Genomic DNA, 55,828 nt, shown 5'->3' on the forward strand with positions numbered 1-55,828 from the left:
TACATTGACCTCCGTTGAGGTTACTAATCCTTTGCAAATTTAGTCCAAATGATTAAAATATTATTTTAGGGAGTGAAATTAGAATTTTGTACTAAATTTGTCCTTTGTGCTACATATCCAATGAATGACAAAGTACTATAAATCAATTAATAATTAATAAATTTTAAAGAGTATAATTTATAGGCAAACACGCATTACTCATTTAAAGTACCAACTCTTTACAAGTATTTTACTTTCAAATATTTAATTTATGATAAATTTTGTCATTTAGTGTAATTTTTCAAACCACAGGAGAGGTCAGTGCAAATGTCAAAAACCTGAGGGGAGGTTTTTGCAATTATCCCATTATATTATACATGGGTTGCCATAAATTATCAAGAATCGAAATATGAGAGACTGACTTAAAGCATATTGAAAAAATATACTATATTCTAAAGCTAAAAAAAAAAAAAAAAAAAAGAGTAGCGTTGATGTTCCCTTCTGGTTAGTTTATGTCTTACAAAAATTTGGTATATTTTCAATGAATTTGTGTAGACACACCAACTTCTTGATCACATGAAAACTGTACGAGTTTATGTCAAATTTTACAAGAATTATTTCTCGATTTGTGATAGAAAGTTTCTTTTTCCTTTTAAAAAATTTTTTTTACAAGAATTATCATCTGTGCAAAATACAAATGGACCTCCCAACGCACTGCTTCCTTATTTCCAGAGTTTAAAAAAGCAAAAAGCCACGTCCTGTACTGTACGTCTGGTTGATAATACTTGATATCAGTGCAGTGGAGTTTTTTTCTTTAATTTAATTTAATTAGTAAACAAATGTGCGAATATTGCACGACCTGCCGGTGGCGAGGGCAATCTTTCTTTTAGTACCAGTATTCAGTTTGATACTCTTTCTTTCTTGGGCTGGCAAATGAGAAAAATTTGCTGTTCATGGCTTTGTGGGTCTAGATTAAATATTGTTGCGTGCCTGGTATCGGAATCAGATGCATAGGTATCTACACGGAACACGGGATACTACTACTAGTGACATATCGGAATCAGATGCATAGCTGTCTTCTTGTTCAATTGATTCCCTTGATTCTTGACCGAGTCCGTTCATCTTAATCACCGATTAATTGTCTGTCCAAGAAACAGATAAAAAGCAGTTGAATTGATGATGATGGATTTTGATTATCAGGCTTCAACTTAGACTACTGCAGCAGCAGCAGCAGCAGATAGCTAGCTAGCTGTAAACATGCCGTTGCCAGCTTTGGATTCAACAGATAGCGAAGCGATTCTGGAGCTTTTGGAGAAGGTGACTGCTGATGCTAGTCAAATACAGGATGAATTGCTGGAGGAGATTTTAACAACAAATGCAAACACCCAGTATCTGAAAGGTTTCTTAAATGGCTACTCTAATAAGCAACTTTTCAAGAAGGCGGTGCCGGTCGTAGAATACCAAGATATCGAGCCTTTCGTTGATCGGATAGCCAACGGAGAGTCATCCCACCTAATATCTGCACACCCCATTACTGAGCTACTCTTGAGGTAAAAAAAAAAATTTTTTAATAAAAAAAAGTCAATATTAGCCCCCGCTTTTTTTTTTTTTTTTCAATTTGTTTACAGATTCGCTTATTTAATTTGATAGATTAATCCATCTCAATTCATGTAATCTGTTTTAGGAAGAAAAATACTCAACTCTTGAGGTGAACATATTTAGTTGCAAATTGAGAAAAAAGATTGCTTTACCAAAGGAGAAGAAAGATTAGGTAGACGACTTTGGTTTACGAAACATAACTTGGTCAAAGACTCAAGATTAAGTATTAACTTACCTTTTTCTTTTAATGATTGCTATCTCATTTGTTCCTGTTCTGAGTCTTCTGACTTTTTAACACTTCATTGCAGCTCAGGAACTTCCGGTGGAAAGCGGAAAGCGATTCCGACAACAGCTGAAGAGCCAAGGCGCAGGGCATTCTATGCCAGTCTCACTGCTACTATACTAAACAAGTGATCATATTTAGAATTCTTTTCTTCAAGCTTACTGCTCACAAATGAATTTTTCTTATCTAAGTTACCTGCAATTATTATAGGAGTGACTACTTGTTAAAGGTTTCTGCATTCCACGTTAGAATTAGGTATCTCCACAACTAATGCAGCTTCTAGTTGTCAGGGATTTTGCCAAATCCCTACTCTTAACAAAATCAAGGTCTGAAGTTCGATATACTACTAGTTGCAAAATATGTTTTGTTGATTTCACTGGAGTTCCCCGAACACAAGTAATTCTAAGATAAAGGAGAGTTGTCCAATTTGAACCATGAACTCTCTCATGCCATTACCCTTGAGGTCTTATATAATATAGATGGTTTACAGTATTAGATAAGTAGGTTTCAGTTGGTCGTTGAGCAACTGGACCCATTTAATTAGTTATCTTGTTGGCAAGTTTTAATTGGTCATTGAGGCTTGAGCAACTTATGGAAGTTGCTCAATGACTACCATAAAACTTCTATTGAAAATTAAAAATCCTTGTGTCTTAAAATTAGTCCTAGTTGTGTAAACAAGTACTTGTATCTCGATCCCACAAAATTCAAATTGTGATATTGTCTTGGCTGTATTTGATGCTTCCATTCAGGCACATTGAATTCTGGAATCAAGGTAAACAGATGAACTTTCGATTCATCATGCCAGAAATGACTACCTTGGGTGGATTGGCGGTAACTAATGCTGTATCAAGCAACTTCAGGAGGAGCAGAATGCAAAACCGTTCTAATTGCTGGAATAATGACACTAGCCCAGATGAGGTGATATTATGTCAAGATATCAAACAGAGCATGTACTGCCAATTAGTTTGTGGTCTTGTGCAGCGTGACGCCGTAGTGAGAATCGGAACAACTTATGCATCCGGATTTCTTCGCGTCATCAAATTCTTGGAGGAGCATTGGCAAGAACTCTGTTCCAACATAAAAACAGGACATATCAGTGATTGGATCATTGATCCTGGATGCCAGAAGGCTGTATCTTCGATTTTGAGCCAACAGATGCCCTGCTTAGCTGATTCAATTGAAATTGAATGTAGATCAGGATCATGGGGAGGAATAGTCAAGAGGCTTTGGCCTCGAACCAAGTGCATTGAGGTCGTCAGTACAGGGACTATGACCCAATATATCCCAAACCTTGAGTTCTACTGTGGTGGGGTGCCTTTAGTTTCAATGTACTATGCGGCTTCCGAGGGATTTTTTGGTCTCAACTTGAAGCCATTGAGCGACCCTTACAATGTGTCTTACACTCTTGTACCATGGATGGCCTACTACGAGTTTTTGCCACTAGGTCATAAGCAGAGTACTACACAAGAGCATAGCCAAGATAATGATACTAATTGCATGAGTACGCTGGGTGAACTCGTCGATCTTGTCAATGTGCAAATTGGTCAGCAGTATGAACTAGTAGTAACTACCTTTACAGGTTGGCTCTCTTTACTCTTCAACTTTGCTTGCATTGTCCTTCTTCAATTTAGTATATGCCTCGTTGGTGTCCACAATCAAATGACTGAGTTAAAAGTTACATACAAACACTAGCTATGTGAATGGTAACTTTTCTTGTTTCCAGTGTTCTAAACTTCTTTAATGCCTCGTTGCCCAAAATAAAAAATAGAAAAACCCTCAAGTCTAAATTTTTAGCATTGCCTCCTTCCTGTACGCTACAGGGCTTTACAGATATAGAGTTGGAGATGTTCTCATGGTAACTGATTTCCATAACAACACCCCTCAATTCAAAGTTGTGCAACGGCGTAATGTGGTTTTGAGCATAGACTTGGATAAAACAACTGAAGAAGGCCTCTTGAAAGCAGTTTCAAAAGCCATGCAAATCCTTGAACCACTTGGCTACCTTCTCACAGACTACAGCAGCTATGCAGACATGTCCAGTTTTCCAGGGCACTACGTTCTCTTCTGGGAGCTTCAAATGAGAGAAAATGCGGGAATAGCTGCAGTGCTTGAGAGGGTTCAAATGGAAGGATGCTGCAATGTGGTGGAAGAATCATTAGATGGGATGTACAAGACACTGCGGAGGCGAAGCAATGTAATCGATCGGTTGGAAATTAGAGTTGTGAAACGGGGAACGTTTGACGGCCTCATGGACCTGTTTCTTTCCGAGGGTGCTTCTTTGAATCAATACAAGACGCCTAAGAGCATTAAATCTGAGAAGGCCATCCAATTCTTGAACTCAATGGTGGTGGAAACATTTTTCAGCCGAGTATTGCCTGCCTTTCCTCCGACGGGATGAATGAATGAAAGTTTAGCATCAAACCGTCTCGAAATCTTTGTGCGGGAAACTGTCTTGAAAAGACAGAGCCTTAATTTCAGTTAATCAAATCCGGAACATGCAATGCAAATGCATATAAATCAATTACTATCAATTTGCTGAGATGAAGTTAAAGCAAAACCCGGATGATGAAATTGGCAAATGCGGAGACTTTTGCCTTTTCTTTTCTTCTTTTCAAGTTTTGATGAGATGAGAGAAGCCGCCGCCAGAGGCAAAATGCCAAACTAACTAACGTGTGTGAGTGTGACGGATGCAAATGCACATGTCTGTATGTATGTGGCATCTAAGCTAATTACGCAATTGGCTATCTGAATATTGGTCAAAGACTCCAAAACAAAACAAAACAAAAAAAAGAAAGAAAGAAAGAAAAGGGTAGGGAGTGGCAGATCAATAAAATTTCTTTTTTTTTTTATGCTTAAAATTCACTATATATATATTTATTTATTTTTTTTTTGCCTTACTAATTTATCAATTTGCCCCCATTGATTAACAAAAGAAAATATATATTTGAGCATTGGGTTGTCAAAATCCAATATAAACATCTCGCCGTGAATGATTTGCTAATAATAAGACAATCTAGTAATACACATAATCCATCACTTCAATATGGTACCTGTGGAGGCCAATTGTAGATTTGTCCACCTCGGCACCGTCTTGGAGTTAACGGTGAGCCCTTGAAACCCTGGTAGCGCTTGGAGAGGGACCTCCCCAGGATTCGATCCCTGGTCCCTTGTATAAGGGGTCTTGGGGATGTTTCCTTGAAGGCTAGAAAAAAAAGAGCAAACGTGAGGGACATGTCGCCCATTCGGAGGATGGACGACCCGGATTTGATCTTGGAGGAGAGAGAAAGGGCAATTCAGTAATTGGGTTGCATGGCCCACCTTGCAGGCCCACCTGTCGGCCCATGTTCCTGTAGCTCAAGTGGTACCAGGAAAAAAAGAGCAAACGTGAGGGACATGTCGCCCATTCGGAGGATGGACCCGGATTTGATCTTGGAGGAGAGAGAAAGGGCAATTCAGTAATTGGGTTGCACGGCCCACCTCGCAGGTCCACCTGTCGGCCCACGTTTCTGTAGCTCAAGTGGTACCAGGAAACATCTCCAAGACCCCTTGTACAAGAGACCAGGGATCGAATCCTGGGAAAGCTCCTTTCAAGCGCTACAAGGGTTTCAAGGGTTCACCCTTAACCCCAAGACGGTGCTGAGGTGGACAAATCCACAGTTGGCCTCCAGAGTACCTATATATACAAACTTAATACTTTAAAACATTGGGTTTAGTTTATTGGTTTAGAGCTAATTTACACGGTAATGAGTTGTAAAACGTTAGTGGATCCCTTTCCTCTTGCCTTATTTATCAATTATAGCACGTCATCACTGCATTTAATTACTTACTATATGTATATCATTATTGCCAAATACCATTTATCAAACTCAAATGAGCTTTTATTCTGAAACTTCTAAGTGCAATTTGCCGATCCATTTGACCACTTAAGAGCATAGAAAAAGTCAACAAGGACAAAAAACCTTGAAAGAAAAAAAAATACAAATCAAAACTACATCAAGTAGTCAAGAAAGAACATCATTTCAAATAACCAAACGAAAGATAGCACTGGATCCATTAATTGAAGGTAAATCACACTTTTATTTCATTGGTTACAACTTTGCATAAAAACATATAGAATTTGTAATTAACCTCTATATATCCTGCATTAAGGTACGAGAATTTCCATGCAGATTCTCAAGCTTTTTAAATTGAAGGTGATGCATCGATCAAGGATTTGCGTGCCACACTAAAAATTTGTACATCTTTGAAATTAAGAAGTACAGATATTTAATGCAGAATCAATTTTCATTATTCAAGAATTTAATAGTACTAATCAAATATGACCCCATGCATCAAGAGCCAATACTCTCAGAGCAGTTGGGATGACGAACGATGATGGCCGTGCTGCTTTGCCTGATGAAGCAGTGCTCTGCGGGAAGGATGACGATGGTTCATCAATCTTGGGTGAGCCTCCTGGCCCTGGCCGTGGGCGTCATCAGCTCCGGCGACCAAATGGGACAGAGCACTCATGGCATGGGCTTGTCTGGACATGATTGCGGTGGTTGAAGGATTCCGGCCTAACACAACAGCGTATCCGTCGTCGTACGAATCCATTCCTTGGGCCATGAGCTGCCATATTAAGCTTCCGCTCATGGTTCCTCCGCTCCTTGCATAGCCGTATGTTATTCTGTACACGTTGCTCATGTAATCGTCTCTCGCTCTCAAGCTGTAGCCTGGATCTCTGCTGGACTTGCCAAATTCCGCGATGACTAGCGGCTTTTTCAGTATGGTCCTCGAGTCTTCCCAATGGCTTGACATCCACCTCTGCATAAATACCAACTGTGCTTTGTCATCTTTTCCAGATAACCTGCCACCCAATGTATTAATATGTGAGATCATGTCGGCTTTTTAGGATGCGATTGGCATTTAAACTGAAATTAAAAGATTAACATTACGTTAAGAAGGAATTAATTATATCATGCTTGCTTTCCACAACGAATCTTCTGTCCCACACTCTGTGCCACTCTCTGTCCCACTTTTTATTATATTGCTATTTCTCCTACATAAATATCATGTTTTAATTCTTTTTTGTTTCCTTAAAATCCAATAACTATTAATTACGTAAAAAATAAATACAACAGATTCAAAAAAGTAATATATAATAGAAATTAAAAAATATAGCAGAAAATTCATAAAAAATCTCATTTTGATTGCTAAAACCATGGGATTATTGGTTGATATAACTTTTTTTTTCTTCTTTTTTTTTTTTTTTTAATTTACCATTGATCTGGATATGCATGGATGGTGGCGAAATCAACGTCCCTGAGGAGATTGCTGCTTATGAAATCTGTTCCAACTTGGTAACCAGGATTAAATTGTTTCTTTTCGGGCTTTGTGTCCCCATAAAATCCTTCCATGCCAATCTCCAGCAAGTGCTTCCGGTCCAATGACTTCACGAAACTTGCCATCTCTCGAGTCCATTCCTATGATCAACAACATTTCAACTCATTCATTCATTCATTTCAGCACAATGTATTAAAAAAAAACTCTAACCAATATACATATTTCAAATGAAATGGTCGTGCCCGAAAAATGCACTACGGCAACGAGTCCTCACATTGACTGTCCTTCCGGAGTAATCAGCTTGGCAGCGGGGCTCGTTCACGAGTTCCCATGCCATGATTGTGGGATCATCCCTGTACGAAATTCTTGTAATTGTGTTGAACCTTGTCACCACTCTCTGCAAACGCGAACCATATGTACATTTCCCAAAAAAAAAAAAAAGCATTATTCGTCCAGATTAAAGAAAATAAATCTGGAAGACGTGCATGGAAACATAATTACCGACTCTTAATTGCAGCTTTCTCTTAGTCTTACCCTGATGTGATCTTTGTAGTAGCCTTTGATGGTGGGATGCGTGTAGAAATCATCGTCACCGTTGACGTGTGCTCCTGCATTTCGAGCCCACTGAGCATACTGCCTTCTACCCCCAAAGTCATTGTAATTGTTCACAAAACTCAATATCAAACGAATTCCATGCTTCTTTGCCTCAGAAATCGCAAAATCCAGCGCCTGTATAGTGGTATACCACGTACACCAGCATTATAATTAAGCTAGCTAGTTGCAATACAAAAATAGAAGTGCTTGAAAAAAATAATAATAATGAACCTGAAAAACACGTTCATCATAAATTCCAGGTGATATTTGAAGTGCACGGTCGCCTCCATCGCCGAAAGCCCAGGTTCTGCATACCGAGAGACCGGCAGCGGAGGCATCTCTCAACACTTCAGACACTTTATGCCTCTCGCTAGGGTCAGCGGCTACGTGCATCAGCCAATAGGAATTGAATCCATTGAAGAGAAATGGTGAGCCATTCAGAACAAAACGAGGACCCTGAGTCCTAACAAATCCTGCACCATTTCTTGCAACCGTACTACCGCTAGCTTCACAAGCAAGAACTAGTAACAGTAGTGCTACCAGTGCAGCAGCTAGTCCAAAAAGATGGCTTATTCTTCTACTACAACTTGCCATTGATTGATGGACACAATAGAATGATGTGTGTTGCTATAATGCTGGAGGCTGTTAATTTGAGTGGTTGATGACTGACGAGGGGGATATGATGAATTGTGGGAGGAGGGCGCTATTTATAAGGTGCTGATGATAAGAAGAGTTGCTAAAAATAGAAAACCTAGCGGCGGAAGTTAAGTAGGTTTTCCGGTGACGGTGGTTTGCTAAATTGATTTAACTATGGAGATTCGTTCGATGATGCATCATGCATGCAGGGGTGGGGTATCACTATCACGTAAAGTGGGGTGAGAAGAAAGAGTATGAGAATAGAGACAGAGAGAGAGTTGATTGGTTGAAAGCCGAACGTCTGCCGAAGAATTCATGGGATTGAGGTTTTGCGAAAGGTTGACGAGGGAAAAAAACAAAAACAAAGAAAGGCCGGAGGGGCTGCTAAATATAGCTGATTTGCTTATCCCATGTGGTTGGTTTAATTTGATCCTTGAATTATGGATGGTATTCTTAAAATTCATATTGCTACGGCAAGAGTTGTTACCCTACCGAATTTTTAACGAATACTGCCATACAAATTAAAGAGATCGATCATACTCATTCATGATGAAGAAGAGCGCATAGCTCTTGCCACCAAAAAATGGGGAAAAAAGAAACAAGAAAAGGTGGCACATAGATTTGAAGTTGATCGTCATGATATATGTGGATGAACGTCCTTGACCATCTTTGCTTCAGGGAGTGACCATCTGATTCTGATCTTAGATGGGGAATTCAAGAAACTCGTCTTTCTTTTTTGCTATATCTGTTCTAGTTTGTTTTGTGCACGCATTGTACTTGTAGCTGCAGGTTGATCATGTGGGAAAATCTGAATAACTTCCCGCTTTAGGTTGATCACGTACGTACCCATCTCATGTAGTTTGAGTTTGAGGGCAACATCACAGATTAATTTAACCATTGCACTCCTGGCAAAAGACTAATAATTACTTATCCTTTTATATGAGTTGCTGATTCCAGAGAAACTTTTACGTGCTTCTCCTTTTGAGGATAACGATTAGATGTTTATTGATGGAGAAAAGACCAAGATAAATTCAGCGATGTTCTTGAGTAGCAGACAGCGCTACTGGATTTCTTTTAATTTTCCTTGTTATTTTGCTGTGGCTAGCAAATAGCAGTAATTAATGGTTCCATGCAAGAAGAACTTGTATCCACATTTGCATTTGGCGGACAGTCCATATATAGCCATCCTCTCTTCGTTGCCGTCAAGGCAATGTAATACTTTTACTAAAATTAATGCAGATAGGCATGGAGGTAAGTCTACTAGCGCAGAAAGCCAAGGAGAAATTGACTGGTATTGGGAAAAGAATGTAAGGTTAAATAACCTGTTAAAAAGAGAAAACCCGGGCCGGTAGTATGGCGCCGGCAACGGCGAGTATAATGAAATTAGGGACCCATGGACACATCATATCATCTGCAACAACTTGAGTTGGTCCGTGTTACTCTCTCTCTCTCCGTGGACTGGTCAGAGGGTGCTGTCATCTGCTTCTTCTTCCAAATTCCACGGCTCTTCTGTCTATCTAGCTCAAGCGCTGCAAACGAATCCTAAGTTGGAACTCAATTCCAACTCGATCAATATCAAATTTGAATTGATTAAATTGACTTCGAGTTCAAAAGTATTAAATTGGTTAGTTCGTGCATACTCGATTATATATATATATATATATATATATATATATATATATATATATATATATTTTTTAATAGTAAAATTATATATATTTATAATATTTATTAAAAAATTATTATTTTATTTATTTTTTAAAAATAAAATAATTATTTTTTTATTTTTTTAACCTCGAGCTTGAGCTTTGACATTTTGAACTCATCGATCTCGAACTCGAGTTCAAATTTCGTAAAATAATACTAAAATTCGATTCGATTAGATCAAAACTCTACTTGCTTAATTACACTCGTACTTCGGTTTTCACCAACAAAGACTTCAATTGAAATTCAGAAGTATATTATCGTTCAAACTTCAAAGTACAATTGCAATCTGTACTGGTATAATTACATTTAGGATTCTCATAGGAGATAGATGTATCATTTGATAGAAGCATCGTCTTTTTTTTTCCCTTTTCTTTTTATGGGTTAGAAAAGGATCAACATCCATATAAAAAGTTCAAAAGGAACTCTTTTAAGTAAGACTGTCATTATTGGCCAACCGAGGCTCAAATCACAATTATAGACAAGGTGATATATATTCTTTTTTGTGCTATATTGCACTACAAAGCTATTTATCCTTCTGTTGGTGTTATTACTCTCGTAGTATAAAACTTTCATTGAAAGTCTATCATTCTTTTACACAATCACCATTTAACTAAACATGTCAAATCATCAGTTGGTTGGTTCTATTAGAATCTTCTGCGTGTGCATATTACCTGGTTAAGCAGTTTGAGCCCTAATTGGATTTATACAGTAATTTTTGTTGTAGAGATACTGCATTTCACATGGTAATGAGATTTTATGGATTGACTAAACTAGATTAAATTTACTTTTCACTTGGTAACAAGATTGTATCAATTGATTAAACTAGATTAAATTCATTCGAATAACACTCTGTCTTGCTCTTGAATTAATGAATTGATTAACCGCTGGTACCAAAAAAAAAAAAAAACAAAGTAATAGAAGGATCAAGACAAGAATATAAAATAGGGAAATTTATACTGGTTCTGACCATTTTTTATCCCACTTTCTATCTCTCTTAACTGTTTATCCTTCCATAATAATTTTGATTTTTTATTTTCTTTTTCGTGTTCCTTGTGTCCATATCTGATTTTCTTAAATATTTACCAGTTAAACATGTCAGTCAATGGCTTCTATGATTTTCAGTGGCATGCCACTGATGTTCTATTGGCCACTGCCATGATGTGTACTTTTTGCCTTGGATTGGTGTTTAGCACATTAGAATAAGTGTACTGAATGTTTTCAAGCCATTTACACACTTTTAATGATATCTACAACAATTAACTACACAAGTAACAATTAAAAAACCTATAAAGTATGTTAGTAGAGGTTCGATGCAAGATACTGGACCTATATCAATTGAAGAATAATGGCCTGGTTTGGCAAGCAAGTTTTTAGCCAAACTTGTCTGCTACAAGTTTTTTAAAGCTTTAACTACATCAAACTTAAAAAAATTTTCAAAAATTTTAAACTATATACTTCAAAATATCCAAAAATTTACATACATCAAAAATTTTTTCTACAACTACTTTTACAGTAAAGTTTTAGACAAACACCCAAAACACTCACTTTGCAAAACGGGTGCAAGGAAAACTAAGCATTTGCTTATAGAATTGGACCTATATGTATTGCTTGCTTTTATACTAACCAAACCCCAAAAAAAAAAAAAAAAAAGGATAGAACCTCTTTATCCCATTTCATGAACATAGATACATTTTTTGCATAGTCATTGAGCCATGAGAGACTTGGGGGAGGAAATGCCCTTATTTACCCATGAAAGACTCAAGGGAGTAACTTACAGTAAAAGCAGTGAGGTTAGCCTCAGAAAAAAGTAAGAGAACAGAATTGGAATAACATTGAGCTTCATGCGTCAACTCAGAATCGAGGATCCAAATCACGATGCACTCGCAAGCATACGTGTGTTAGAAGATATCCTAAGTTTGCTATCTGATTTGTCATGCTCCTTTTCCTTTGCAACTAGAAAAGTAAACCGTATAGCTAAAGGTATATATGGCTTATTTTGCTAGAGATGTTAGATGTGATGCAGTGTGGAAAGATTCCCAGCTATCTCCGTTGGATTGCTAGAAAAAGCATACAGACAGCAAGTTAGTTAGCCAGTATTGCAAAGTATAAAGTACTTTTGTGAATATGTTGACACACACAAAAATGGACCTCATCGATGACCTACTTTATTTATCTACTCTACCATCCATAGAATGTTCATAGTCTGAGTTCGTTGTAGATGTGATTTAAGTAGCATCATTTTATATATTTCTCATGTCAAATCAAATGAACTTTCTATGCATCAGTGATATTCACCACGTCTCCCTCAAGCACAATTGCTTTATCGGAAAATCATTCTAGATGCCAAATTAATGCCTTTTATCATGGCCATCATTCATCTCTGCAACCTCAAGTCTCACAATTCTCAGGCATTGGAATAGGAGGACTTTAAACATATAGGAAGAGGTTTTTGCGAAGAAGAATTTTTGTGGATAAGAAGCAGCCTGCAAATATTAGTTAAAGCAAAAGCAAGAATATATTACTTTCTTTAGCTTAACGTTTTAAAGTCTATTTTGATGTCATTGTGCTGTTAATTTTTAGCTAATTCAAGAAGTACTGGAAGAAAGAATAAAAATAAAAAGTTCCTAGGCATAAAGATTCTATTTTATCAATGTTCACCAAAAACAATAATGATTGCCAAACTTTAATATAGTTAAGCGTAGATGGAATTCACGAGAAGCAAATATGATATTATGGATCGGTAGTTTTAAATGGAGGGAGTGTAAGTAAGAAATTTCGAATTCGAATTCTTCCACTCACACTATATACCCTATTAACGTTCGGTGTCACTATCAATTTCTCCCTTAACGTTATCTTTTTGTCATTTTATCCCTAAAACTAGTGGTCAAATTTAACGGAGTTTGTTAATTAAAGTAAAAAAGACAAGTTTAGCCCTTAAAGTTATTATCATTTTACCCTCATAAACTATAGTCTCATTATCAATTTACCTTATAGAGTTATTTCTTAGACAATTTATTCCACCATTAAACCAACTTAACAAGTTTAAAAACTTTAGAAAAAAGTACTCTCCTCTCTGTATAATAAAAATAATAAAAAATTTAGAATGACTCTTCCCCTCTTTAGTATCAAGAAAAAAAGTCAATGTATTAATTTCTTTCTTCTTGGCAATCTTATTAATATTAAAAAAAAGAAAGATCGGAAGGGGGAGGGAGAGGGGGAGAGAGAGATAGATAGAGAGAGCTCAATTCTTTTTTTAGAAAGTACAAATAAGAAAGAATTAAATACTTTTATTATTTTAAAATTATTTTACTTTACTATTTACCACCAGATTTCAATTCTAATTCCAATAATCTTAAATTAATACGATAATGTTAGACTTTTTTTTTTCTTTGCAAAATCTAATTTTCTCTCTCCTTCTTTCCTATCTCTTTTTCTTTTCATGGTATTAATAAGTATGAAAAAAGAAATTTGAGAAAACTCTTTTATTTTTATATTTTTGGATTTCTTAAAGTGAAAAAAAGAAGAATAATCATTCTAAATTTTTTATTTTTAATTATATATATAAGGGTAAATATATTTAAAATTTTTTTACCATAATAGTTAGATTAACGATGAAGTACAATGCCAAGAAAATAATGTTAGGAATTAAATCGATTATATCACAATAATTTAAAGGAATAAAGTAATAATAACAGTGTAGTAATGTTATAGGACAAAAGGGTATTTTTGTCCAAAATTTCTTAACATGTTGAGTTCAATTACTTATGGGGGTAAAGTGACTAAAAGATAACGTTAGGAGATAAACTGATAGTAGTGATATAGTTTAAAGAGGTAAAGTGATAATAACCCTAAAAAAAAATAGTTGTGTTAATTGTAAACTGGTTCATTGTTAGTACTTTAATTATACTAATAAAGAAAGGAAGAAAAGTGTAATTGTAATCCAAAGACAAAATGTTGCCTTAGGTTTAATTAAATTTATATCCATTCAAGATGTCTTCTCCACGTGTCCACATTGTGTTAGTAAGGTTTTTATTATTTTTGCTAAAGAACAAGAAATGTTTTGATTCTCAAAATTGGTCTGTTAAACTAATCAATTTATATTAACTGAGTAAATACTAAATACAAGTCTGTGTTAAATTTTAAAATAATAATGTGCACTGCACTTCTAGTTCCGGGCATCGCAAAACTTTATTACGAATGTTGACATTAGTTTGGACCAGGCCAACGTCGTCGTAGATTTGTTTCCTCTTCTTAGATGCAGGAGCCCAATACCGCTTCCCTGGGCCCCCAGATCATCCGGTCATAACAAAGAGAATTCTACAAGTTAAGTTCTATATAACACAAATTTTTAAAGTAATTCATCAAACGCATGGTATTTAATATCCAAAAAAATATCAAACTTCTTTTCTTTTCCTTTTTTTTTTTTTTTTTGTCCCTCCTTGTTTTGGTCGGCAGTGAAGGTTGTTCAGGAGATAGATATTGAAGGTTACAAGTTAAAAGGATCCGCCGCTATTAAAGGGAAAAAAATTGAAATGCAAATATTGCAATTTTTACAAGCTAAATAACAAAACCAGCATATAACAATGCCACGTTTAAAGAAAAGGGATAAAAAAAAAACACACACACACACACGAAAAAGTAAGGATAATGTAATTAGTGCATGAGGAGGCGTAAAGCACCTGGAAAACGTATGGTTCATTTTTAGATTGCTTCATTTCATGAACACAATTGCGTACTTGTTCTAGTATCTTTGCTTTGTGACAAAACAAATTACTTGTTCTAGTATCTTTGCTTTAGTTAGTGTGTGTGTGTGTGTGTGTATAATAAGGTCATTACCTTTGTAATCAGTCATTACCTTTGGTTGACACGCTCTCTATTTTTCAGATCAAATGAAAAGCAAAAGTTTTTCGTATTTAATGCTCCGGAGGCTAATCTTGAGCATTACATACAGCCAAGAAATACCCAACAAAAAAATAAAAGAGTAGCATTGTTTTACATATTGTACTGACAAAAATATCCATAAATTCCTCGCATTTATGGACCTTATGCAATTCACATACACTCACTCACTCGCTCGCATGCATGGTGAGATTTCAGTGAATGCCCGAAATGCATGCAGGGTAATCTTCAATTCAACTTTTGTATACAAGTCAAGGATTCAACAGTGACAGCGTGTATATAAAATCTACTCATTAGTAAATGTAGAAGTAGATTTTGGTGGACGTTTTTCAGTTTGATCACAATTAATGCTGCTAGTGTACAGAGATAATCCATGTTCTTTTTTAATTAAACTTCAAAATGACGTGCTTTTTACTACCGCCGCAATATGTCCTTAATTTCAAAACTCGGAGTAGCTTTGTCCCCAAAATCAGGGGAACACTATCCATCAATTGATGATTAATCCGTCTCTGGACTTAGACCGGCGCGCATGCAAAAGACAATATCCAGATTCTAGGCCATTATTTATTATTCCTTCGTCTCATGCTCTCAGCCGTCAACTGTCCTCCACCTTACATTATTGATTATCCTTCTCCCCCCCCTCCCCCCCCCCCCCCCCACACCCCTCCTCCAAAAAAATAAAAAATGAAAATAATTCACATTAATCCATAATGTAATGTATGAACCTTTTTAGATTGAAGGACGTAAATGCCAACATTAAGTGGGGAACTTCTCTCTAAGTTTCTCCTCTTGTAAGCACCTTCGAATTAAAGGACCGTTGGTCACTAACAAAGATTTTAAGTTTTGGTGGAGTAGCAAGTCAAATATTGCTTCCCATCAATGTGTCACTATATGTAACTTATTTTAAATCTACGCACCCGTCTGGTCCAATGATAGTTCGGTCTCTGTCGATTTTTCTAGGTCCCATCGGGCCTTTCTCCCCCCTCCCCCGATTCCTTCTAATCTAGGTTAGAATCGGAGTAGAAGTAAGGTGGACTAACTGTTGCCGTTTGATAAAAAAAAAAAAAAAAAAAAAACACGTTCGAATTTAATGCCAAATGGTTACTTGAAATTCTGAATTGATGTCCAGATTCCTTTTTGATTTATCTCATCAAATTTTTTGACATCCCCAAGCATATGCTATAAAGTAATTGCACAATCCACGGGCGGGTTCTTCGACTCTTTTGAAAAAATGGTGCTTTTTTTGGTCGAGAAAGGAAAAAAATTCTTTCTTTTTTTTGCTAACCAAAGATGCGTTCCCAAGAGAGTACCATAATCAAGAAAGGTAAGCAATGAGGTCCCGGAAAAGCAATCACTATTTTAGTCCCAATCTCAATTACACTGTCAATTAAAATCAACTTTATTTGGAGCCGATATCGTAGCGCGATCCACGGCAGCGGCTGAGAGAGGCCCCAAACCAAGCGTCATTCGCGCCTTCCCTTTCTTACGTTACTTACTTACTTACACGCTTCTCTAGAAAAGCGGCAGGCAGGCAGTTGTTCTTCCGGTATTTCCGTTTTCTTCTTCTTTTTTTTCCCCCGGAGCAAATTAATGACTCAATCCGAATTCTGAACAAAAAGAATATGTCATCATCATTGATGCTGTTCTTACTAGACACCCCTCAAAATCGTCTCATAATTTGCATTCATGACACCCCTCAAAATCTTTTTTAAGTACTAACCTATATGATATCAGTAGTGCTCTCTATTCAACTAAAATCATCCTTCACACCTTCTACTGCCTACGATTTGCCTTTGAGACGTCCCAAATTACAAAAGGTTCAAGTATTAATACGTAGAAAAGCGAAGTGAAGGTGAAAAAAATGATCAAAAGAAAGAAACATTAGTAATTTTGTTCTCATGATGACTTGCTCGTATTAATGAGTGCATGCATGCTCTCAAAATGCAGTAGTCAACAATTTTCTCAAGGAAGAAATGAATTAAGTGACATGAAATAAACGAATACAAGTGATAGGTCTTAAATTCGACCCCTCACACTTACACTATTTTTTTTTTAAAAAAAGGCCAACAGTTAGACAAATCCCACATTGTCCAAAGCTCAATGCTTCAACTACTTGTTGACCATTTTTGTTAGACTATCGTAGATAAGTATCATTTTTGGAGTCGAGCAAGGAGGAAAACGAGATGCTATAGCTTCCCAATTTCTTTTCTTTTTACTACTAGTTTTAAAGCTATAATAGCTACCCAATTTTCTAAATTTGCATTCAATTCCTAGCCGACTCCATGATCGAGTTTTACTACAACTGTTCAATTTTGATTTTTGGCAAAAGAATCCGGTTCAACCATAATGAAAACCGGTATTTGACAGGTATATATATATATATAACAAAAATGAAGGATTGAATGAATGTAAAGCCTAAATTTACGTGAGGGGTGATTGGATTGGATTTCCAAGCCCTCTATATAAAGGGTCCTCCTGAATTCCTTCTAAACTAACATGCATTGACCAAGATTACATTACAATACAAGCGGCCATTGCACGCTTGAAAAATAAACCAAACCTCCCCTCTCCCCCTCCCCTCTCCCCCTCCCCCAAGCGCAAGCAAAGAAGCAATGGCCCTGCCTTTCCTCTGCCTTGTAATCTTATTATCTTCCACATTGAACTCATGGCAAGTTGTTAAAGTGGCAGGGGGGTCGACGCCCAACTACAGAGATGCCTTGGCAAAGTCCTTATTGTTCTTTCAAGGCCAAAGGTCAGGGAGGCTCCCCCGCACCCAACAAATTGATTGGAGGTCCGCTTCAGGCCTCTCCGATGGTTCTTTTGCCCGTGTACGTACATCCAATTAACTTAACTATATATATATTTCTATCTCTTCTTTGGCTTTATTTCCTATCTGCTATTTTCAAGGCCATCACTAGCTGTACGGGAGGGAAAACATGAATGAAACATTACAGCTTTCGGTCCAACATGATGATGGCTTTTCATGTCTGCAGTTGTACACAGTTCAATAGTTAGAGAGTTTCAAGTTAGCAGTCTACACTTTGCAAATGATTTGAAATGATGAAAATCCATGCAGAAGAGCGGGGCGAAAAACTGATAATTGACAAACTTGTCTATACACGATTTTTTTTGCTTCGTCCAACCTCGTACTGTTATACTGTATTGTTTTTGAAGCATCACTTCATGTCTTGCAAAAATCAAAATAACTTCATGTCTTGCAGGCCTAGCTACTAGCTAGCATGTTGTCAGATGCGTACATGCAAAGTCCATTCTCAGTCCTTGACAATTTATAACAACTCACCACTTTCACTTATTGAAAAGTATGCCTTCGACACCATGATTGCTTCTGCCATAATCTTGTCTGCAATTATCTGCAAACACGAAATCACTTGCTCTTTCATTTTTGCATTTCTGAAAAAAAGATATTGTCTCCTTAGTCCTTACTGATGACAAGCGTGAAATCCCCAAGTGCTTTTCATACAAAATTCCTCCCTCCATGTTAGGAGGAAACAGATTTTGTCTAAAAGGAGCTGCTCCTGCTTGGATATGCATGCAGGTGGACTTAACCGGGGGATATTACGATGCTGGAGACAACGTCAAATTCAACTTCCCAATGGCATTCACGACCACCATGCTCTCTTGGAGCACGCTTGAGTATGGCAAGAAAATGGGACCTGAGCTACAGAGTGCAAGAGCTGCGATCCGTTGGGCCACCGACTATCTTCTCAAGTGCGCCTTGGCTACTCCTGGCAAGCTCTACGTTGGTGTTGGCGACCCCAACTCTGACCACAGGTGCTGGGAGAGGCCTGAGGACATGGACACTGTCAGGAGCGTGTACTCTGTTTCACCAAGCAATCCGGGCTCCGACGTGGCAGGAGAAACTGCTGCTGCATTGGCTGCTGCTTCCTTGGTCTTCCGAACAGTTGATCCGGCATACTCTAGACTGCTGCTGAGAACTGCTCAGAAAGTCATGCAGTTTGCAATTCAATACAGAGGTTCTTACAGTGACTCCCTCGGCTCTGCCGTTTGTCCATTTTACTGCTCGTATTCCGGTTATAAGGTACTACGTTCTTTTCATTCTTCACCCAAAGAATGCTAACCTTCAGAAGTGAATGATGTACAGAATGAATCATTCATTTTTAAATCTGATTTTTCCTCTGTTCACAGGATGAGTTATTGTGGGGGGCAGCCTGGCTCTTCAGAGCAACCAACAACGTTTACTACTTCAATTTCATCAGAAGTCTGGGAGCCAATGATGGAACGGACATTTTTAGCTGGGACAACAAATACGCCGGTGCTCGCGTTCTACTGTCAAGGGTAAAAACTTGCAACATCACATCGAAACATAAAATGAAACAGCTAATATATATCCAAATTCTCGTTGGACATGCATTAAAATGGAAGGTATAACAATCAATTGTCCATCGCAGAGAAGCTTGCTGAACAGAGACATGGCATTTGAGCCTTATAGGCAACAAGCTGAAGACTTTGTGTGCAGAATTTTACCAAATTCTCCGTATTCAAGCACACAATATACGCCAGGTAATGTTGATCATGGCACAAAAAGTTTAAACAGGCTTTTCGTTCTGCAAATCGCATGATGGCATGAATCTTGTTTGTGAACGAACTGCAGGAGGGCTGATGTTCAAGCTAAGCCAGAGTAACCTGCAATACGTGACATCCATAACCTTCTTGCTCACCACATATTCCAAATACATGGCAGCCACAAAGCACACCTTCAACTGTGGAAACCTTTTGGTCACCTCAAATACCTTGAGGAGCCTCTCAAAGCGACAGGTGGACTATATCTTAGGCGAAAACCCTTTGAAAATGTCGTACATGGTGGGATACGGCTCAGACTATCCGAGAAGAATTCACCACAGAGGCTCCTCCTTGCCCTCGGAAGCAATTCATCCTCAGTCCTTCGGCTGTGAAGGCGGATTCCAACCATTCTACTACACCGCCAATCCGAATCCTAACATCTTAACTGGAGCCGTCGTGGGGGGCCCAAATCAGAATGATTTCTTCCCAGATGATCGGACGGATTACAGTCACTCGGAGCCTGCAACCTATATTAATGCAGCTTTAGTTGGACCGTTAGCATTCTTTGCTGGGAGCTTCAACATGTGAGATGGAGTAGTCATGCTAATTAATTACTCCTATAATCAACCCGTTAGTCCAAATTTGATTTGAATTAGCGCAAAAAAGGAAAATTGTAGATATGTATTCCCCGGTGCTAGGCTAGCTTGCTTGTCCATAAACAGGGCATCATCATGCTAGTGCTGCCACTAGCAAATTAGGTGGTGGAATATGAATATCAAATGCTTTAACCAAATGATTTCCGAGTCCTACCTTACGCAAACGCTTCTTTCAGCTAATCTATGAAACCAAAACCTAAAACCATGTAAGTGTGTTTGGATTTACGCTACGCACTGTAATTGATTTTAGTTTCAGAATTTCGATAAAATTTAAATCTTGCAGCAGCTTCACTGGCTTTAGGTTGCTTCTTCTCTCCAAATTTCGATAAAATCTTGTGGTAGCTTGAAAAGTTCCAGTAGTACACACTTCAAAGATCTCTTGCCACTAAGCCGGCCGGAAGGTCAATGACTGTAAATCTCTGCTACGTTCATATTGATTCGATGTACATTTGCTGCTCGATTGACCAAAATAAAATCCAGAGGTTGAACAGTGACTTTATTATATTCGGTTTGTAGGGTACTATTATACAACGAAAACTGAGACTTTATTTACATTATTTGGGAAATTAATCAATTTGTCCTATTTTCCTTAGTTAATTTTTACTATAAATCTATTGGCATTTCACAATGTGATGCCCGCTCCACTTAATACCAATCCTTCTCTGACAAGCAACTCTTTCTTACAAACAGAGGATAGAAATAACATAACCTACAAAAAAAAAGAGTTCTCCGAAACCGCAAAACAGTTCTCTATAGCTTCTCCTTTTTCTTTTTAGGCACAGTTTCCTCAAGTTGTAAAATAAGATTAATCACGAATACAGGGCTTCCATAGACTAGAGCGTTTTAAGTAAGATCCACAAGCAAAATTGTTGGGCCACCATTAGACTACAAGGGCTGTTGGAGAAAGGAGATCCCTTAATTTGACGATTCTAGTCTAGATCTTGATGTTGAAGTAGTCCGGATCAAAGTGATGCAGTCTCACGTACCCATCTTCACCTCCACTTGCGAAACTGCAGAAGAATGAATAAACACCGATCTGCATTATTAGTCTGTAGTAATCCAAAGCTTTTACCAAAGTAATCGAACAAGCAGCCAGGCTGAATACCCAAAAACTGTAGCACTGAAACATTTCATAGCATGAACAGAAAGAAATGCAACAGTGTATATCCAAGTTGTAGAACCAAAAACTGAAAAATTTGACGCTTCACAAGCTCTGGCACATGCCTACTTTTCTTTAGAAATCCAAATACCAGAATTTAGCAAGCACCAATCAATTCCAATTGTAACATAAATGATTGTACAAAGCAAGATATTACCTTTTTCCGTCAGGATTGAATGCCAAGGCGTTGATTGGCCCAAAGTGACCTTTAACCCCTCCAATCTCTTCTTGAAGAACCTGACCAAGCACGCCATGAGGGATACAAATTAAACACAAGATAAAAGATTCAACTATTATGAGGGACCTAAAAGCTGCATATCATCTCTCTCATTCCAAGAAAATTATCTACCTTGTCATAGAATTTTGCCTCGAACTTTCCAGCACGATGGTCAGTGGTAGTAACAGCTGATGCATCCTGACCACCTCCAAGTACCACCTGCAATCAACACAGCAGGAAAGCACAAATATGAGAAATTAAATTAATGACAATCATAAAATCAGTTCGACCAACTAATAGGAAGATAATCATGCCAGAATCTCTATTTTCTACTAGACATTACAGAAATTTTAAGTTTTTCCCATCCAATCCAACAGAGCAGGCACATGTTATGATATGGTTCCTCAATGGAACACATCTAAACAGTTAAGCAGTTTGGAATTTCTGTAAAATTCATTCAATCTCATTTTTGGCCTCTAACCACATTGACCACAGCTAAAGCGTCATTCCCTCAACGAATTGGCTAGAGGTGATTAACCCCAAAGATACCAAGGGATGTATACTGTTCTTCAAATTAAAAAATTTGTCTGCTCATCACAAAATTATATAGAAGTTATAGAAAGGAAAAACAAAACCGAAATGAATTCACTGACACCCAGACTTATTATATTATATCTAAAAAACCCACCAATTAAAGATTTCATCAGCTATGTTTGACAAAAAAAAAAAAAAAAAGATTTCATCAGCTATGAAATATATGACCAAACATCATCAAATTCCAATGCAAGAATCAAGACACTACTTACTATCATTATAATAAAAAATTACCATAAATCAGTCACATTGGCAGCATAAGGAAACTAAAAATAAACACCTGATGGATGAATTGCAATACTGATGATCTAACATCAGAAAGTACACAAGGAATGGCTAATAAATTGTGCTACTGAATTTCCAACCAAAAATTTCAAGAAAAGTTGACAAGAAACCATTTAAAAGATGCACCAACTCAATAAAGAACACATAAGTACAAAAGTAAGCTGATATACATAAAGACCTTCTGCACATTTTGTTAATCAATAAATGCTATTTGATCCATCTTACCTACAAATACTCTATCCACAGAACAACCAAGAAGCAAACTTACTTAGTGCATCAATAAATGTAAAAAACAATTACAGATGAGTGTAAAAAGCAATTACAGATGTTCCACCAGTACATACATGATCAAGAAGCGGAGACATTGCAACTGCATTCACAGGACGTTCAGTTGTATAGGTCTTCAGAAGTGTCAATGATCTCATATCCCACAGCTAACGAAAAAGATTAAAAACAAACAAATAAGACAAAAAGGAAATAATAAACTACAGATGGTAGAGGGAAAAGGAAGAGAAGGGGATCATCCAAAAGAAAGAGAAAAGAAAAAAGAAACCAAAGATGACAAAGAAGTATACTTTAGCTGACTTATCAAGAGAACCACTGATGAAATGCGTCGCATCATTGGATTTTGGATTTTGAAAGTGATGTTATGCCTTTTTTGTGACCAGCCTCCTTGTCAGACTCTTTGAGTAATTTCCCAGTCTGATATTAAAAAAATTTAAGGACCAAAAAAAAAAAGTAAGAGAAGACTAACTTCCATCCATGCCTAAATGATGTACAAGAATCTAATTAAAAAAACAGAGACATGAAGCAGCAAAATAGTGTAAAACAAATATGCTACGGTAAACCCAATGATGCACACAAAAGATCTTTGTGACAGAGTGACTAAAAGCTAGAAAAGTCAAACAAGAAAGTGTAACCTCAGAATCCCAGATACGTTTTACAGAATCTTCACCACCACTTATGATAGTCTTGTTCAAAGGTCCCCAAACAGCCCTGTTAATTCTTCCCTGAGGGCCTTTGAGTACAAGAATAGATTCACCGGACTCTGCGAAATGAATGATGTCAGAACTTTTGGCAAACAACTAGTTAGTCAAGAAATTAGAGCAATTAAGGGATTTTTTTTTTGGGTGGGGGAGGGTGAGGGCATTTTACATGATTACTACAAGGAAAACATAATAAAGAGAAACCATCAAAAAGCTGCAGCTGGCTTTATGAGCACAAAAAACAGCAAGAAAACTCAGGGGAAATTTGTCAGTGCATGTGGGTCCATGGATGTACAAACTGATGCTTCACATCATAATGATGAAGCATAAAACCATTCTATGTTTCTCGGATCCAGGTAGAGGAGTCCTGTGGACATGGATAATATAGAGCAAATGAAGAGTCTGACACAGGTATGGCGGGACAAAGTGAAGAGTCCGAGTAACATAAAACCCATTACAATCCAGTAAATCAACACATCTACAAGCAAAATAAATAATGTGATGGAAGAAGGAAATTGGAGATAACACGGAATCCAGATTAAAGAACGATACAATTCTTTAAAGTCCAAAATTAGTCAATGTGTGAACAATTAAATTGTTTTCCTGCTTTTTTCTTTCTGGTACACATAGCATCATAGAAATGGTGATTAAGTCATCCCTTCAGATTGAAAAACAGAACAGACATGTTCAAACCAGAATATAAGTACAGGACCCAGATAAGATTCCGAATAAAAAAAGTACCAAGTATAAGATCATCATTTGCAAGTAGCAACAAAAGAACACATCAACTCACGGTCAGCAGGATCTCTGGCAATTCGTTTGACTTGAATTGCAGAAGGCAATCCCATAAAGGGGTCAGTTGTTATGACAGCAAGTTTATCACCAACTCCAAAATCAACAGACCTAGTTGGCGAGTCGAAGTTGAAAGTGTACAGCTGAGTCCCTGTTTTAACATTCCAAAGTTTTGCTGTCTGATCCGCACTTCCAGTTAACAGCAAAGACGAATCCCCTAAACCAAAAATACCACATCAGTATAACCATTACCCTAAATTAAAGACCCATATTTACACTAACCCTCGACACAAAACTGTATATCTTAACATGTTAATGTAAGTTTTAATCTCCCCCGAACATTGCAAACCACATCTTTCAAAAAATTCTCTTAATGCGAAGTAGCTACCTGCATTCGCGAGCGAGAAAATATAAAGTGTAGCAGCAGCACCACTGTGTTATATCAGGATACGGAGATGGAACGGCCAGACTGATTTACTTGAAAAAAAAATTTAAATTGTTGAAAATTCATACAACGTGTATTTGTTTCAACATATCAGTTAGCTGCATTAGAAATAACAAGATTGGAAAAATTCCTTTTACGCATATTTCGACCAGGGGAGACAAGGGACTTTAAAATTCTCTACCTATATGTTTCATGGGAAAACAAAAACAACACCAGCATCAGCACACCGATATTCAGCTGAGAATTGAATTATAAGTAAAAGTGAAACAAAAAAAAGGTTAAATGATTTCAATAACACTATAAACCTAAACAAAATTCATAATTAAACTAGAAAGAACACGAATTGATAACACAATGCGGCGGTGGGAGCTGGTCGGGAGGGGTGGGGGGCTTACTGGAGACATCGCAACACCAGACGGCGCCGTTGTGGCCACGATAAGTGCCGAGGCGTTCGCCATTGTCGGCGAACCAGACGGTTGGAGTATGATCCTTGGCGCACGAGAATAGAAGATCGCCGTCTCTGTTGTACTTCAAAAATGTCAGCGGCCTCTCATGGCCTTTCATCAGTATCGGCCTCATCTTTCCCCGATTGAGTTTTTTTTTTTTTTTTTTTATCTTTACAAAATCTAATCGCCAGAAAAGGTATACGGCAAAACTTACTAAATTATGATTGTGATTTGGTGAACGACAAAACTGTGGTTTAATCGGATATCCCTAATGGCGAATGATAGAATAACAAAGGAAAAAAGAAGAAGAACAACAACAACAAAAACCCTAGTTGGTTCTGGAAACAGAAAGAGACTTGGACCTACTATGAACCGACTTGACCCGATTCGTTTGTAGTACTACTACTGGTATTACTGTTTTAGCCTTTAGGAAGGTGGAACGGGCCGTAGCCCAATTATAAAAGTAGGCCCCTATCCTTCTTTTGTTTACTGCTGGCCTGGGCCTGTAATTCTATTGTACATCTGTTATTCTTGAATGCTCGATACATTAATAAGGTGTGTTTTGTATGAACAGTTATTTAGGAAAAAAAAAGAGAAAGAGAGAGCCAAATCATTTTTGTTTTGTTTTTCAAGATAGACTAAAAAGTACAGACGAAACCCAAAGATAATTTGTAAAAAATACAGCATTATTAGTTGGTAGTAGTTACCTAATTAAGATTATTTAGTCATAATCTTTGATTCATTGACGACTAAACGATGCATGATGTGAAGCAGATAGAAGCAGCGAGTTGAGCTCGATGTTCAATATTTTGCACTCGAAAGTTCGACAAGCCTAATCGAGCTTTTTATAATATATATATTTTAATTTGTATTCTTGTGAAATGTCAATAATATCCTTTATTTAAAATTATATGTAAAATATTAATTTTTATTACGTGATCTTGATTAGGCTCGATTGAACTCGAATAGGCTCAATTGAACTTGATTTGAATTGATTAGATTTAATTACACTCGAACTCGAGTTCGAGCTCGAGTAACGTAAATTGATATCGAGTTTGAGCTCAAGCTCGAATTCTAAAAACTCGACGAGCTCGATCTCGAGCTTAGTTATTTTACCTGCGCTGCTCGAGCTCGACTCGACTCGAACGCACCCCCAGATGCAAGTGCAAGACAGGTCAAATCATTCGATAGAGATGAGTAAGTAATGAATGCAAAATTTGTGAAAGACTTGGAACCCGTCTAGCGTGAAAGATGTTAAGTTGAACAGCAAAAATTCACCTACACACAAATTTGCTCTAGCTGTATATGTGTATATATATATGTGCCATGCCAATTCCAACATTGGTCAGAAATCATACACTACTCCAGGATTACGTACCAAGACCGAGAAAAAGAAAATCATGGAGGGAACCGGAAAACATGCAGTAACTGTGATGGTGATGATGATGGCTTTGTTATTATGGGGCTGCTTGATGATGATGACCGGAGCCGAAGCACATATAGAAAAGGGAGGCTGCTTAGAAGGTTGCTTGGAGGGTTGCAAACACAGTGGGATCAGTCCTTTGAGGTGCTTCAAGTATTGCGAAAAGCACTGTGGTTCTCTTTCTGCATCCTTTGCTGCCGGCGGCCACAAGCAGCAGCAGCCAGCACCAGCACCCCCACCCGCTGGCCACCATTATTGCAACCTTGGATGCATGTTCGAGAAATGCTCCAAATTCCACGATGGTACGTAGGGATCTTTGATTAATTAATTCCCCGTTCAAACTCTGATCACCTCCGCAAGTTGTAACATATACATATATGTGTAATTAATGGATGCTGCAATGCAATATTGCTTTTCAATCTTAATTTGCAGACGAAGCCAAGGAAGAAGCCTGTGCATTTGACTGCAAAAACCATGTCTGCAAGCCCGCAAATTCTTGATTACGGAGTGCGTCAAAGTACCCTACAGACGCATCAATCATTATTGATGGAAGAGCTGGAACTCAATCAGTTCATAAGATATATATTCCCTTTATGTGATGAATAAGAGCCAATTCAGTTGTTGTGACATCAGTTTCTTTATTTCGATCGGCACTTCTCTCTCTAAGATATTGCTACAGAAGTGCTTTCTGAGTACTCCATAAATTAATATGTTTCAGCTTCTGCCTGATCATAATCTTTGTTTTTCTTTTCTTTCTTTCTTTCTTTTGGTTGTGTTTTTCCGGGTAAAACCACCTGAAAGGATGGAACAACAAATTTAAAAATGTGAGCCATTGCTTGAACTCGTGTCGCTGTATAAACAAGGAATCTGTACACAATCAAAGTATCACGCAAAAGCAGAGGAAAGGAAACAAACGACGGCCGTACGGACATGCAATGTCAAAATTATAACGAGACGTGCAATGTCATTTTTCAAGTTGGAATTACTACTAGAGTTCCAACTTCCAATAAGTAAACAACAAGAGTTGGATTCTTTTCAATTATTTGCAGCCGCACTGTCCATCCAGATGCAACAAAAACAATTAGAGTTCTTTGCTTCCTTTATTATTTCCATTCCAATGATTCAACCTTTAGTAATTTAGGTTGGCATCTGATGTCCGGCAGGAATTAATAACAAAACCTAGCAGCTCAGATTCCCGCAACCATTGTATCTGTTAACTATCGCCTTGCCCCAGAACACCGATTCCCTTGTGCCTATGATGATGGTTTTGACACCCTCAAGTATATAGAAGCACAAAATTATGCTGTTTTGCCCTCCAAAACTGACCTGAGCAAATGCTTCATAGCCGGAGACAGTGCTGGAGGAAACATAGCCCACCATGTAACACACAGGGCCTGCAAAGACTCTCACCTGTTTAAGAAAATAAAGATTGTTGGGCTGCTAGCCATGCAACCACTTTTTGGTGGAGAAGAGCGCACTGCATCAGAACTGAGGCTCACAAGAGTGCCTTTCCTCAATATCGAGAGCACAGACAGGATGTGGAGGAATTTCTTGCCCGAAGGTGCTGATAGAAACCATAAAGCAGCCAATGTTTTCAGAGATGGACCAAATTTTAAAGAAGCAGACACAGTGCCGGAGGATTTTCCAAGCTCGCTGGTATTTGTTGCAGGGTTTGATCCACTGCAGGATTGGCAGAAAAGGTATTGTGAGGGGTTGAGGAGGTGTGGAAAGGAAGTTTGGTTGGTTGAATATCCTAATGGTATTCATGGTTTCTATAACTTTCCAGAGCTGCCTGAGTCTGCACTATTTGTCAAGGAAGTGAGACAGTTCATTCAGGAGAAATGAAAACTTTCAACCAAGCAAGAAATAAGCTAAGTAGCAAACTTTGCATTGATGGGTAAGATACACAAATTTTCAGTACCCAGAAATAACAACAATATATCATGCTCAGAGAACTACAAGCAGAACATTTTATTTATCTGTTATGCTGTTATCAACACTTTTCGTTCTTTATGAAGTACAAACACATTTGTGTACTTGATTAAAACAGTTTCAGTAATTTTGGTTAGCCAGTGCCAATAGAGGAGTCCAATGATAATGAAGATTCATATATCTCTTGATCATTATAATTTGCTTCAAATCATCCTAATCAATGAAGCAAAAGAAATTTCAAAAATATAATGTTTTAAATTTTATATACATGTAAAACTCAGATTTTTAAGAAATATGAAATTGTTAATGTAGTAGGCCAGACTAGAATAGCTTCTCACTGCCAACATTCAAACATCCACATTCTTGAAGGATGCCTAACTACAAAACTATATTGACGATGACATTATTCTCATTGCTCACAATTAGAAACATACATAAATCTAGCTTGTTTTTCTTTTGATCTCTTTTGTACGTTATGTCTCCATCTCTTCACATGGATGTCTAGTTAAATTTGATAGTTTGCATCATCTTGCACACCACTATGGATCATATCTGACGAACTTCAGTTAGCAATCCAAAGCCTCCTGGCACAGTATAGCATCATGTGATCTGCTCTCTAACTGAATGCAGAATGGAAATTGGCAAGTTGGCAATGATGTTCCCAGTGGAAGTTGAGAAGCATTCAGGAAAAGATAAGAAAAACTAATTGCAACTCAATTACTGGCACTAATTTGCATGATCTGGGGAGAGATGATCAAAGCCAAGAGCCAAAAGAGATATACATATTGAACTGCAATACCAGTTGATCATAAACACCATACTCAGGTCATCAAATTTCTGCCGAGTCTCAGGTAGTCATTGAAAAACTCAAACAACAAAATTTGACCTATTGCCAACATTAATTCACCGAACTGCAATAAGAAAGTGTGCACACAAATTTTTGTTGTTGACATAGTAGAATCATCGAGTTTCTTGTACTAAAATGAAAACTATGGCAAAACTATAACGTTGCGAAGATCAAATACTACGTATACACAGTTAATAGTAGAGTGTTAAGAAGGTCAAAGAACAACCTTCTCACGCTAGTCTTCCCTCCCATTTCATCAGAATGATATGTTACTTCCTTATGTAAACATCTATCAATAAATTTGCATTAAAAAAAATTCTAGACACGCAGAAGAAGTCGATAGTATTAGTAATACTACAGAAGGTAATCAACTTCAAAGTGGAGCAGCTTTTAACTAAGATAACTATCATACATAGAACTACCACAAGTCATTCTTAATAAATGCATTCATTTACATCAGGTAGTTGAATTACTATCCAGACATACACATTTAGAAGTTGACATTTGTGTCAAGACTGAACAAAAGAGTTCATATTTCATAATTACGCTGAATTGTTAAGTCAATAGGAAGTGACCCAAAGGCGTAACTACTAATCAAAGAGTTTTTGGTACCTGAAAGATTACAATATTCTTGTATTAAGCGGCTCTCTAAACAGGAACTTCTCCTGCATAATTTCCCAAAAGGAAAGTTTCAAACAATAATGCTATTATAATACAAAATGAATTACCAAGCCCTGAGAAACAGGGCTTCACATGTCTTACATTTAATCTGACATTCACCATGTTCTGCACACTCTTATCTTTTGATTCACGTGTCTTATATTTGTCTGTTCGTGCATATGGGGTCGAGATCTAGCGGCAGGTTGATTTTGATAGCCTCCTTAGTCACTCGTCAATTTAGAGTTTGTGACTAGCTCCATCAGAATAATAATTCGTGTTGAATATGTGTCCTGTTTCAAGAAAATGTAATACAAATAAGAAATCAAATGTAGGCTCCTTTCCTAATTTGTCTTCAGATGTAAATGGAATATAAATTATGTGATGTAAACAGGTAACCTATTGTTGTATTCGTGGCTTATTGGGAGCTTGTTCTATTTTAGCATCATTTTCATAGATAGGTTTATGATAGTATGAGTTTTCGAAACTAAAAGCAGTTAAACCATATATGGAGATGGAAAAAGTGCAAGTAAACGTGGAATTTACAGCCCTTACAGAAGTTAAATTTCCTGTGTACCAAACTTCTGAATTAGCTCATGACAGGATCATCCTCAGATGGTACCATACAACTCTACTCACATGTAGGATCTACATTCCTGAGACATGAAATGGGTCACCACGTAGTTAAATTTTAAATTTTGAAAGTAATCTAAGCATCTCTGAACTGCTTCATCTCATTTAATATGTACATCTATTTGTGCTCTAGATGAAGAACTTAAAAATACTATAAGAGTCACAAAGATGAGAAACATATTCAGATCTAAATTCACCAGAAGCTTTGCTCCATTATTAAATCCATCTGGCAGTTCTATCTACACAATTAAAATCAGCAAGAAATTTTAACAGACAATGAACGCAAAAGGGAAACAATTTTTTTTTTAAATAAAGGGAAACAAATATAAATTATGAAAATACTTCACTACATGAAAAGAGGATTTCAGGAGAAGAAAACGAGGAAGTGGCAAGGAGGTGGGGGCTGTCAACTATTTTCTGAAGCCTACTGCTTTTTCTGCAGTTGAAGTTTAAGCAGTAGCATTCAAGAGTTTCATGCAATATAACATCCCCAGTATTGGATATTAGCGCCAAATATCTTCCAAATAGTAAGTGCAAGATTATTAGAACAATACCTAAGCAAGTACCAATATCATCTTCATGCATGCAAAGCCAAGATAATTCTCAATGAGTACCAAAAAGAACCTGAATAAGTGAATTTGCAGAAGGGCATTTTGAAGTACCGCTAAAACTTTATTTGATGCATGTGATGAAATAAATCATCCAACATCAAGAAGAGCACACTCAATACTATTTAAACAGGAAAGCTCCATAATCTGTGTTGTTAAAATCTGTAATGCCCTATATATCTCTGCTGTTTTTGGCCATGAATAATTATCAGATTGAAAAACCAATATCTGGCGTTGATCCTCAATCCAGCTGCATCCCGGCTCCTTTTCAATGCCATTCTGATTCAAGAAATTTCTAACTCTATCGACCTCATCCCACCTCCCTGACTGAGCATAAATATTTGAGAGAAGCACTAGACTTGATGTTTTATGAGGTTCAATTTCAAAAAGCTTCCTAGCAGCAAAATCAGCAAGCATCACATTTTTATGCAAGCGACAAGCCCCAAGAAGAGCACCCCATATTCCTGCAGTGGCTTGGACCTTCATTTTCCTGATTAACTCAAAGGCTTCCTCTAACCTTCCTGCTCTGCCAAGCACATCGACCATGCAAGTATAATGTTCAGCCAAAGGTTCAATGCCATACTTCTGCATCATGCAATTGAACAAGGTTAGACCTGCAGAAACTAAGCCTGCATGATTACATGCAGAAAGAACCCCAACAAAAGTAACTTGATCAGGAATGACAGCATATCCTTCCATTTCTTGGAAAAGTTTGCATGCCTCTATCCCATATCCATTTAGAGCATAGCCTGCTATCAAAGAATTCCAGGATACCACGTCAAGGTTATCAACATCACTGAATACATCTCTGGCACTCAAGATACTTCCACACTTGGCATACATCGTAATTAGAGCATTACTGACAACAATATCTTTCATATAACCATTTTTCACCACAATGTGATGAAGTTGCCGCCCAAATTGCTCAGCTGCAAGACTAGCACAGACCCTTAGGCCAGAAGCAAAAGTAGATTGATCAGGCTTCTTTCCATCACGAATCATGAGCAAAATATTCTTCAGTGCATCCATGTATAACCCATTTTGTGCATAACCTGAAATTACGGAATTCCAAGAAACTATATTCTTTTCCCCAATTTGCTCAAACATCTCAAGTGCTCTCTCCATTTTTCCTACTTGAGCATAGCCCGCAATCATGGTGTTCCAAGTATCTATTTTCTTTGGGGCCATATTTTGAAATAGATCGAAAGCTTCATCCATTCTTCCATGTTGAGCATATCCCACAATCATCGTGTTCCAACAGACAGTGTCACGTTTCCTCATGCGATCAAAAATTTGACGGGCGTCATCGATCCTATTGTTCTGAATAAAGCCAAGCATCATGGCTGTTTGTGACCTTACATTTTCATAAGGCATTCTATCGAACAATTTCTTTGCTTCTTCAAGCTAACCAATTCGGACATGACCACTGATGATGGTAGTCCATGATATAGCATCCTTCTCTGGCATCTCATTAAATAACTCTACTGCCTTGTCAACCTTGCAATTCTGAATGCATGCAGCCAACATCGCATTCCAAGCAACAACATTTCTCTCCGTCATGTTGTTAAAGAACCCCTCTGCCTCTGAAAGGTGGCCATGCCTTGCTAAGCCACTCAACATTGTGGCCCAAGAAACGACACTTGGATTGGGAATCCTTTCAAAAAACTCCCTAGCAGCATTCAGATCACCAGCTTGCGTGTACCCTTCTAATACCAAATTCCACGAAATCCAATCCTTTTCTTCCATCTCTTCGAAAAACTTAGCAGCCAAACACATTTGCCCGCTACGGGTATATCCCGAAAGCATTGTATTCCACGAAACCAAGTTCCTCACTGGCATTTCATTGAACAATTTCCTACCATCGCTGAGCATCCCATTATTGACATACCCCGTAATCAGTGCATTCCAACACGCTGCACAACTCTTATCGGGCATCGAATCAAATATTCGCCTTGCTTTTCCTACGAAACCGCTACGTGCATAACAAGTAATCATGAGACTGTAAGTAAAAGAGTCCCTTCGACGCATTTTATCAAATAAGTCAGCTGCTTCTTTAAAATAGTCATTATACAAGTAACCGCTCATCATTGTGTTCCAAGAAATCAAGTTCTTAAATGGCATTCGATTGAATAGAGCACAAGCCTCACTGATTCTTCCATTCTTAGCATAGGCGGAGATCATCGAGTTGTAAGTGACAGCGTTGGGATGTGCTATTGCGTTGAATACTCTGACGGCCTCTTCAATGTCACCTCTTTTGGCTAGCTGGGTTATCTTTAAATTCAGCTGAAAGACATCCTGTTGACCTCTTCTATTCAGATGACCTGCTACAGAATGCAGCCTTGCTTTTATCATATCAGCTCAATCAAGCGTAAAAAAGATCATCAGGCTTAGAGATATTCTGTTGTTTCTTGAGAGACACTGCTATTGCATCATTTGTGCTTTTGTGCGGAATTGCTCAGTTGAAGCCTGGGTTCGCATGTCCTTAAAAATTCCGCGTCAAACTCTAACCCATACATCTAAATTTTTTAACCAATCACATTGGGTAACTTGACAGATTTTTACTTTCATTACCAAACTCTCTCACTCCCGAGTTTGGATTATTTATTGGCTATCTTCTACCTGCTAATTTGAATGATTGAGAAAAAGGTAATTAACTATTATCAAACTAAAATTAGTACATACATAATGTTTAATCCACACATTAAATTGAATTTTAAACTTTGGTAGGGTCATATAACCTACATGAGAGTAATCTACATGAAAATGTCTATCATACACCTGTGATATACATCCAAAGGTGTTAGTGTAAAAAAAAAAATGATTACACACATTCAAAATTATTAGTGTAAAAAGATCACTAAATATCAGTGCATAAAAAGATTGCTACCATATGTGCATGTATTTACATCGAGTTTCAGGATTTTAGAGTTCTCTTACCAAACTCTATTGGATTATCCATCGAATACACCTCATCAATATCAAATCCTGACGGATTACCTATCGGTCGTCTAATCGAATTAATCATCGGACGAATATCAAACTTTACCCTACCTGAATATTAGGCATCACCCTTTATTTTTTTTACTATTTTATTTTATTTTTGAATTGAGCATTAGTAATAACCACCCGTTTAGTTCTCACTTAGAAATAAAGATAGTAAACATGTGCTTAATTGTATTATGTTAGCATATGAAAACATTTTTCCTGTGAGCGCCCCCCTCCAAAAAAAAAAAAAAAAAAAAGAAGCTATTTCTTTAAAATAGAATTGAGGTTAGAATAATTAGAGATTCTGATCTTTCTTTATCATTTCCATTTCTTAAATCTCATACCTTCCCACTAGAACAATTTTTTTTTAAAAAAAAAATAGCAAGTGTTTGTTTAGTTTGTGCAAGCGATATGTGATCGGTCCTGTCATGGCATAAAAATTGATTTTGCATGGTCCGAATCATGATATATAAATCTTGATACACGCGCATGGTTGACTCATGTATGGTTAACCATTGCACAATGAATATGTAAAAATGATTAATTATAAACAGATACATGACTTCTCACCAGAGCATGCCTGCAGGCTCCCACGAAAGAATTTGGTGATTTGGTGGCCGAGAGGTCAACTGTGAAACCGCATTCAATGAAGATTTGTGGTTTAGGTATACAGGGGACTGTGCCATTGAAGATGAAAGTGTCGAAGCTGCTGATAAAAAGGTTACGGAAGTCACTGATGATGATCAAGTCCACAGACAGGAATATGTTTTACGTTAAGTTTCCTTCTCCCACGTCCAACAGGATATCAAAGTCTCCAGTTCTTCAGTTGACAATTATTACTCGCGTTCATTAACTAGAAAGTGCGAAAATTTTCTCTTCGTAGTCATGAGTTCTCAGTTTTTACGCCATACTCACACGTCAATATTTTCCCAATTTCATATTATCCCATCTTAAATTGTAACATCCAGAGTCTCAAATTGTATTGACACTCTCTTTTCTGTGGGATTCTGGGTGAAAGTCGTCAACGATGACTAATTGACCAAATCAAGCGAGCCTGACAACTTGGCGGGCACACGGACACCATAAACAAAAAGAACACGCGTCCTATTCTTTTTAACCATTGTTGCCTGCATCAGAATTCAGACCCTGGAATATCAAAACACTGACCCCGGGAATTTAAGAAAACCTGGTGGAACCAACTAGCTACGATTGCATTAGACCACTAATCCACTGCTGAGCAACGTTAGCAAACACATGATTTTTAAGAGCACGAGCAAATTATTTCTGTAATTTTCTCTGCAACGAGAACCATGGACATCATCTTACTGCCATTTCTCCCCTTTTTTTCCTGTCTGTTTGACACAAAAGTTGCTCCTCCATTCGTCTGACTCCACAACATGAAAAGAAGGTCGCAGGAAGGGGCACGGGGTAGGGGCTAGGGCAAGAGCAAAAGCGCAAGGAATGGGAAAACATATTGCAACTCTATGCTTTAAATTATCAGTTGTTATTCGCTATGCCCAGTACAAGAGTAAACCTCGACTATTTTCATGACAAATACAAGCCTCTTGCAAGGAGTAGACAATCAAATCCTGCTCTACCGAAGCCAAACCAAGATTTGACTGCGAGCCTATAAAAAAAAGTACAATAAAAAAGTTCCAAAAACCGTACAAGCTCCAAAACAACCAAAAGCAACAGATTGGTAATCGTACAAGCTCCAAAACAACCAAAAGCAATGAAGCTTCTTATGCTATGAGCTTCCAGAGTGAAACTAATCAAGAAATTAAAGAACACCCCACACGCTAAGAATATTCACGATTGGCTCTTTACAAATGATGATGATACAGCTCGCAGCTACACAATCAAACATCGAGATAGATATCAAAGATTCCCAAGACCAAATCAGAATGAAAACGTAAAGCAGTTACCAAGAAGCAGAATCCTAATAAACCAACTGATCTCGACATGTTGCACACATGAACAAATGCATACTGAACAATCTAACTGTACACGATAGGAATAATGCTTGTCTGCTCAACTCTGCTCTTTTCCCATACTTGAAAGTAATAAATTAATTTCAGGAGTGATTCAGCCAAAAAATAGTACCTCGGATTTCCAGTTAATGCAACTGATCACAAGTTCTTGGGAGAATGGAATTATCAGGTACGCCATATGGTACCTGACACTCATCCCCAGCTTTACAATTGAAAAGGAATTTCTGCGTGCTTGTTCCATAAAAGTTGCTCCATCAAGGAGAATCACTAAGTGAGAGGAAAAATCTTTTCCAAATCTAAAGGGCATATCTCCAGAGTAATACAATCAGACTTTAAAAAAAAAAAAAAAAAAAAAAAACCATGCCACATATGTTAAGCTATCATACAGGATAACAGCAAATTATGGTTCAGAAATAAAAAAGAATAAAACAGAAGAGAATAAGTCATCCATTGAATGATTACAACTGATTATCACTACTAGGATCTCTAATTTCAGATTACAAACATAGAAATGACCTCGTTGCTACAACAACATAAAGTTCCAAGAAATTCAGGTTTCATAAGTGCAAAAGCTAAAACACAAACACCATAGATGCAGATACACACAAATGCTAAAACCATAAACATGAGCTATACATATACAACCTTCTACTTTGCTACCCGAATTATCACATCTGCAACGTTGCTTCATACCTGAAAAGTTATAGTTGGTATCCACCTAACTTATAAATCAATACGAGGCATAATAACTGGTAGAATCACGTGTATCATATCGGCCCAACCTAGAGCGATTAATATTATCCAATGCTGCCCCAAACACTCTTCGACTGTAATCATAATTGTTGCTGTCATAATGTGATCTATATCCATTAGAATGCTCATAATCATTGTTGTCATAATTGGATCTATACCCATTTGGCTGGTTTACAGACACGGCAGGAGTGACACGCACTGAATAAGAAAGCAAATTTTGTTAAACACAAAAACAGAAGAAGTTGTAAATATTAAATGCAAGGGTTTCTAAACGCAATGATGTCTTGAAAGTATGCATCACCTTGTGAATAGTTTACTTGGTGATCTTGAAACCTGCATGATGTCGATAACCTCATGGAATTTGGAGAAACGCCCATTTCGTTATACGCTACAGGGTGAGGCCTCGGTTTGTGAGAGGAACTTACCATAGGCAAGTTCATTGAGGGCCTGTCTTGCCCAGAAATCTGTTTTCAATGTCCAAATATTACTATACTTTCTATGCAAGCTGGAAAAATCATGCCTCCTCAACACAATTTACAAATGTCAGCCTACACCAGTTGTGTAAGGGTCCATAAGCTAATTCAGTTGTTGCCTCTTCAAGAGAAGATGTAAGCGGAAGCTCCACAAACCCCTCCTCAGGAGGAGCAACAAATTTAACCGTCTCATGGAGTCCCACAGAGAAACCAGTCGCAGGCTGACTTGGAGGCCAATGTTGAAGAGTTAAAACAAAACAAAACAAAAACGAGAGAGAGAGAGAGAGAGAGAGAGCACGAATAGCAGTACAAATGTAGCAAAAAGTTACCACATGATACAGCAAATTGAGTCAAACATAAGACCCAAACTTGGGGGAAAAAAAAAAAAGATGGAGTAATATAGTGTATAAAGTAAAACTTACAAGATGAATCACAAAGAACAAGGACATACCGCAAATTTCAATGTTCTTTTGTAAAGGGTTACAAGGCCAGAAAAAAGCTTGACAGCATAGTCTGCTACCTCTTCTGTTTCATATTGTGCAAATGCAAAACCTTTCGGCTTCTCAGTTTCTTTATCCCGAGGAATGTACAAGTCCACCACCCGACCAGCTTGAATCAGAATGTCATACAGTACCCTATCACTTACCCTCTCATCTAGATTGCCTGCAACAGGCATAACCAAAAGGCATTAGATACATCCAACTTTGATTAACCTACCATGACAAACGCGGTCTGTCAAGATAACCTAAATCACTGTGCATTTCCATTGTCCGATTACTTACGAGTTCTATTTAACCAGAACCCAAATACAATGATGTCTATTCTTTTAATTCTTAACAACAAACACTGGCTGATTTTCGGCGACAATAAATTTTACACCTCATAACGCAATAGATAAATTTTTAAGCACCATACAACATCCTCATTATAATTTATGGCTATATTGAAAGGCTGAAACCCTAGAAAATTCTAACACGAGACATAATAGCCAAAAAGGAAAAAAAGAAAATCAACAACCATACTTTTGCCCCAAAATCAGCTTAATCAGAATGTCAAATGAGAAGCCCACGACACGACAAATCTCAAGTCGGGGAAAGGAAAGGCAAAAAAGCCCTAATCCTATGGATAAGCAGGAAGGAGTAGAAAACCAAAAAACCTTTCATGTTAACCTAGGGCAAAAAGAAACAGAATTACTTAATCCACCATTACTCAACACGCTAAAATAGAATTCTGTCAAGACTTAAGGGAAAAAGAAGAAAAACAGAAAAGGCATCCGCAGAACCAGAAGAAAAGAAGCTTACCGACGTAAACCGTGCAATTGGGATTCTCAGCCGCCATGAGCGATTAATTGATTTCTGGACGATGTTAGAGTAAGTTGCCAGAACCCTAATTCTTTTGAGGACGGTAGGTACCAGGTTTATTTTCGAGATCCTTTCGGATTACTATTATATTTATGGGGTTTATCGCGACGCCGACTTTTGGTTCTTTACCTGAGGGCTAAGGCAGTGCTAAAAGCGATTTTTTTTTTTTTCCTCTAAGATTCGAAACCGACCCTCAAAGCCTGTCTCGTTTCCAGACAAAACACTGCTAACACTCTTTTTCTTTTACCCTCCAACAAAAAAGAAAAAGAAAAAGAAAAAAACACCTCTTTTTCTTTATTGCTTCTCTTATTTCCTTTTTCCCCCCGAGGGCAGATGATATGAGAAATTTTATGATGTGGGATATTATTATATGTTTAAATGAAACTCACTCATTAGTTTTGGATCAATTCCTAAACATGTTTAGTCGTTGATCATGATCGATACCTATTCGAGTTCATTTTCTTATAGTATTAATACTGCTAATACAAGTTTAGGCATTTCACCCATCCATATTTGTATTTACTGTTCATCATCTTTGGTTGATGCTCTTCTCCCTGCCATTAATCCATATTTGTATTTACTGTTCATCATCTTTGGTTGATGCTCTTCTCCCTGCCATTAAAAGTTCATTAGTGATCGAGATGGCAGGTCTCTCTCCTCTTGCCGATCTTTTTATGTTTACACCTACGATACGAGTCAATACACGTACTTGTTAGTGTGCAAGCACTCATTAGCTTGGTAATTTAAGTTAGTTGATATGTATCATTTGTATCAGATGATAATAAGTGTTTTAAAAAAAAAAAAAAACAAGCAAGTTAGTTCTCAAAGCATAAACATCAATCTTCCAAAAGAAAAGTTCTTTTGGCTTTTATGGCATTCCACTAAAAATTCATATTATAATACTCATTACATCAAAAGCCTTAATTAAAGGGGGTTATGTGTATATTTTGAAAATCATAAAGGGATTATATAATAAAGTATTAAGTCATAAGGGGATTATATGATAAAATATAAAAATTATATGGGGTTAGTAGGTGATGTATTTATAAAGGTAATTTCGACATTTTAAAAAGTTTTGTTACGAATGATTATTTTCGTTATTTTGATACTTTAGTTCAAATTATGAGGGGTTATGTATAGTTTTTGAAACTCTAAGGGATTTATGTCAAAAAACTAAGGCACTGTTTGGATTGCCATTTTCTACCAGAAAATTGCGTCGTTTTCCGTGATCACATTTTTCTATTATCTTTTTTCCTCACATACATCAAATCGCTACAGTAATTTTTTCATGAAAAATGACGAAAAATGCAATCCAAACGGGGTCTAAGCCACTAGGAGTAAAGTGGAATTTGCCTTTTAATTTAAACAAGACTAAGCAACTCATTACGTCAATTAATTTCACAAATCAGAAACTCGTTCGCTAGCGAAGATGAACCAAAACTTACGCAACAACACAGATGATTGAAAAATCTATGTTTTCAGAACTAGACCGGGTATCAACTCGGTTGATGTGACCAAATCCTTGACACTTAAAACACTTGGTGTCTCGGCCACGCGGTTTGGGAGTTCCATTACTAGCCTTAAAGTCTGGCTTGGTCGTTGCCTTGGAAGGGAGGCCATTCGGCCTTGGAGGGTGAGGAGGAGCTGCAGCTTTCTTCTCCCTTTTTGGTTGAGAAATACGCCAATTTCCTGCTTGATAAGTAGTGCTTTGTCGCGCACTACCCCTCCTCTTGAGGCGCCGTTCAACTGTGACCGCTTTTTCGAGCATTTCATTCATGTCGAGGTAGTGTTGGAGTTCTACTACTTCAGCAATCTCGGATCTCAATCCATGTAGAAAACGAGCCATAGTGGCCTCTCCATCTTCACGCAAATCCGCCTTCATTATGGCCATTTTTATCTCTTTGTAATAATCCTCAATTGACATGGACCCTTGGTTGAGAGCTTGTAGTCGACAGTGTAGATCTCGGCTATAGTAGCTCGGAACGAACCTTTTTCTTATTAGACTCCTCATTTCCTCCCAAGTTTTCACAGGTCTCTCACGATTTCTCCTTCGGCTTAGTCTAAGTTGGTCCCACCAAATGGAGGCGTAGTCAGTGAATTCCACAGCTACTAGTTTCACCTTTTGCTCCTCCGTATGGGTGTGGCATTCTTATACTAATTCAATTTTTCGTTCCCATTCCAAGTACGCCTCGGGTCCGACTTGCCTTGGAATGAGGGAATCTTGAGTTTGACACCTTTAATGATGTCATCTCCTCGACGTTGGAACCTTTGATCATTTTGGTACCTTCCCTCAAACGCTTCCTCTTCATCATTTGAATATGTCGATTCTTTGCCCTTACTTGAGATAGGTGGAGGTCTCGAGTTCTCCAACTGATCAATCCGGTCATGCAATGGTTCAATATCATTCTTAAGCAATCGTTTGAACTCCCTCATCATGGTTTCCAACTGTAGTGATAGAGCCGTTATTTGGCACGTTTTGCATTGTCATCTTGTCCTAATTTTGGCTATTCATGGTGCTAAGAAAGGGGATTTCACTCATATTTGACATTTGTGTGAATTGTAGGTGGTTAGCATTAAAATGATATCGCGGGGAAAAATTTCCAGAAGACTTTTCACTTCAGAGCGTGGCCACGCCTTAGAAGGAGGACGAAACCGAAAGCCGGACCGTGGTCCACGTGAACCCGAAGCATTGGATTAAAACTCTAAAGGAAATAGCTTTTGTGAGATGAAATTGCTCCAGACGTCTCTGCCTTTGACTTGGTGTGCGGCGGCTATATAAAGAAAAGAAAAGCAAGATTGGGACAACAACTTTTTAGCCTTAGCTTTAATTTTTCTTTTCCTACTTTTTGTCAGCGGCTTTGTCCTGGCTTTTCCGTTGCTTTTGTTTCGCCTGCGGCTAGCGGCCAGACATTAAAGATTTCTGCGGTGGGCTCTGTACAACGGAGACCCTTCTTCACTTTTTGCTTTTGACTTTTCTAAATTCCGTGAGATTCCTCTTGTGCTTTTCCAATTTTTCGGAAATCAATTTAATGTACTCAACTAAATCACGCGGGATTGACACGATGAGAAGCGGCTAATTTCCTCCTCTACCCAAAGGGTGACGCAAGGACGCGGTCCATAATATCTGTGAGATCTAATCGAATCTTCATTATTTCTTCCAATTTATTGCTATTCGTGTGTTTCCTGAATTAATTGTTCATGAGTATTTTATTAATTGAATATCAACGGCCGGATATTTGATTTAATTTAATAGCCTACTGCCACGTTAATTAAATAGAATCCGTAATTGTTCATTTAATTGACACCCCGTGGCAACCACCATAATTGGCTTTATGATGGGGAATTAAATTCCTACGGTCGTACCTAGGGTTGTTATCTGGTTAGAGAAGCAGTCAATGGTCGTACCTTGACTGTCGAAAAGGTAAGGAAGAACTGGTTGTCAGAGCTTATTGATAGCTATAACCAATCTAGTGATGAATGGGTGAAATATCTTTGCATCGATGAACATTTAATTGGACCGTACCTGAGCAGTTGATCCTTTGGGTGGAATTTTGTTAATTGCTATTTTTAGTGAATTGTGCCTTGTGAGTTAGTTTTGAATTTTGTTTGTTCTATTTTATTTTGTTTTTATTTGCCTCCCATTGAAAATCCCCCAATTTTGTTCTACTGTTTTGGAAAGAAATAATTTCCTACCCGCTCCCTGTGGAATCGACCCTACTTGCCATTGTACGCAAAATTAGTATTTTTATAGAAAAATCCGGTATATCGGATCAAGCAAACTCTTCGGGAACAGGGTGAATCAAGTAACCCATTGCACACCTAGGGTCCCTGCTCCAATACTTGGATTGGTTCTATAATTATTTAATTGAGGTAGTAATTAGGACTTTTTAGTAATTATTATTGCACAGGTTAGGCACCTGTCAATTTTTGGCGCCGTTGCCGGGGAGTAGGCGTTTGGATTATTTGTTTCTTTTCAAATTCAGTTTTTATTTTTATTTTATTCTTCTTGGTATTTTTGCTAGTTTATGCCCCATTCTTCTCGCACAGGTGGATTGGTATACGATCCTGAGGTTGAGAAGGCAGCGCGTAAGCGGAGGCAAGAGACCAAGAGGCAAAAAGAAGGGCACTTAATTGCTACAAACGAGTCAGCGGAAGACGAAGTAAGCATGGCCAACACCCAAACATTGAGGGAGCTGGCTGCCCCGGAGCTGACTCACCAGCCCTTGTGCATCACATTCCCCACTATGGCTGAGAATACTGCTTTCGAACTGAAGTCGGGGTTGATTCAGCTCCTACCTGCTTTCCATGGTCTTTCGGGCGAAGAACCCCACAAGCACGTCAAGGAGTTCGAGGTGGTTTGCTCTAGTATGAACTCAAGGATGCAGCTAAAGATTGGCTGTACTACCTACCAGCAGGTAGTATTACCACATGGGTGCAGCTGAAAAAGAAATTCTTGGAAAAATTCTTCCCTGCATCCCGAGTTGCGAGTTTGAGGAAGGAGATCTGCGACATTAAGCAATATCCCGGTGAGTCCTTGTATGAATACTGGAAAAGGTTTAACAAGTTGTGCACTAGATGCCCGCAGCATCAAATTAGTGAGCAACTGTTAATCCAATACTTCTATGAAGGGCTCCAACCAACAGATAGGAGTATCATTGATACTGCGAGTGGGGGAGCACTTGCAAACAAGACACCGAGGGAAGCGTGGGAGCTCATCGAAGCCATGGCAGAGAACTCCCAGCAATTTGGCTTACGTGAGAGCAACCCTCCCCGTAGAGTCAACGAGGTGGAGACGTCATCCCTTCAGCAGCAGATATCGGAGCTAACATCCGTTGTTCGACAATTAGTGGTGGGAAATGTGCCCCAAGTAAAGGCCTGTGGAATCTGCACAAACATGGGTCACCATACTGACTCATGCCCTATATTGCAAGAGGATGGGGTTGAGCAAGTGAACATGGCTGGAGGCGTGCCCGCGCCTCGTAGGCAATACGATCCGTATTCCAACACGTACAATCCAGGTTGGAGAGATCACCCCAATCTCAGCTATGGTAGTAGGCCACAAAATGCATTCTCCAATCGGCCTCCAGGATTTCAGCAACCGTGGCAACATAAGTCTCAACCCTCGTCCTCAAGCTCAGGGAGTTCTTTGGAAGAAATTGTCAAGAGTTTGGCCAACACTACCACTCAACTTGTCACGACCACCACTCAGTTCCAACATGACATCAAAGCAGGCATGAAAGACATGGAGACTCGCATGAGTCAAATGGCAACTGCCATTAATCGCCTAGAGTCCCACGTCTATGGAAAATTGCCATCGCAACCTGAGGTAAACCCCAGAAATGTAAGTGCCATGACATTAAGGAGTGGCAAGGAGGTGGAGGGATCTAAGTTGACGATTTCAAAAAGCAAAAGTGAGGAGCAGATAGAAAAGGGAATTGAAGAGGAATGGCGCATTCGCGAAGAGCCTAAGGTAACATCTATTCCTTCGATCCCTATTAAATGTAATATAGCTCCTTTTCCTTGCAGGTTGGAAAAGACAAAGAGGGCAGAAAAGGAAAAAGAAATCCTGGATGTGTTCCGCAAAGTTCAAGTAAACATCCCCCTATTGGACGCGATCAAGCAGGTACCCAAGTACGCAAAATTCTTGAAAGACTTGTGCGTTAATAAAAGAAAACTAAGGGGTGATGAAAGAGTGATGGTAGGAGAGAATGTATCAGCTGTACTTCAAAGGAAACTCCCACCCAAATGCGGAGATCCAGGTATGTTTGCTATCCCCTGTAAGATTGGTCATTCTAGTATCAAAAATGCCATGATAGATTTAGGAGCTTCTATCACGCCTAAGTCAATCTATGATTCCCTAAATTTAGGACCTTTAAAAGAAACGGGGATAATAATTCAATTGGCTGATCGTACATGTGCTTATCCGGATGGGATAGTTGAGGATGTTTTAGTGCAAGTAGATGGATTAATTTTTCCTGCTGATTTTTATGTGCTTTACATGGATGATAGAAGTGCCCCAAATCCATCACCTATTATATTAGGAAGACCATTTTTGAGTACTGCCCAAACTAAAATTGATGTTAGTAAGGGTACTCTCACGATGAAATTTGATGGAGAAATAGTTCACTTTAACATTTTTGATACAATGAAACATCCTGTTAACTCTCATTCTGTGTTTGCTATGTATACCACTAATCTCTCTGTGCAAGAATTTTCTAAGTTTGCTTATAGGGGTAAATCCAAGGTTGCTGCGAACAAGTCCTATAGGATGAAAGCAATTCATGAGGTAAAAATGGAGAGAAAATTTAGGAAAAAAGTTGCACTCAATAGCCATGTGGATCCTGGAGGAGGGCCACCAATTACAAGGAAAATTCAATTACATCCAGACTAAAGAGTGGTGCTATGTCTAGCCAAAGACATTAAAGAAAGGCGCTGCTTGGGAGGCAACCCAAGGCTTCTTTTGTTTTAGTTTTCTTATATTTTTTAAGTTTTTGTTAAGTGTTAGTGTCATTTAGTGGGTTGTTATTTTGTGATAGGAAGTTGGCAGCTAGGCATGCCCACGCTAGGTCATCACACCTAAGGAATGGAGTTTTAGAATTGACGGTCAGACGACTATAACTTCTAAGGCGTGCCCACGCCTTCCAACCTTTCCGAAAAAGAAACTTCAGTCTTCTCCTTCCTGTTGGTGTTGCGTCCGCCGCCACCACACCACCTTGTGCACGCAGCCGTCTCACCTCCTCCGCCTTAGTGTCTCACTTTCTCTCCCCGGTGGTCGGGGAAGTTTCTTTTTTTTTTCCCCTAATACTTCATTTGTCTTTTTTTACATTGAGGACAATGTAGGTTTTAGGTGTGGGGGGATTAGTGGCTTCCATTATTTCTTTTTTCTTTGTTACTCAAAAAAAAAAAAAAACAAAAGCAAAACAAAAACAAAAACAAAAACAAAATCCATTATTTCTTTTTTCTTTGTTACTCAAAAAAAAAATAAAAAACAAAAAAAAATGAAAAAAGAATGAAAAACATTGTACTTAGTCGTCTTTTTGGTTATTTTTGCTTGTTAATGCTTGAGCATGTTGCTGTGATAAATGACACAATCAAGATGCGTGGGTATGTGGGTAAATATACTAGCTATGCATTTTGTTTCCCTTGGCAGTGTCGTTGAATGTTGGATATACTGGATTAGACCCATTTTTGAAACTTTTGGGTGCTTTTGAGTCTTATATGAGCACATTATTCTTGTTTGCTCTATTTTTGTTTGATTGAGTGGGTATCACACATGGTATTGGCATTCTAGAACTTGCTAGTTTATACATGTCAAGGCCACATTTTTGTTGAATTGGATACATTTGAAATGATAAGGGCATTTAGGATTTAACCCTCTTTAGTTATCTAAAAAATCAAGCCCTCATCTTATCTCCCACTAGTGAACCAATTTGAGCTTTTGTCCTTCGTTTCTGGTTGTTATCCGTGTTTGTTAACCCAAGACATCTTTAAACTTTCTTGTTTACCCCTGTGTTGTCAAGGGATGCCTGAATTTCATCATTTGTGCAAAGCAAACAAAATTGGGGTTGCAAGTGCTGTTAGATTAGGAGCTATATGATGCTATCCTTGTATAAAGGAGGGGAAATTGGAAAAATGCCACTGACCAGAGGACTTTGGCTTACAGGGCGTGCCCACGCCTTACAGGACTTTCTCCTTAAAAAAAAAAAATCCTGAAGAGACCTCGTGACCAGAGGACTATGGGGTACAAGGCGTGCCCACGCCTTGCGAGCAGTATTCAATCAAAAAAAAAAAAAAGAGAGAGAAAGAGAAAAAATTGGGGACACTTGTACAAAGGGTACAACAAATGGAAACTGCCTTGTTAGTGAAACTCCTCTGATAAAGCACTGTGGTTATTGGGGAGTTTCGGACATTCTCTTGACACTTTACCCCCTATCTATACCTTCTCAACCCGCCTTTCACCTGAGTCCCATTACAACCCTATTAAAGTCCCTTTGATTTATGTGTTTGGTTCACTTTTAAGTGATGGAGATGTGATAAATGTGCAAGCCTATGGTAATGGCATTTCGTGATGTTGAATTGAGCGTTTCTAGTATTCATTCTTTGAATTACAACATGTCCGGTGTGTTCTACCTTTGGTGATATTGTCAGGGACCCTAGATCCTTGTGTTAGTATAGACTACTACATAACCTCTGCTCTCTTGGTTGTATTTCTGAGCTCCGAAATGCTTGAGGGCAAGCATTGTCTAGGTGTGGGGGGATTTGATAGAGCTGTTATTTGGCACGTTTTGCATTGTCATCTTGTCCTAATTTTGGCTATTCATGGTGCTAAGAAAGGGGATTTCACTCATATTTGACATTTGTGTGAATTGTAGGTGGTTAGCATTAAAATGATATCGCGGGGAAAAATTTTCAGAAGACTTTTCACTTCAGAGCGTGGCTACGCCTTAGAAGGAGGACGAAACCGAAAGCCGGACCGTGGTCCACGTGAACCCGAAGCATTGGATTAAAACTCTAAAGAAAATAGCTTTTGTGAGATGAAATTGCTCCAGACGTCTCTGCCTTTGACTTGGTGTGCGGCGGCTATATAAAGAAAAGAAAAGCAAGATTGGGACAACAACTTTTTAGCCTTAGCTTTAATTTTTCTTTTCCTACTTTTTGTCAGCGGCTTTGTCCTGGCTTTTCCGTTGCTTTTGTTTCGCCTGCAGCTAGCGGCCAGACATTAAAGATTTCTGCGGATTGCATCTGGGCTCTGTACAACGGAGACCCTTCTTCACTTTTTGCTTTTGATTTTTCTAAATTCCGTGAGATTCCTCTTGTGCTTTTCCAATTCTTCGGAAATCAATTTAATGTACTCAACTAAATCACGCGGGATTGACACGATGAGAAGCGGCTAATTTCCTCCTCTACCCAAAGGGTGACGCAAGGACGCGGTCCATAATATCTGTGAGATCTAATCGAATCTTTATTATTTCTTCCAATTTATTGCTATTCGTGTGTTTCCTGAATTAATTGTTCATGGGTATTTTATTAATTGAATATCAACGGCCGGGTATTTGATTTAATTTAATAGCCTACTGCCACGTTAATTAAATAGAATCCGTAATTGTTCATTTAATTGACACCCCGTGGCAACCACCATAATTGGCTTTATGATGGGGAAACGCAAGATCTAATTTAAATAAACCCTCTTAGCGTATTTATTGATTAGGGTTGGGTTCTTCTAGCTTTAAGGCAATTGGGTAATTAAATTCCTACGGTCGTACCTAGGGTTGTTATCTGGTTAGGGAAGCAGTCAATGGTCGTACCTTGACTGTCGAAAAGGTAAGGAAGAACTGGTTGTCAGAGCTTATTGATAGCTATAACCAACCTAGTGATGAATGGGTGAAATATCTTTGCATCGATGAACATTTAATTGGACCGTGCCTGAGCAGTTGATCTTTTGGGTGGAATTTTGTTAATTGCTATTTTTAGTGAATTGTGCCTTGTGAGTTAGTTTTGAATTTTGTTTGTTCTATTTTATTTTGTTTTTATTTGCCTCCCATTGAAAATCCCCCAATTTTGTTCTACTGTTTTGGAAAGAAATAATTTTCTACCCGCTCCCTGTGGAATCGATCCTACTTGCCATTGTACGCAAAATTAGTATTTTTATAGAAAAATCCGGTATATCGGATCAAGCAAACTCTTCGGGAACAGGGTGAATCAAGTAACCCATTGCACACCTAGGGTCCCTGCTCCAGTACTTGGATTGGTTCTATAATTATTTAATTGAGGTGGTAATTAGCACTTTTTAGTAATTATTATTGCACAGGTTCGGCACCTGTCATGTAGTTTGATGTCCATGGTTTGGTCACCGACTTCATTAGACGTATTTAGTTCACCTGCAAACAAATAAACAAAACGAGTTCCTCTCTTTTTTTTTTAATAATACGATGTATAGGTCACTCACACTCGTGTTTCACTCAAATGTATCACTCCCCAATAATCTTACCAAGCAATTCCTTGGCTGGCTAGTTGCTCAGGTTGAACAAACTAGGCGTCACCGCAGTGTACGTTCTTGACTAGTCAACAAGTGACACACAAGCTAGTAGCAATAAATGGAGGTGAATGAATAAATACCTAGACAACACTCAAGACTCAGAATATAGCTGGACAATAACTAACGACTCAAAAGAAAGTAAGACAATTAACTTGAATGCTGAAATTTTGAAAATCCTAGAAAAACTCTACCCGAAACCCAATTTTCTGGAATTTTTTGAGCTGCTGGTCCGTGGTCTTTTTAGTAAGGATTTTGGAGTATTTTGGGTGACCTTAGACTGCTCAAATAATGGGCAATCTACTACCCAAAACTTAGCCTAATCGGGTGTCACAATTGCTCCAACGATTTTAGGAAAATTCAAGAATTCAAAATTCGGAAATTGAAAAGTTTGATCTGATTCGGACACTTGGGGTTGCCAAAGGAATGGAAACCTTGGAGTTTGGTCAGATTTGGGAGTCCCAAGTGGTTCAAATGCGAAAATTTGGGGCTGGTCAAGAATTGGAGGTTGTTCAGATTTGAAAGTCCAAATTTGAATCAGATTTGGTGGCTTGAAAGCTGACCAAAACTAGGGCTATTCAGATTTGGAAGACCAAGTTTGAATCAGATTTGGTAAAACTTGAAGGCTGGTCAAGAATTGGAAACTAGAGCCGTCTTTCTTGAATTTTTTTTGACTTCTATTGGGGTGTTTTCACACAATAGCCAGCCAGTTTAGACCACAATCTCACAGCAATTAATGTAAACAACTTGGACAGATTTGGTTTCAAGATCAAAGTTCCATGAAAACAAGAACACGGTTGAAGGTTTATTTCAGATTTCAAGACTGCCAAGATTAACCTCTGGTGATCCAAGAAGCTCAAGACTTTCCCAATAAGGTTTTGATATTCGAGTTTTGCAAAGCAACAACACAAAGGTTCAAGAAACAATTGCAAACAGATTCGACATCCCAGCAAATTAATTCCAGCAACGACTCAAGGGAATGACAATAAGGTATGGAACACAACAGATTTTTGGATTTAAACAGAATATAAACACAAGACAAAACTGGACAGAAATTTTCAGACAACAACTAAACAACAAAGACAGATTTGTGACAAGGAAATAACCAAGACAAATTTCGGACTTGACAAACCCGAGCACTTGAGCTACGAATTTAGAAGACTAAACAGATCTAAAAACAATAAAAAGGGATATACGTGATACCTCTAACCAGCTCTGATGCCAGTTGATACGAGACGCGGAAGCTACTTCGGATCTAGAGGAACACGTTGACGATTTGATGGAGTTGAACCCGAACTTGGACCACTCAAGAACAGATTCAACGGTAGAGGACGCCACAATCAAGTATGTGTTCTTGATTGTTAAGTCAAGAACAGCCTAGGATCAACTCTAGAATGTTCAACTTAGCTTTCACAAGTTAAGGGAATTTGCGAGGGAACTTAACTGCGGCTCAACCCGCCGTTTGGAGTTTGAACACTTGCATCTTTAATTGTAAGCAGCATTTTAGTAGTCATGCAAGGATATTCCAACTCAATTCCTTCAATAGCCGGTTCTCTTGGGCTTGGACGGCACGGACCAAGGTTTGGAGGGACTCCTTGAATCTCTTAACTCGTGCTCGTGTCACTGGTTCTTAGGGCACCTTCACAGGGTGTACTTGAACACTTTGGGACTCGTGCTCAACTGCATCATCTTGTATAGAGTAGGAATATATGTAGTATAAAATCTATCGTATTCGACCAAAAAAAAAAAAAACTAGCAAACGTCCAATAATTTCCTAAACAAGAAATTACTAGGAAAGCACCGATCAAGGAATTTGCTGCAGCTGCAACCCATAATTCCCTAGCGAGCTAGAGATGAAAGATAGTTCACCAAATTTGCGCTCATTCCACAGCATGCAAACCTCTCACAAGTCGCAATATGATAGTTATTGGATTTTAAGAAAAAAAAATTAAAACATGATGTTTATGTAGGAGAAATAGCAATATAATAAAAAGTGGGATAAAGAGTGACATAGGGTATGTGACAGAAGATCCGTTGCAAGGTTTTTGCAATGTTTAAACCAATTGGTTTCTTCTTGTACGGTTGTTTCGTCGCTGCCCAATTGATAGGGTTCATTACTGTTGCTAAGGGTGTGAATCGAAATCGAAATCGGTAATTCGAAACTTTGAAATTGAAATTTTTTGAAATTTTGATGTCAGAATTTTCGACCGATTTCGATTTCGAATTCACTAATTCTAATTTCACCGAATTCTTGAATATAAAAATTATTATTATTATTATATTACATATATATATAAAAATATTATATATATGTGTGCAAACAAAATTGAAATCGAAATTATTTCGATTTCACCGAATTCATAAATATAAAAATTATTATTATAATATAAATGTTATATTATATATTATATATATGTATATATATGGAAAAATAGATTTGAAATCAAAATAGGAATTCCGAATTCCGATTTCGATTTCAATTTCGAATTGTGAATTCGAAATTGAAATTTTTGATTTGAAAAATCCCATTACCGAATTCCTGTCATAAATTATGTGCTATGCCCAAAATTAATTTGACTAGACAATTTACACGCACGATCGAGGACCGTACCAAGGATGAAGCTACATGTATGCACAGCAACACGGCTTGAACACGGTATAACCTTTTTTTTTTTTTTGATAATGAAAACGGAGTTTCATTAAAGTAAATCTGCTTTTGCAGCGTACATAATCTCTTTTGGGAATTTTACAAACCAGACGTGGCTTCCCTCAATTGGCAGAGACAAATGAGACAATAAATGAGCAGGAACACTGTTCTTCCTTCTTACATGTGAAACGCGTACATGTGAAACGCGTATGTAGCAAAAATCCTTCAGCATATCTCTAATGCCTCTGATCAAGTTACCTAACACCAATAAGTCAAGACTTGTACTATTGATTCTCTGGACAATACCCAAGGCATCCCCTTCTAGAGTGAGATGAGAAATACCAAAATCTTTGGCAAATTGTAAAGCTTTAAGAAAAGTCAAGCATTCCACATGCTCTGCATTAAGGGCCTCCAAAACTCTTTCAGCCATTAAAGCTTCCACTTGTCCTTGATGGTCTCTCACCACAACTCCAATTCCAGCCCCAGTATCAGAGAAGGTCTCTCACCACAACTCCAATTCCAGCCCCAGTATCAGAGAAGGCTCCATCAACATTTATTTTCAAAATACCTTCTTCAGGAGCTACCCACTTGGTCGAACACGGTATAACTAAAGATCTCTTCCACCTGACCCTGATTTTATGACTTCTTGTGTTGCATTTCAAAATACCACTATCTTCCACGACCGCTAATGCACCGATAGATGATGGATGCAGTAAACGATAGAGAGAGCGAGATTGCACTGTTGGTCTCTAGCGCCTCAAATCATCATGATAATAGCTGGATTGACATCCCATCATCATCATCTTCATCGACCCCAACATGGACTTACGACGTCTCTCTAAGTTTCAGAGGCGAAGATACTCGCAGAAGTTTTGTAGCCCATCTCTTCCGAGCTCTTCGCAGCAAAGGCATCTATACTTACAAAGATGATCAGAGATTGGAGAAGGGCAAGTCGATTTCACCCGAACGCTTGCAAGCAATCCAAGAATCGTTGTTTTCAATCGTAATATTCTCCAAGGGCTATGCATCCTCGACGTGGTGCTTGGAGGAACTTGTAAAGATCACCGAATGTCACGAGATCATTGGACAATCTGTGTTGCCAATATTCTACGACGTCGATCCGTCAGACGTACGCAAGCAGAGGAATAGCTTCGCCGATGCTTTTGCCAAACACGAGAGAGACCATAGCCCGGAGAAGGTGCAGAAGTGGAAGGAAGCTATGTCTCAAGCAGCCGGCATATCAGGCTGGCACTCTTGTGATTTCGCAGATGAGTAAGTACTACCACCCAGCTTCATGGTTGCCCACTTGCCTTGCCTAGCTAGCACGTGTATGATTTTTTAATTACACAAGTTATACTAAAAAGACTTGTAATTTACTTAGTTGAAATAATAAATTGATTAACATAATAAACCAATATTTTGAGAACCAAAACATTTTCTATTTTTTTGCAAAAGAAAAAAAAAGTGTCCTAGGAAGCCTTACTAACACAACGCAACGTTCTATCTTTGGATATATGTTTAATTGATCAATGCATATATAGGAGGTGACAAACAAATAAGTGTAACGCAAATCGTTAAATTGAAATCCCGTTTGCCAAGTGAGTTTTTTTTGTGTTTATTTAAAACTTTACTGTAGTTTACTTTAGAAGTTGTAGAAAAAAATTTTGAAGTGCGTAAAGTTTCGGATATTTTGAAGTTTTCTGTATAGTTTAAAAACTTTGATAAGTTTTTGAAAGTTACTATAATTAAAGTTTTTAAAAAAACTTGTGGCAGACAAAATTGTCCAAAAACTTGTTTGACAAACAAGGCCTAAAGTATGCGATAAGTTTAAATACGTATCATTACAAGAAAGCGTTCTGGTAGTATAGTAAAAAAACTTCTTTATCAACTTAAGAACGGGAACTCATCAACTGGGAGCAAATTATATATTTTTACAAGTATTAGAGAACCAAATACTACTTAATTACCTACCTATTGAGATGAAGAGTTAAGCTATATTATGTATTTGAGACATAGTATTTGGCCTGTTTTTGTTTTTTTTTTTTGAATAAGCTCAACTCCTCAAAGCTGTGTTGCGGTCGTACCGGTGCCGTTACTTTCTGGTTTCAGCTTGTTATAGATTGAAAAAATATTTCGTAGTGAAGGACAGTTCTCAGACCTACAAAATCATTTTGCTATGCATTAACTTGGATGTTAGTGTTACTTAACGGTCGCTTCGATGGTGTGATATCCACCATGTATATTGTGATTGTATAAGACTAATAGCACGTTTGTTTGCAGTAATAACTAATACTTACTCAAGTCGTATTACTAATTAATGTCGTGCTTGGACATTTTGATGGATCAATCAACAGCGATGAGTTCATCGAGAAATTTGTTCAAGACCTGCATAGTCGGTTGCACCAGTTTGAACAACCACCTGGCGAACATAATCTGGTGGGAGTAGGATCTCATACGGAGGAAGTCATTTCGTTGATGGATTTGAGAAGTCCCGAAGTCCGCATAGTGGGACTCCACGGGAAGGTGGGAATAGGCAAGACAACTGTTGCCAGAGCCCTTTTTGACAGATTATCTGACAAGTATGAAGCTGCTTGTTTTCTGGATGATGTTGGCCAAATTTCCCAGAAACACGGAGTGGATTATTTACAAGAAATCCTACTCTCCGAGATGCTCAAGCTAAGAAACGTCAAGATAAGAAGCACGAGCGAAGGGCTGAGTATGATGGCACGCCGGTTTCGACACCTGAGGACCCTAATCGTTCTTGATGCTGTGGACCACGCAAACCAGTTGGAGGCCTTGGCAGGAAAACGCAACTGGTTTGGTGGCGGGAGTAGAATTGTCATAACAGCAAGAGATGAAGAGTTGCTGTCTAAATATGGAGCTGATGGTACGTATAAGGTGTACGGATTGTCCTACAACCAAGCTAAACAGCTCTTCAGTCTCCACGCATTTGCGAACAGAACTCCTGGAGCTTTCAGAAAGAGCTTGGGTGGTCCAATTTGTAGTATTTGCAGACTTCCCTCGTCTATTAAGGTCTGGGCTTCTTTGGTCCGCGGTCGAGATATAGCCTGGAGGGAGGTTTTTACAACGATCAAACCAAATGGTTTCGTTTCGGGCGTTTGTTTCTTTGTTGCCCAACTCTTATGTAACATATTTTTTACTGAACAACTTAGGTTACTTTCAACAAATTCAACAACTTAAGTTTCAAGTTCAGCAGTAGCAAGAATGTCCGTTTTCTGAAACTCATTGTTTTGTCGCTCTCTATCTGAATGACTACCCCCTCCCCCCCCCCCGCCGCGGGGGAAGAGAAGGGAAGAAAAGAGAAACAAGAGTTTGGAATAGGTAATTCTGCAGAGAACTGTTTATAAACTATCCACTGAACTTCAACATCATTTTGTGCACATTATCCACTGAATACCAAGACGATCATCTGTCCATAGACATGCGTCAAGAATTCATGATATGCCGTTCAAGAAAAGGCAGGCAATTCAATCAAGTTAAATAACTTATCCACAATGCTATTATATGATATTTTCCAAAAAAAAAAATGAATTGATTCACAAGTTACTGAGATTTGCAATGACCTGGACCAATGCCAAGTTGATGAGTTGAAGAAAGGTCTGACTTGACAAAGCCATATAATGGAGCGATATAATTAATTAAGACTAGCATGAATCCGGTCATTTTTTTTGTTGGGAAGGTAGTTTTCAAGCCATTTAATTAAGGTTTTCTTTTTTTTTTTTAGGATAAATGGAAAAGTATCAAGTTCAATATTTCTCATTTATATTTTCTCTTTTCATATCATCCGATTCATCCCTCCTCGTTACTTACTTAAGGTTTTGAGCCATGCCAGAACCATGAGGGAAAAGATGAAAGAAAACATACATACATACATGAGGAGCAAATAAATAGCAAATGTGGTCTTCCTCTTGTTGCAATACATAAATAGAACGCTAAAAGTGACTAATTCCAGAATATTAGTACTACAACAGTCTCTAATCTACTACTGCTATGTTATGGAGGAAGAGAGAAGTCACAGAAAGAAGAGGAGAGGGGTTCAATTGGAAAGTGAAGATGCCCTCCCCTGGTTAATTCCAGAATATTACGTACTGCCTGCATCTGCATGATTTTTCCTTTTTTTTTGTACTTAAAAAATTGCTCCCCATCTCCCCACGTTGACTTGCAGGATCCAGCTCAGCTCCCAACAGGCCGCAACAACACGCATTTGAATTTGCTGAATTGGATCAGATTTATTTATGACTCAGCTGTGTCTTCCGTCATCGTGGAGTGCGACGTCTGCCGGCCGGACCACAAAAGCCAACACGTGGATCTTTACGGTTTACA

The 55,828-nt window shown here is 38.1% G+C and overlaps 8 protein-coding genes and 2 pseudogenes across 9 annotated transcripts; 6 read left to right on the forward strand and 4 right to left on the reverse strand.

The window, feature by feature from the left end:
- Positions 1–696: 696 nt before the first annotated feature.
- LOC113713345 (indole-3-acetic acid-amido synthetase GH3.17-like) lies at positions 697–4,400 on the forward strand. Its single transcript, XM_027237058.2, has 4 exons — positions 697–1,529; positions 1,887–1,988; positions 2,611–3,440; positions 3,682–4,400. The coding sequence occupies exons 1-4, from the start codon at positions 1,237–1,239 to the stop codon at positions 4,257–4,259; spliced, it is 1,803 nt and encodes a 600-aa protein (XP_027092859.1). The 5' UTR covers positions 697–1,236; the 3' UTR covers positions 4,260–4,400.
- Positions 4,401–5,918: 1,518 nt separating this feature from the next.
- On the reverse strand, positions 5,919–8,498 carry LOC113714342 (mannan endo-1,4-beta-mannosidase 5-like). The gene is made up of 5 exons (XM_027238144.2): positions 8,009–8,498; positions 7,718–7,912; positions 7,458–7,580; positions 7,121–7,323; positions 5,919–6,707 (listed from the first exon to the last, which is right to left on the reverse strand). The coding sequence occupies exons 1-5, from the start codon at positions 8,369–8,371 to the stop codon at positions 6,209–6,211; spliced, it is 1,383 nt and encodes a 460-aa protein (XP_027093945.2). The 5' UTR covers positions 8,372–8,498; the 3' UTR covers positions 5,919–6,208.
- An 8,922-nt stretch (positions 8,499–17,420) lies between these two features.
- LOC140016046 (endoglucanase 3-like) lies at positions 17,421–20,354 on the forward strand. Its single transcript, XM_072068942.1, has 5 exons — positions 17,421–17,847; positions 18,576–19,079; positions 19,187–19,336; positions 19,450–19,561; positions 19,653–20,354. The coding sequence occupies exons 1-5, from the start codon at positions 17,632–17,634 to the stop codon at positions 20,147–20,149; spliced, it is 1,479 nt and encodes a 492-aa protein (XP_071925043.1). The 5' UTR covers positions 17,421–17,631; the 3' UTR covers positions 20,150–20,354.
- Positions 20,355–20,950: 596 nt separating this feature from the next.
- Positions 20,951–25,520, reverse strand: LOC113714288 (eukaryotic translation initiation factor 3 subunit I-like; annotated as a pseudogene).
- Positions 25,521–26,475: 955 nt separating this feature from the next.
- LOC140016235 (protein TAP1-like) lies at positions 26,476–27,191 on the forward strand. Its single transcript, XM_072069712.1, has 2 exons — positions 26,476–26,866; positions 26,997–27,191. The coding sequence occupies exons 1-2, from the start codon at positions 26,542–26,544 to the stop codon at positions 27,062–27,064; spliced, it is 393 nt and encodes a 130-aa protein (XP_071925813.1). The 5' UTR covers positions 26,476–26,541; the 3' UTR covers positions 27,065–27,191.
- Positions 27,192–27,740: 549 nt separating this feature from the next.
- On the forward strand, positions 27,741–28,409 carry LOC140016183 (probable carboxylesterase 18; the record flags this gene model as incomplete). Its single annotated transcript, XM_072069622.1, has 1 exon — positions 27,741–28,409. A coding segment is annotated over one exon (669 nt), but the record flags the coding sequence as incomplete, so codon positions are not given.
- A 322-nt stretch (positions 28,410–28,731) lies between these two features.
- On the reverse strand, positions 28,732–34,132 carry LOC113713748 (uncharacterized; annotated as a pseudogene).
- Positions 34,133–35,688: 1,556 nt separating this feature from the next.
- Positions 35,689–39,098, reverse strand: LOC113715157 (uncharacterized). Of its 2 annotated transcripts, none has more exons than XM_072069275.1 (4): positions 38,745–39,098; positions 37,895–38,106; positions 37,272–37,434; positions 35,689–36,077 (listed from the first exon to the last, which is right to left on the reverse strand). In XM_072069275.1, exons 1-4 carry the CDS (start codon positions 38,779–38,781, stop codon positions 36,007–36,009), a joined length of 483 nt encoding a protein of 160 aa, XP_071925376.1. In that variant the 5' UTR covers positions 38,782–39,098; the 3' UTR covers positions 35,689–36,006. The 2 variants fall into 2 exon arrangements, with proteins under 2 accessions (XP_071925376.1, XP_027095180.2); XM_027239379.2 differs by lacking the exon at positions 35,689–36,077 and adding an exon at positions 36,649–37,168 and having other exon boundaries at positions 38,745–39,078.
- A 3,731-nt stretch (positions 39,099–42,829) lies between these two features.
- On the forward strand, positions 42,830–47,664 carry LOC113714290 (uncharacterized). Its single transcript, XM_072069623.1, has 5 exons — positions 42,830–43,159; positions 43,243–44,274; positions 44,428–44,563; positions 44,672–45,090; positions 47,467–47,664. Exons 1-5 carry the CDS (start codon positions 42,830–42,832, stop codon positions 47,662–47,664), a joined length of 2,115 nt encoding a protein of 704 aa, XP_071925724.1.
- Positions 47,665–52,187: 4,523 nt separating this feature from the next.
- On the forward strand, positions 52,188–54,753 carry LOC140016184 (disease resistance protein Roq1-like). The gene is made up of 3 exons (XM_072069624.1): positions 52,188–52,756; positions 53,839–54,562; positions 54,658–54,753. Exons 1-3 carry the CDS (start codon positions 52,188–52,190, stop codon positions 54,751–54,753), a joined length of 1,389 nt encoding a protein of 462 aa, XP_071925725.1.
- The last annotated feature ends 1,075 nt before the right edge of the window (positions 54,754–55,828 follow it).

This window comes from Coffea arabica, chromosome 10c (genome assembly GCF_036785885.1).
Source record: "Coffea arabica cultivar ET-39 chromosome 10c, Coffea Arabica ET-39 HiFi, whole genome shotgun sequence".
In the NCBI taxonomy this organism is placed as follows: domain Eukaryota; kingdom Viridiplantae; phylum Streptophyta; class Magnoliopsida; order Gentianales; family Rubiaceae; genus Coffea; species Coffea arabica.

What these genes read in the sequence shown, in the direction of transcription:
- LOC113713345 (XM_027237058.2), top strand. Translation starts at nt 1,237, where the DNA reads ATGCCGTTGCCAGCTTTGGATTCAACAGATAGCGAAGCGATTCTGGAG. An exon ending in ATTACTGAGCTACTCTTGAG is followed by an intron (nt 1,530 to 1,886) that starts GTAAAAAAAAAA and finishes ACTTCATTGCAG; the next exon opens with CTCAGGAACTTCCGGTGGAA. An exon ending in ACTGCTACTATACTAAACAA is followed by an intron (nt 1,989 to 2,610) that starts GTGATCATATTT and finishes GCTTCCATTCAG; the next exon opens with GCACATTGAATTCTGGAATC.
- LOC113715157 (XM_027239379.2), bottom strand. Translation starts at nt 38,781, where the DNA reads ATGGCGGCTGAGAATCCCAATTGCACGGTTTACGTCG. An exon ending in AAAGAACATTGAAATTTGCG is followed by an intron (nt 37,435 to 37,894) that starts GTATGTCCTTGT and finishes CATTGAAAACAG; the next exon opens with ATTTCTGGGCAAGACAGGCC. An exon ending in CCAAGTAAACTATTCACAAG is followed by an intron (nt 37,169 to 37,271) that starts GTGATGCATACT and finishes TTTCTTATTCAG; the next exon opens with TGCGTGTCACTCCTGCCGTG.
- LOC140016184 (XM_072069624.1), top strand. Translation starts at nt 52,188, where the DNA reads ATGGATGCAGTAAACGATAGAGAGAGCGAGATTGCACTGTTGGTCTCT. An exon ending in TCTTGTGATTTCGCAGATGA is followed by an intron (nt 52,757 to 53,838) that starts GTAAGTACTACC and finishes ATCAATCAACAG; the next exon opens with CGATGAGTTCATCGAGAAAT. An exon ending in GAGATATAGCCTGGAGGGAG is followed by an intron (nt 54,563 to 54,657) that starts GTTTTTACAACG and finishes TGAACAACTTAG; the next exon opens with GTTACTTTCAACAAATTCAA.
- LOC140016235 (XM_072069712.1), top strand. Translation starts at nt 26,542, where the DNA reads ATGGAGGGAACCGGAAAACATGCAGTAACTGTGATGGTGATGATGATG. An exon ending in ATGCTCCAAATTCCACGATG is followed by an intron (nt 26,867 to 26,996) that starts GTACGTAGGGAT and finishes CTTAATTTGCAG; the next exon opens with ACGAAGCCAAGGAAGAAGCC.
- LOC113714290 (XM_072069623.1), top strand. Translation starts at nt 42,830, where the DNA reads ATGCCCCATTCTTCTCGCACAGGTGGATTGGTATACGATCCTGAGGTT. An exon ending in ACGTCAAGGAGTTCGAGGTG is followed by an intron (nt 43,160 to 43,242) that starts GTTTGCTCTAGT and finishes ACATGGGTGCAG; the next exon opens with CTGAAAAAGAAATTCTTGGA. An exon ending in GCATTCGCGAAGAGCCTAAG is followed by an intron (nt 44,275 to 44,427) that starts GTAACATCTATT and finishes GCGATCAAGCAG; the next exon opens with GTACCCAAGTACGCAAAATT.
- LOC113714342 (XM_027238144.2), bottom strand. Translation starts at nt 8,371, where the DNA reads ATGGCAAGTTGTAGTAGAAGAATAAGCCATCTTTTTGGACTAGCTGCT. An exon ending in ACTACAAAGATCACATCAGG is followed by an intron (nt 7,581 to 7,717) that starts GTAAGACTAAGA and finishes TCGCGTTTGCAG; the next exon opens with AGAGTGGTGACAAGGTTCAA. An exon ending in CATGCATATCCAGATCAATG is followed by an intron (nt 6,708 to 7,120) that starts GTAAATTAAAAA and finishes ATTGGGTGGCAG; the next exon opens with GTTATCTGGAAAAGATGACA.
- LOC140016046 (XM_072068942.1), top strand. Translation starts at nt 17,632, where the DNA reads ATGGCCCTGCCTTTCCTCTGCCTTGTAATCTTATTATCTTCCACATTG. An exon ending in GCTCGTATTCCGGTTATAAG is followed by an intron (nt 19,080 to 19,186) that starts GTACTACGTTCT and finishes CTCTGTTCACAG; the next exon opens with GATGAGTTATTGTGGGGGGC. An exon ending in CTCGCGTTCTACTGTCAAGG is followed by an intron (nt 19,337 to 19,449) that starts GTAAAAACTTGC and finishes TGTCCATCGCAG; the next exon opens with AGAAGCTTGCTGAACAGAGA.